General features: G+C 41.3%; 2 protein-coding genes across 4 annotated transcripts in view; one reads left to right on the forward strand and one right to left on the reverse strand.

The window, feature by feature from the left end:
- Positions 1-5,895: 5,895 nt before the first annotated feature.
- On the forward strand, positions 5,896-27,962 carry MGST3 (microsomal glutathione S-transferase 3). Of its 2 annotated transcripts, XM_057729837.1 has the most exons (7): positions 5,949-6,029; positions 14,523-14,538; positions 22,230-22,353; positions 23,790-23,863; positions 24,684-24,741; positions 26,938-27,010; positions 27,717-27,962. In XM_057729837.1, the coding sequence occupies exons 3-7, from the start codon at positions 22,237-22,239 to the stop codon at positions 27,851-27,853; spliced, it is 459 nt and encodes a 152-aa protein (XP_057585820.1). In that variant the 5' UTR covers positions 5,949-6,029; positions 14,523-14,538; positions 22,230-22,236; the 3' UTR covers positions 27,854-27,962. The 2 variants fall into 2 exon arrangements, with proteins under 2 accessions (XP_057585819.1, XP_057585820.1); XM_057729836.1 differs by lacking the exon at positions 14,523-14,538 and having other exon boundaries at positions 5,896-6,029.
- Positions 27,963-45,392: 17,430 nt separating this feature from the next.
- Positions 45,393-72,089, reverse strand: part of ALDH9A1 (aldehyde dehydrogenase 9 family member A1) — a 28,795-nt gene continuing 2,098 nt past the window's right edge. For both annotated transcript variants that reach the window (XM_057729459.1, XM_057729460.1), the window contains exons 3-11: positions 64,546-64,675; positions 63,749-63,883; positions 62,644-62,840; positions 61,838-61,978; positions 55,186-55,374; positions 54,521-54,608; positions 51,416-51,557; positions 48,318-48,430; positions 45,393-46,123 (exon numbers count right to left, since the gene is read on the reverse strand). In XM_057729459.1, coding sequence (XP_057585442.1) covers positions 46,029-46,123; positions 48,318-48,430; positions 51,416-51,557; positions 54,521-54,608; positions 55,186-55,374; positions 61,838-61,978; positions 62,644-62,840; positions 63,749-63,883; positions 64,546-64,675 — 1,230 coding nt within the window. In that variant the 3' untranslated portion in view covers positions 45,393-46,028. The remainder of the gene's footprint in view (positions 46,124-48,317; positions 48,431-51,415; positions 51,558-54,520; positions 54,609-55,185; positions 55,375-61,837; positions 61,979-62,643; positions 62,841-63,748; positions 63,884-64,545; positions 64,676-72,089) is intronic.

The following is a 72,089-nucleotide window of genomic DNA, read 5'->3' on the forward strand; positions in this document are numbered from 1 at the left end:
AGCAACATTTGCCAGTTTACCACCTCTTCCTTCTCTCTGGCCTTTGTAACATCACCTTCTCCTGGTGTCCCTCTTACCTCATTGGTAATGAATTCTTGCCGTCTTCTTGTTTTCCTTTGCCAGTTCCTCCTCCTTTACCAACCTCCAAATGTTGAAGAGGCCAACAGTGGGGATCTCTATCCTGACCTCATTCTCTTCCCTCTATGTGTGATTTTATTTTTTTATTTTATTTCATTCTTTTAATGTTCCAGGTTTCTTTTCTTTTTTTTTTTTTAAGATTTATTTATTATTTATTTATTTTTGGCTGTGTTGGGTCTTCATTGCTATGTACGCTAGTTGTGGCGAGCAGGGGCTACTCTTTCGTTGTGGTGCACAGTGTCTCAGTGCAATGGCTTCTCTTATTGTGAAGCACAGGCTCTAGGCAAACAGGCTTCAGTAGCTGTGGCGTGTGGCTCAGTAGTTGTGGCACATAGGCTCTAGAGCACAGAGTCTGTAGTTGTGGCACACGGGCTTAGTTGCTCTGCGGCATGTGGGATCTTCCTAGACCTGGGATCGAACCCGTGTTCCCTGCATTGGAAGGAGGATTCTTAACCACTGAGCCACCAGGGAAGCCCCTATGTGTGATTTTTACATACCATCCACATGTCTTTCATTTCCAGAAGTGTACCTCAAGCTCAGTGAGAGCCAGACTCTTATAGTAACTCTGTCTTCTTCTGTATATCTAAGAGGTATCTCAAAATAAGATGCAGTGCCAGAGACTAGCTAGTTGTTCACTAAATCCTTATTACCTTGAACTCCCAGCCAAGCATTTCCTAACTTCCTATGCAGCTGGATGTAGCTGTAGAGCAGGGCGGAGTCACAAGACAGAAAGAACTTGGATTCATGAGTCAATGCACAAAACATCACCCACTGAATGCCCACATTGAACTGTTTTATGGACAAGAAAAACCTATTGTATCCTGCCATTGCTATTTTGAGGTTATTTGTTCAATAGCAGTTAGCCTACCCAGACTACTATAGATGTCAAACACTGAACTTGACTCTCCTACCCAAATTCTTACCCCCACCAATCTTCTCTTCCTTGGTAATTCCTTGGTAATTGATGCCTTTCTTCATTCTATTGCTCAAGACAGAAGCCTTCATTTCTTTCTTTTCCTTATCCACACATCCAGCCCACAAGCAAGCTCTCTTGGTTCTATCTCTGTATTATTACAGTTTTGCTAAAATAACTAAGAAACTCGGACTCACAGTGAGTTATAGTAGATATTTATGCCTCACACACAAGTCTGCAGGCTGGCTGTGCTTGTGTTAGGCTTGGCTGACCTTGTTTGAGTTCAGCCAAGTGTGGCTCCAGACTGAAAAGTCAGGTTTGGGTCTGCAAGCCATGTGTCCCATTCTGGGTGAATGAAGTGAAGAAGCAATGGCTTCCTGAAACATGCTCTTTTCACAGTGGGTGGCAGAAGCACGAAAGAGACAACAGAAGTTGTCCATGCCTCCTAAAGCTTCAGGTTGATATCTCAGTCACGATCTGTAATTATTTTGTTTTTACTGGCAATTTCACATGTTAAAATGTAAGTTCTATTACTGCCTGGCATCTAGTAAGGCACTCAACAAATGCTTATGAAATTGATGTTAAATGAGATGATTCTGGAAAAGCAGTTTGAGGCTAGACTGTTAAAGGATCTTAAAATATCATATGGGAGTGTCTGGACTTCATCCTAAAGGCATTAGTCACCAAAGGAGAGGTCTGCTTTAGAAAGGTAACTATGATGGTATCTGGGTGATGAATGTTTAAAGAGAAGCCAGTTAAAAGGTTACTGTAATTGTCTAGGTTAGAAGAGACTTGAGGCCTAAACTAGGGCAGAGGGACTAGAAAGGAGACTGCTTTGAGGTGTCATCAACAAGAATTGGTTAATAACAGCATTTATTAAGTGCCTGTAGTAGGCTCAGACTCCATGCTATCTTTACAAAAGCCAAGCAAAATAGGTATTGGTATACTAATTTTGCAGATTAAAAAAAAAAGTTTCAGAGAACTTATATAATTTCCCCCCAGAATCACAAGGCTAAGTAAATAAATATTCTGGAATTCCATTGCAGGATTATCTGACACCCAAGCCCAAGGAGTGAAGGACACAAAGTGGTGCTAAGTTTCCAGCTAAGGTAATTGCTTAGATGATGTCCTTTGCTTAAATACATAAAGGTTTCTTGGGAAAGGTAATGAATGTGGTTTTGGTTACCCTGTGGGTTAGAAGCCTGTAATACAGTAAGTGGTTCTGCCTGAAACAGAAACTGATTCTGGTTAACTCACTGAGTAGGGTATTTCTTGGAAGGCTGTGGGGACTCACAGAATCAGTGGTAGACTGGAGGGACAGGCTTCATGAAAAGGTCATGAAACCAGGAAGTTCCAGACAGTGAGACAACAAGAACTAGCCATATGTGTATTCATTTAACAGATAGTTATTGAGTGTGTGCCCCATGCCAGGCACCTCAGAGCACTGCGGACACAGCAGTGAATCGTCAAACAATATCCCCACCTTCATGCAACTTACATTTGAATGGGGGACCTAGATCATAAATAACTCAATTAATTAAATCCAAAAATATTTCAGATGGTAAAAAATAAAACAAAGAAGAGGGATAAAGAGTGCCTTAAGGAGAGAGAAGTTGTAGTTTTCAATGGAGTGGTCAGAAAAGCCTCTCAGAGAGTTCTGGTCCATGCACTGCTGCAGCCACATAAATGAATGAGAACTCCAAATGTCCCCTTATTGCTGTTCATTCTCTTGAGGGTCAGACTCTTGGAAGTAACCTCTGACTGGCAGAGATGAAGGCATGTGACCACCCCCTTAGCTCCTCTGAAATGAGGGAAAGGAAGAATTGCCCTCAATTCATATATTTTGATAAGCACTACCTCCGAAGAACATACAGAAAATGAGGGATTTTCCCAAAAGAGAAGAGGGTTTGAATTCTAGACAACCCCAAATAACCACAGGAGTGGATGCAACCAATAAGAAAGAGTCAAAAAAGAGACTTATCAAAGAGAAGAGTGAGAAGAAAAAATAAAGGATAGCACTTTGGAGAATATTGAATACATTTGAGGATGCAGGTTGATGAAGAGGAACTAGTGAAGGAGAGCAGAAAGAAAAGAATCTGGGGAGAGCAATGTTTGAGAATCCAAGGATAGAGAGAGCTGATGAGGTCAATGGTGACCTTATGAAGAGGGTTGGAAGAAGACACTGTAAACGGAGAAAGAACCAATGGTGACTGAAGTAGGGACAGAGTAACCTCTGAGCCTAAGTGCTTCACATCATAATTCATGTTGTTGTATAGGAACCTGCAAAATATATTGGGTTGCCCAAAAACTTTGTTTGGGTTTTCGTAAGATCTTATGGAAAACCCCAAGTGAACTTTTTGGCCAACCCAATATTATCCTAGGGACTTCCCCGGTGGTCCAGTGGTTTGGACCCCATACTTCCACTGCAGGGGACATGGGTTTGATCCCTGGTCAGGGAACTAGGATCCCGCATGCCATGCAGCCAAATATATATATTAGCCTGGATAATATTATCCTGGATAATATACATTATCCTATGTCAAAAGGAATGTAGGACTTCTGTCCTCACTTCACTTGATCTTCTCAATAACCTTGTGAGAAGGGTCTTATTCTCACTTGGTGATGGAGGGAAATGATACCTAAAATCTAGTGTTAGAGAAGATTACAAATCTTTTCTTGGAGTACATCTTGTTAATAGATATCAAAAGACCTTAAAATGTATGTACTCTCTGACCCAGAAATTCTTCTTTAAAGGAATTTAGCCAAAAGAAATAATCAAGAGCAGGCACACAGATTTATCTACAAAGTTGTACACTGCTTATAATAGTAAAGAATTGAAAACAAGCTAGTTCCAACACGAGGGGACTGGTATGTCCATGCTATGAAATGATATGCAGTCAGTACCAAATACTGTTGCAGAACAAACTGTTCAAGAAAGAAAAAGGGAAATAGTTTATAATTTCTGAAGTGGAAAAAGCAGCCACAAAAAGTATATACAGTATGATTGCATTTTTGCTTCTTGTGGGCTTTCTCCCATATTTTCCAACGTGTCTGCGATAAACAAATACTACTCTTATAATGAGATTTTTTTTTAAGTAAGGTCCTGTGTGGTTAAGTCCCTGTCTGTGTCAAACAGGGATAACTGGGAAAGAATTATGCTTCTGGCTCTTCAATCATTCCTTCTACCACTTCAAGCTGCCTTTTCTTATATAGAACAGTCAGTATGTGTCTTACTTCTGACCTGCTGCTATAACAAAAATGCCATAGGATGGGTGACTTAAACAGAAAACATGTATTTCTCCAAATTCTGGATCCTGGGAAGGTGAAGATCAAGGTGCTGGCTGATTCACTGTCTGATGAAAGCCTACTTCCTGGTTCATAAATGGCTGTCTTGCCTGTATCCTCACACAAGAGAAGGGCCAAGGGAGCTCTCTGAGGTCTCTTTTTTTTTTTCTGAGGTCTCTTTTATAGGGACACTAATCCCATTCATGAGGGCTCCACCGTCATGAACTAATACCTCCCAAAAGCCTAACCCATGAATACAGTCACACAGGGGATTAGATTTCAACATATGAAATGAGGTTTGTGAGGGGAGGGGTGGGGGGAGGTGGACAAGAAAACCACAGCAGAGAACACAATCGATCTACAGAAGCAAGGGGGAAAATGTCCCTCAATAATGTAGAAATGCCTTCCTTCTTTTTTACTTGCAATGTTCAATGAAAACAAGTCCTTTACAGTCAACATGCCAGAATCCTAAAATATAAGGCCTTCTTGTGATGAAGTTGAAAGCGTGAAAATGGTTGGAAGTTGCTGAAACAACAAGAGTAAAGATTTTACAAGCCCTCAAAATACTTCCGAATGTGTGGATATGACAAATCAAAAAGAAAACGAACAAACACCCAGCCTAGAGCCTTCTAAGATCTAGATTTCAGCCTTTCTACCTGGAAGCACAGGCTCTCATAGGAGAAGCACCCCCGCACAGGAGACAGTAGGGGTGGCCCAGATCTGGCACTCTCTAGTAGGATGTGGGGTATCCAGAGGAAAGGGGTGAGGGCGCACTTAAGACACATGAAAACTGGAAACTGGTGCCTTCTGTGACTGTTCCGAGGCTGAGTTTACAGCACTTAGAAGCAAGCTCTACTCCCTCCGGCTCGACCCAGCCTGCGGGCCTCACTCAAGATCTCACCGCCCCGAGCCCGGACAAGCGGGCCTAAATTGGGGCTTGCATTCGCTATCAAAGATCTGTGGGTCCCCAGGCGGTGCGGTCTTGTTCCCGGAGAGCTGGACCCGGCGGGCGGGCAAGTATGGGTGCTGCCACCATGCGGGCAGGGCTCGGTTCCGGATCTTGGCAAACTAACAGTATCAGTTAGGGAAATGTACAGGCTCTAACGTCCCTAAATCCCTTCACTTGGCGAGTGTAGCAATCTGAGACACTGAGCACCTCCCACAACCCAGAAGCAACCAGAACACCCCCACCTCACCCCACCCTGACAACCGAGCTCTGGTGCCCGTCCCCGTGCGTGCGTGCGCACACGCGCCTTGCAAACATGTGCCCCTCCCTCACCTCAGAGCCCCTAGAAGCAAGCTACGGTGGCCCTGCTGGGGATAAATTGTTAACGTGCTACCGTGCTGCAAGCTCCACCCGAGAAGTATGACCTGGCTGGGACAGTTTAGGAAGGCGGCCACAATGGCATTTGCAGAAAGGGACAGATAAATGTATTTGGGAGTGGGAGGGGTAAATCTGTGGACAACCGTAAGGAGGAAGAAAATTCAGTCTCCGGCTCAAAACCAGGAGCCCAGAGGTGGTTCTCAGAAGGTTCTCTTTGATACCCAGGGCCCCGCCTTGAGGGCGTGGCCTTGCGCTGCCGGGGCGGGGACTACTTCGGGCCACGCCCCCACTCTGCTTGAGGCCAAGGGCACCGCACCTACACTTCCGCTGCGCACTGCGTTCTGCAACAGCCGAGCAAAGGCGATCCAGGTGAGTGCCCGCGGCTGCGGGCAGCGAGGAGGGTGGGCTTCTAGGACACTGCAGCTCCTGCGCTGGGCACCGCCCAGATCTCTGCCATCCCAAGCTGAATAGGGACTCGCTCGCTCTCGCTCGCTCTGTCTCTCTCCCTTCTTGTCTATAGATTTCTTTCTACATTCTCATCCCCTTTGCCCTCCATCCTCCCCATGATGTAGTGGGTTTGGAGCGTCTAAGCCGGGACGGCTTCTCTATCCAAAAACCCAGGGAGATTCTCAAGGTCAACCCTTCCTCAGTTACTTCCTTTTCTCTCCTCCGCTCCCTGGCTGCATCGACGCTGGGCTCCTTCTTTCTACCTCCCAGAGCCCACCAGGCCTTGCCGGCTGCATCTCTGGTGCATGGGAGGGGTGGGCAGGGCACTGCAGGGGCAGCTGGCAGTGCAGGCCTGATCGGTAATATGAGTGTTTAAAGTGGCTTGCAAGCGCTGCGCCAGCTGCGATGTGCATGTGTTGCTAGAGGGCTTCCCGGAGGGCCTCCCGGGGAATTGTGTTTGTTTTCCTCCTCATAGAAACATTCGTCTGTATGTTTGTATTGGAACCTACGAGTGGGTCATTTCCTATCGCTGCCTTGGAGCAGGAGAGGGGGCGGAATCTTCGTTTAGGTTCTGCCTTGGATTTCAGAGAATTTCCCTCATCTTGTGTTGCTGAGCCCTAGGGCCACAGCGGTAGGGCAGCTGCCGGGCGGTGGAAGGGGCTGGAGGCTAAGTCATTCCCCGAAGTTCTGGCTTCTGCTAACACTTTCCTTGGGAGTCACGAATTTACGGCTACCTTGTAGCTTAGGGGACAAGTGAGTGTGGGAAAGGAGGGTGGGTAGGAAAAGAGCTACGGGCTTGTGGCTTTAATCCCCTAACTGGAGAAAGGGAGTTCTGGAGGGAAGGAGACTTACTGCTCTGCAGATGCATGGCTCCTTGCAGGTGCTGTAGACCTGGGCGTGGTCATGTGGAATTGCCGCAGATTTTAGACCTGTGGAAGCTGGAGCAAGCGCATCTCGTAGGAAATTTGTAGATCACCGGGAGCCTACAGTTTCAGGGAAGCATCCAAGGTTATTGGTTTAAATTACAGACTATGTCTAGGTCAACGAATTCAGTAAAGAGAGCATAATATCTGAGTCAGGGGATCAAGAATGTTTATTCTCACAGGAGTTAAATTTAACAGAGTTAAATAAATTTACATCTAAAATCCAAACAAATACTTTCAGCCATGGAAGACGTTCTGTGAAGCTTCCCTCCTGACACAATGTTACAGAAATAGAAAACTTTGTCAAGCTAACCCTAACCCCTCCCCCCCCCCACGAAGTTACTATATATAAAACAGAGATACTGGTAGAAATACTGTGCCCCCTCATAGAAACTGCACTGCAGGGGCTTCTGGAGAAGGGCAGTCTTCCCCCTGACTTAGACGTAATCCTGCCAGTTTAGAGTTCTGCAGAGATGCAATCCATGAAGGGGAACGTCTTAACCTGGAGAATAGCAAAGAGATTGAACCTACATGGAGGAGTCTGGAATGAAATGGATGACAAGTCAATCTGTCAAAAAGTAATTTAGTGACTACTACACAGCTAGTAATATATATTTCTATTCAAATATTCTGAATCTATTCAGAACACTCTTGCCAACCACAACTGACCATGAACCATTTAGCAATTTTTAGAGCAATATTTGTTTAAAACAATATACTGCTATGGTTTTTGCCACTGGTTTCATTAATACTACTTATGAGTATACCATCCTCCTGAAAAGGAAAAATTCAGCAGTTATCAGGTAGGTTACTGCTACATAAAATAGAATTTTTGCATTTCCCTCACAATCTCTTATGGCATCTACCTACCTATCTTCCTATGGGGAAGTTGTACTCCCTTCCAAATACATTTACAAATACCTTTAAGGATTTCAGCATTTAGAATCATCCATCCCCTGTTACCTGCTGAGTTCTTTCTAGAGTCAACCTATTCATTAACTGGAACTTGTGTTGTAATATTTTGGTGCCTTAGTTCACTCTTTTTTATCTCATAGTGATATTTTATTTCTCCAGCCTAAGAAATGTGAATGATTGTGACACAACTTCATTCTAAGTAGAGACAGGCCTGAAGAGTTACCCCCCTGTTTTCAAGCAGGAGCCTGCAGCCTATGCAATTCCTTCATTCAGAACGGCTGGTAGCCTGGTGGGGACTCAGCAGCTGCTAAGAAGTAACTACAGTCCACCCACATTTCTTGTGATGGAAAATCCAAGTGGTGTCAGTGTGACTCATTAGAGATTTCTTTTTCCCTATTCAGGAAGTCAGGGCTTAGTTTCACTCTGCCCCTCAGTTCCTATTTAATGCCAGTTAAGGGACAGGTTGTATGGAAATTGTGATGTAAAAATGAAGTGCCAATTTCTGTGTTGCTTTGCTCTTTGCAAACCTGTATACCTGAAAGATTGGAGGATTTTTTTTTCCTGTAGTCTCTCCTCTTGTCATACTGCAGTGCTGACACTCATTAAAAAGAAAAAAAGTTTTTTTGGGGGGCCTTTTCCAAGTTTTTTTCTTCTTCCAAGTCGAAAGCTCTCAGGCTTTAATCAGTCACAGACTTGGAGTTAATTATTAGCTTTCTATTCTCGTTAATATATTTTATGCTCAGGAGAGGGTCTGGGGAAATAGAAAAGTTTCAAAACAGATCAGGTGTGGTCAAACTTGCTCTCCAACCTCATTGAGAGACAATATAGCCAAGGGTTGAGAGCATAACTGTGGAGCCAGGCTGCCTGGCTGTGTGTGAATCCAGGCATTCTCTGTGGTAGTGGGCAGATTACTTAACCTCTCTGATGTTCAGTTTCCTCATCTGTAAACTGGAGTAACTGTATATCATAGGGATGCTGTGAGGATTTAAATGAGTTCATATTGATGAACTACTTAGAACAGTGTTTGACACATAGTAAAATAATATATGTGCTAAGAATATGTTATTAATAATCATTGATTTCTCCTACCACTCTTCCTCTAGTCTACCCTTCAGCCAACACTGGTCTCCTTTTTCTTCCTTACTTGTATAAGGAAGAAAAAGGAGACCTTTCCTGTCTCCATGCTTGTGTACTTGCTGTTTTATCTACCTGTGTTCTTGCTCTCACATCGCTGTTTACATCCTTCAGAGCCCGTATCTCAATCTGTTACCTTCCTGTTTCATGATCCTCCTAAGTTGTCTCCCTCCATTTGACTCTGTAGTCTGGAAGGTCAGGACCTTCTTTCTCAGTCTTGATCACCACTGTAGCCCTGCACCGCACGTGGTACCCAGCATTCAGTAGGGGATAAATCAGGGAAGGAATCATCGTGAGGCAATAGTGAGGAAGGTGGTAGATGCAGACTTAAAGCGAGCATTCTATTTAGATGAAATGCTTTGTCCTGCATTGATTTTATCAAGTCAGCTCCCTTAAATGAATTGTTACAAGATTTTAATTTTCTTCTGCATCCCATGACTTCTCCCCATTCTCTTCCCTGTCCTCTGAGATTGGTGCCTTCAGACTGTGAGAAATGTCCTGTGGCCTGTCCCTGGGATCACACCTCCCTGGAGGCTGGGCTTCGGATGGTTCGGCGTGGCTCAGGGCTCCTAGGTCAGCACATCAAAGAACTCTCACCCATAGGGCCTTTTGGCTCAAAAATCTGTTTGGGAAAGTTAGTCATCCCAAAACAGGGGAACCTAGGATTTGTTCTGTATTATGATCTACTATTCTTAGATTCCTAAAGAGCTGAATTACCAGTTTTTCCCAGGGGAGATTCAGTTAGGCCTGTGTGTTTAGTGCTTTTTCACACAGAAATCGGACTCCAGAGAAGAGAGCAGGTAATTTGCTTATTTGGCCTTAACAGAGTTTATTCGTGCCAGTGCAGGCTCATCCCACATAACCAGGAAACATGCACTTGAACTTGAGCATCAAGCTGGTCCTTCCCTCCCCGCTCCCGCTCCCAGCCGCGTAGTAATGTAATCATCGTCCTCAGCACTGACAGTTTACCAAAGTATTGGAATTAAAATGACATGTGTAGAAACATGTACCATAATGTTTATTGCAGCACTATTTACAATAGCCAGGACATGGAAGCAACCTAAATGCCCATCAACAAATGAATGGATACAGAAGATGTGGCATATATATACAATGGAACATTACTCAGCTATAAAAAGGGATGAGATGGAGCTATATGTAATGAGGTGGATAGAACTACAATCTGTCATACAGAGTGAAGTAAGTCAGAAAGAGAAGGACAAATATTGTATGCTAACTCACATATACGGAATCTAAAAATGGTACTGATGAACTCAGTGACAAGAGCAAGGATGCAGATACAGAGAATGGACTGGAGAACTCGAGGTATGGGAGGGGGCGGGGGGTGAAGGGAAACTGAGACGAAGCGAGAGAGTAGCACAGACATATATATACTACCAACTGTAAAATAGTCAGTGGGAAGTTGTTGTATAACAAAGGGAGTCCAACTCGAGGATGGAAGATGCCTTAGAGGACTGGGGCAGGGAGGGTGGGGGGGACTCGAGGTGGGGGAGTCAAAGAAGGGAGGGAATATGGGGATATGTGTATAAAAACAGATGATTGAACCTGGTGTACCCCCCAAAAAATAAAAAAAATTTTTAAAAATTAAAAAAAAAAATGACGTGGAAGTTGAATAGTTTATATTCCAAGCTGTAGCTACTTAACTATAAAATTGAATATATTTGGATTATAGGACATTTATCTCTTAAAAAGACAGATCTTCCATCACCCTAACTTATAGTTTGCTTCCACTTTCCAAGTGTTCTACCAGTAGCATTGATGAGGGATTAAAAAATAAGAGAAACTGGGAAAAACCCACTTTATGACCTGCCTCTGGCCAGCTGCCTCACTTGAGTTAATAATCAAGGCTGGACAAACAATAGTCTGCCTATTCAACTAACTCTTCGTTTTTAGCACTTGGAGTAATATCTACTGAATATGCAAAACAATTGTGGGGAATAGTTATTTTTCTTCACTTGGTTATTATTCCTTCTCTTAACTGTCCATGTACTCTTTTTTAAATCTAGCTGCCATTTGAAACTTTGGCACTCAAACAGATTTTATCATCTGTTTAATGTAGAAGTGACCAGACTGGCATTTTGAAAACGTAGGATAGACCCAAAGAAATGCTGTGGCTCTTCTTTTTTTCTCTCCCATCATGGAAACAGGGAATTACTTTCGTGGTGCTTCCCTCTAAGCTCTCAAATTTCTTCATATAGCTTTATATGGACTCAGCTGCCTGGCCTAAAAATAATTTTAAGGACTATTCCTTTGTAGATGCATTTAAAGGATACACGAGGCTGGACGGCTACTTCATTAAAAGGGTACAGGCTGAAAAAGGAATGAAATTGGGACATTTGTAGAGACATGGAGGGACCTAGGGAATGTCATACAGAGTAAAGTGAATCAGAAAGAGAAAAACAAATATCGTATATTAACACATATATGTGGAATATAGAAAAATGGTACAAATCAACCAGTTTTACAAGGCAGAAATAGACACACAGATGTAGAGAACAAACATGGACACCAAGTGGGGAAAGCGGGGGTGGGGGGGGATGAATTGGGAGATTGAGATTGCCATATATACATTGCTAATAAGAAAAAAAAAATCAAATTGTACACTTTAAATATATGCAATTTATTATATGTCAATTGTATCTCAATAAAAGTTCTTTAAAAACAAAAATAGAGACAGGCTCAGTAGACCCCTAGCACAACCTCAGTTTTTGGAACCACCTCCCAGTGTTGGGGACTCATGGAAGTCCATTTGATATGAATGAAGCCCTTCAAGTTACCATCCTTGTATTATTCCCATGAAAATGCCATGTAAAATAAAGGACCGTACATAAGGAAGATTGGGTTAATAACACAGGCAGCCAAATAAGGATTTTAATGAAACACTGGGGAATGGCTCCAAGTCACTCTGTAAGTGCTTTAGTGTTGTCCCATTCCTGATGCATTAAAAAAAAAAAATACTGCTGAGAAATTGCAGTACAGTTGGAGGAGAGCAATCTTGCAAATAGAAGTAGGGATTACCATTGTCCACACTGGCTTTTATTTATTTGTTTGAGGGCAAAGAGAGAACCAAAAGTTGAAATCCTCTCTCCCTGAAAACATTTGATGATTTTCATTTAGTAGAAGATATGTTGTTGTAACTTCATGGCTCAGAAGTCAAATTATTTGAGGCCAGTGCCCAAATGATAAAGCCTGCCTTTTGCTCCATTCAGGCAGTGTTGCTTGTGCCCTGGGGAATTTCTGTTGGTAGCTAAGAGGGAGTGGAGTAAGTAGGGATGGAGACCTCTGCCCCAGGAGTATTTCCTTGAACATAGTTTAGGAAGTTCTCTGAGTAATCCTTGTGTAACTGAAGGAACTCCTGCCCCAGCGCGATAAGGCAAGTGGTGGCAGAAGCAGGAACTGGAGGAAAGGTTGAGCGAAGTATAAGTACTGGAGTAGTGATGTTTCCAGGAGAATCTGTCAGTCAGATTCCTAGAGAAGAGTACCTTAACCAGATATCATAGTGAAACATGACAGAAACAGAAACATGTTGCTAACTCATTGAGCATATCTTCTAGGGGTCATACCAACACTGCCTCATTTTAAATCCAAACTTGATCACTCCTAAAGTGAGACTTTACAATGGTGCCTTGTAGCTTTTTAAAAATCCACTGGGTGTCTACCTACTGGCTGCACCAAAGAATTGTTGCTCCAAGTACTGTTCCATCCACCGTGCTGTCCCATAGACCCCAAGGCCCCACCAGTCACCAGGGCACCAGTGTTCTCTGATATCCCCTAGAAACCCACTGTTGCCTGGGGCTTTTCTGCTGCCCCTTGTCCCATGCCCCACCCGCTTCAAATACTATTCCTAGTTTTATTCCTCCAACCTGATGTGTCCTCAAAAAATCATGTTTTTGACCAGTAATATCTTGATAAATTAAAAAGTTACAAACAAATGCTGCTGTTTAAAAATGTCTATTACAGAAGTGATTCAGTTTCTAAAGTATTCTCAAAATGTGCAAACATCCGAAGGTCGAGCCTGTGGCCCGTGAGGGTCCATCAGGGAGAAGGGCTGCCTGGGAAGGGGTAGGACTTGCCGCGGGGCCATACTGGCAGGATTGGACAGTGTGAGTGCATCTAGGAGGGAGAAGCCTGAGGTGTATTACCTCCCAGCCCACTTGTCTCTTAACCCTCAGCACATGGGCTTCCACTTTCTACCATTCTCTTAAAACCAGGGTTCCCCTCACCAAAGCCAGGAGCATATTCTTAGCCTGTTCATGCTTCTTGACAGAGGTATCCACTTCTTTTCAGAGCTCTTTCTTCCTTACGTTTAGGGTATGTACCATTCATGGTCCCTTCACAGTGCCTGGAAAGCTCTTCCCACGTGTAGGAGTTGAATCCACCCGGAGGCTCGCATGATTAACGATGGTGCATGTTTGCGTGGTCAGACACCTTTCCCTTTGAGAAGTGATGTTTCCTCTGCTAGCACTTAATTGCATACTCTTTCTTTCTCTATGCATATCATCTAGTCCCTCGAGGGAGAAGCAGGAAGTAGTGACTGTTACATGGCCTGTAAAGACCCTCTCATAATCTGGATCTGTCCTCTCTAACCTTATCTCTTGCTGTTCCCACCATTCGCTGGGGTCCAGGCTTTTCCTCACCCAGGGCCTTTGCACTTAGATTGGAATATTCTTTTCCCCATAATGCTGCGTGGCTGTTTCTTCCTCATTCATGTGTCAGTGCAGATGTCCTCCACAGAAAAGAGATCTTCCCCAGATGATCCTGCTGGAGTAGCCCCTCCCCCACCCCATTCCTTGTATGCCACTCACTGCCCCGAAGGTTCTCCGTAATAGCCATTGCTCTCTCAGGTTGACTTTGTTTGCATATTTGTTGTCAGTCTTCTCTCGTCTTTAGAATGTCAGTGCCTTGAGGCCAGGGACCCCCATCTTATCCACTGTATCTCCCACAACTAAACAGTGCCTGGCATAGAGTAAGCACTTTGTATATTAAATAAGTGACTTAAGTGTTCTTGGACTCATGCTATCTACAGGAAAACTAACTCCTTCTGTCATTATGCTGTTCGCATCAGGAATCTAAGTAGACCAACCTTTTGCCAAATTTGAATCTATCCCAGACAGTATCAGAACTAATTTCTAAGTCAGAACACATTATTGATTTGTAGAAAAATCAATATCTCCTTATTTAGGAAGTATTACATATGTGGACAGACATGTATACCTGCCAGTATGTACAATGTCTTTGTGTTTGCACCAACATTTATTAAGTGTTCATTCCAGATGCTTAGTCTAGTTTATCTCATTTAACTCCTCAAACCATCCTGTGAAGTAAATAGTATTCCACGTGGCAGAGAAATTTTTTTAATATTTATTTATTTGTTTATTTATTTATTTTATTGGCTGCGTTGGGTCTTCATTGCTGCATGCAGACTTTCTCAAGTTGCGGTGAGTGGGGGCTACTCCTTGTTGCAGTGCATGGGCTTCTCGTTACGGTGGCTTTTGTTGCGGAGCATGGGCTCTAAGCGCACGGTCTTCAGTAGTTGGGGCACTCAGGCTCAGTAGTTGTGACTCACAGGTTTAGTTGCTCTGCGGCATGTGGGATCTTCCTGGCCCAGGGATTGAACCCATGTGCCTTGCATTGGCAGGCGGATTCTTAACCACTGTGCCACCAGGGAAGTCTCTGGCAGAGAAATTAAATAACATTTCCAAGCTCCCAGAGGTGGGGTCTGAACACAAGTCTAACTCTGGAATTCCCATTGTCTCTACTCCAGTGGATTTTCCCATGGGAAAAGACATCATAAACAGTATTCCAGTCTGCTAGGAATAAAAACATTCCCAAAAGCATCTCTACTATTAAATAAGTGACAAGAATTTTCTAAATAAAAAGAAAAACTAATTCCTTTTAAACCTTCAATTTAATTTTCTCTCAGATGAACTATTTTGACTCAAGACTGCCAGGAAACAGTTAACTAGGAGCATACACCTCTATAGTTACTAGTTAAGTGAAGAGAGAACAGAAACACTTCTGTCCTATTTCTGCCTTTCCCCAACCCCTTTTTTTTAAATCATGACCCTTTATTTGTTTGTTTGTTTATTTTTGGCTGCATCAGGTCTTAGTTGTGGTACACAGGATCTTCGTTTTGGTGCACAGGGTCCAGAGCTCATGGGCTCTGTAGCTTGCAGCACGCAGGCTCTCTAGTTAAGGCGCACAAGCTCGGTAATTGTGGCACATGGGCTTAGTTTCTCCGTGGCATGTGGGATCTTAGTTCCCTGACCAGGGATCGAATCCGCATTCCCTGCATTGGAAGGTGGATTCTTTACCACTGGACCACTAGGGAAGTCCCTCCCCAACCCTTTTAGTTTCATTTTTGCAGGGAGGTGGGGGGTGGGGGTAGTGTTGTACTCAGTTTCTGATCATTGATATGAAGGGGAAATCTGGAATTGGGTCTTTGTTTACTTACTTGCCTGCTTCCCCCAGTAGAACATGAACCTCCTGAGGGCAGGGACCAGAGTCTGGCTCCGTCACCTCTTCTCCAGCACTGGCCCACTGAGTGGCACATAGTAGGCACTCAGTGAATTTGAACAAGGAAATGAGTGATGCTCAGCCTCATGTGGGGATGAGCAGGTCTGGCTGCAGGGAGGGTTTGCATGACTGCAGTTTGCCGATTTTCATAGTCTGTACTAGAAGCTCGCTTCCTTCTGAGTACTCCTGCTTTTCAGATAATCTATTATAACATGACTGGCTATTAAGAGTTCAGAAAAGGAGGGGAGTATATGTAGTTCTAAGCTTTGTTTGCTATTTTAAAATGGTAATTATAAATTATAAATTCTTAAATGTATCTCAACATCATGTATTCAGACATCCCCTTTTATCACTGAATCAAGGCAGAAAACATTAGCAAACATAGTATAACCTGGTATTTAGCATTTATTGAGTACTTACTATGTGACAGGCATCCTGATGGGTGTTTAGAGATAGTGTCCCCATTTAGTCTTTACAACAACTGTGTGGTGTAGGGTAGGTGCCATGATGATCTCCAATAAACAGATGAGGAAACTGAGGCTGCTGAAAGACGTTGAGTAACTTTGCTGAGGACACAGCTAGGAGTGTGAGATCTAGGTTCTAAACCTGGACAATTTGATTCCAAAACTGCACCCTTACCTGCAAGGCTGACTCATATACTGCACACAGTGGATATGTGACAGGATTCAAGCTAAAAATCAGGTCTGATTCTTTGGTTCATTGTGACATACTGTCTATTCCTCCTGTCTCCTCAATTACTAGTTATTGTTAGGCTATTTTTTTGTATAACTTTTTTGGTATATATTTGCTCATTTTGGACATTATAGAAAGATACAAAAGAAAATATTGTTTTTTTTTTAACTTAACATGCTGTGTATTAACTCTGTTTCACCATCTTTAATGTTTCACCATTTTTAATGGTTATATACTGTCCTATTTTATGGATATATTACTTATGTAATGAGTCCTCTTTATTTGGATATCCATACCATTTCTGTTTTTGCTGTTATAGATAGTGCCGAAGCGAATGTCTTCTAACCAAATCTGTTTGCCTTCCTGATTATTACCCTAGGATAGATTCCCAGTAGAATTAATGAGCAAAAGGTATGAACAGTGTAAAGCATATTGCCTGCTGCCAGGCTGTCCTCCACATGGTTCTATTTTACACTTCACCCAGCTGTGTTTAATACTGCAAAGTAACTAAATAAATTTTTATTTGTACAAATCATAAATTTTAATCTTTACAGCTGGTGTGTAGCTAACCTGGAAAACCAAAAAGGTAATTAACAAGTGCTGTTATATAACCAAGTGGGTTACAAAGTAATCTACATCGGTCAAGAAAGTTCAGCTCTAAAAGGACCATTGGACTGCATGCTGTGTGTTTATCACCATGTAGAAGGCAAAGTCTAGGGCAGAGATCCCACGCCCAAGAACCTTATCTTGTTGGGTGGATGTATGGACACAGAGCAGGTGTGTAATCAACAAACCGTGGTGTGCAGTGCATGCTCATGTCAGAGAGAGGTTATGTTGCATGTATCAGCTTCTCAAGCCTGTGCTCTGGGAGCTATCTGCGAGCTATCTGCGAGCTGCGGGGCCAGCCCAGCCTCGGGTGTGGCTGGGGCTGCCTGGAATGTGGCTACTGTGAGCCAAGGGGCCTCCCTTTCTCCAGTGCCCGCACTCGCACCCACACCCACACCCGCACCCACGAAGGGGTGGGAACGTCCATCTCTGCCCTGGATTCCTCAGAAAATAAGGATTCAGCAGATGATGAAGTTTTTAATTTTTGAATCCTAAGTGAATTAAACTGATTCTTTCCTTAAAGGACAGACAATCTTTAAGCATTTTTCAGTCCCTTTTGGATTTATGTTTTCAGCAGTTACAGCAACAGAACTTTTCTCTTTGTTCTGATCTCTTTCTCCAGGAATTCATACATCCAGTTGCTTCCATTGTTTCACTAGATACTTTGAGGGGAATAAAGAAAACTGACATGGGTTAGGCACACACTTTATGCCAGACACTGTGCCTAGTGGAGGAGTCATTCTGAAAGCCACCTGGACTTACAGCTTGCTTCATTTATTCCACAGCTTTCTATAAGCGCACACTCTGTGCTTGGCACAGAAGATGCCAGACAAACACGGTCCCTCCCTCGTGGGAGCTTAGTAGCTGATGCAATTGGCTGCTCTCTCTGTTCTAGCCCTGATCATGCCAGCTGGGAAGTGCTGGCTGCAGTGGCCTGTGAAGCAGGGCTCCTCACTCGGTGAAAGTGCAAGGAGGTGTCAGGGTAGGCTGAACAGGCCTGGCTCCTGCACCTGTACAGGTGTGTCCACGGCTCCTGCAGCGAGAGCCTTGGGGAGGGCCACCTCTCTCCTCCTGCCCCTAGTACACTGGCTGTGTCCTGATCCATTACACCACCCTTTGCAGACCACCCACATTAGCATCAGACCTTGGGTCCCCCTTACTGTAAATTCTCTGCCCTTCAAAGGTCTTGTTCCTGGCTCTGCTTGCCCCCACCCAGACTCCTTTTCCCTCAGTACCTATCACCATAGCAAAGTGTGAGGAGGGTCACTTTCACTAGGGTGTGAATGCCTGAGTGTAACCTCCCAGCTTGCATTTGTACTTTGGGAGAGGAGCTCAGTACTAAACACTAATTTCTAACTGCAGGTTTTTGAGCCTTTCCGAGTGTTCTCTGCCTGCAATAGAAACATCTACTCAAAAGGCACTTCTCTGTCCTGCCACCTAGCTTCTCCTACGCAAACCCTTACAGGCCAGAAAAACAGAGGCCAGTGACTTGGCCACCAAATTCTAATGTTTTGCCTGGGCTAGTTGGCATATTCAGGGAAGAATTCTAAAAACTGCTCCAGTCTTAGTTCTGCCTTCATCTCTCTACCTGCACCTGCATTTCCTTTTCTGTAAAATGGAGCTTATAGGGTTTGAGGGAAGAAGAAAAACGAGCTGAAAAATCTGAAAAGTTTGCACCAACACAAGGTGCAAGCAAGCCCAGCCCCCTGTCCAAAGGTGAGGTCTGAATGGACTTTCAGCTTGCAAACTTTGACCTAAACCAGATATGCTTAATTGTATCATTCTTAAATAGGCAGCTTTTGACAAAGTTAGAGACAGCTTCGTTTTCAATGGCCTGTTTGGTCCAGGTGTGTTGAACTCAGGGATATCAGGTAGTCATGTTTACTTATGTTCAAAGAGGTATTCAATATTCACCCCATATTTTTGTTTTAATAACTATTACTAAAGCTTCCTCCCCAAGCTGATTTTCTAAACTCTGGAAACGACTAATTCTAAAAGAGAATGAGGGCAGGGAAGCTTGGAGGGCAGCCAAAGACTCCTTGCTCTCTGCAGCCACATGAGATGGCGCGGGAGAGGCTGACCTGGAGGTGCTTCCCGTGCTGAGTCATGGGGACGGCCCTCTCCAGTGTGTGGCCCTTGTCCCAGAGGAGGGGATGCTAGGTGCCCCTTGGCGAGCAGCTCCAGATGAAGAGAGAATATAGCAGGGGAAACTGACGGGAATTATTGTCAAACATGGGGGGGATGGGCAGATTTTAGGATTTTGATTCCCAACATTATTTTGCAGACCTAAGGGAAACTTACTTTTAAAGAACTGAGCTGTTTGCCAGCCCCAGATTCCACATTGAGAAAGATGGTGTGATCCCAACGTCAGTTCAGCTCTAAATTGTCAAGTGGAATTGAAAGGGGACATTGGAACCGAACTGGAATCTAAATTTGAATCCTGATACTTTCTCTTTTAGGCCTTGGGAATATTACTTAACCTCTGGGCGCTCTTTGGAAAATAGAGATATTACCATCTTGTTGGGTTGTTTATGAGGATGACTAGAAACATTTTGGAGCAGGGTAACCTTCCCAGGCTTGTAGAAGAGGTGGTAGCCAAACAGTTTCCAGGGATGGAAATTTTTTTTTCTTTTTTTTTTTTTGGCCGTGCCATGTGGCATGTGGGATCTTAGTTCCCCGACCAGGGATCGAACCCGTGTCCCCTGCAGTGGATGCGCGGAGTCCTAACTACTGGACCACCAGGGAATTCCCAGGGATGGAAATTTTAAACTAAAGACAGAACACACGCAGGAGCTGTCAGCCTGTGGCAGCCGTGCATGTGGTGGGCCAGCAGCTAAGGATTTCTGGAAGCACTGTAGCTATTTTTCCGCATCCTGCCATGCTCTGACCCTTCAGACATCTGGTGACCAAGGCTCAGAGAGGTTGGAGGGCAGCACTGACCTACCTTGAAATTATTAGGGCTTCTTCTCACCCACCAAGTTTTCCTCTCCTTGATACCCAGTCTGTTTCTTTCCTTCTTTCATCTTTCCTCCTGGGGCAGGACAAGAGCTAAAAGAGCTGAAATTGTTGAACACGGAAAAATGCTGAGATGAGCCTTTTTTTTTTTTTAATTTTTAATTTTTTTATTTTTTACAATAAACTGCATATATTCAGAGTGTACAATTTGGTATCCCAGTCTCCCAATTCATTTCCCACCCCCCACCCTCCCTGCTTTCCCCACTTGGTGTCCATATGTTTGTTCTCTACATCTGTGTCTCTATTTCTGCCTTGCAAACAGGTTGATTTGTACCATTTTTCTATAGTCCACATATATAGGTTAATATACAATATTTGTTTTTCTCTTTCTGACTCACTTCACTCTGTATGACAGTCTCTAGGTCCATCCATGTCTCTAAAAATCTCCCAGTTTCATTGCTTTTCACAAGTGAGTAATATTCCATTGTATGTATGTACCACATCTTCTTTATCCATTCATCTGTTGATGGACATTTAGGTTGCTTCCATGTCCTGGCTATTGTAAATAGTGCTGCAATGAACATTGGGGTGCATGTGTCTTTTTGAATTATGGTGTTCTCTGGGTATATGCCCAGCAGTGGGATTGCTGGGACATATGGTAGTTCTATTTTTAGTTTTTCAAGGACCCTCCATACTGTTTTCCATAGTGGCTGTATCAATTTACATTCCCACCAACAGTGCAAGAGCGTTCCCTTTTCTCCACACCTTCTCCAGCATTTACTGTTTGTAGATTTTCTGATGATGCCCCTTCTCACCGGTGTGAGGTGATACCTCATTGTAGCTTTGAGTTGCATTTCCCTAATAATGAGTGATGTCGAGCAGCTTTTCATGTGCCTCTTGGCCATCCGTATGTCTTCTTTGGAGAAATGGCTATTTAGGTCTTCTGCCCATTTTTTGATTGGGTTGTTTGTTTTTTTGATATTGAGCTGGATAAACTGTTTATATATTTTGGAGATTAATCCTTTGTCTGTTGATTCGTTTGCAAATATTTTCTCCCATTCTGAGGGTTGTCTTTTCATCTTGCTTATAGTTTCCTTTGCTGTGCAGAAGCTTTGAAGTTTCATTAGGTCCCACTTATTTATTTTTGTTTTTTTTTTTATAAATTTATTTATTTTATTGGCTGTGATGGGTCTTTTTTGCCGTGTGCGGGCTTTCTTTTAGTTGCGGTGAGTGGGGGCTGCTCTTCGTTGTGGTGCATGGGCCCCTCATTGCTGTGGCTTCTCTTGTTGTGGAGCACGGGCTCTAGGCATGTGGGCTTCAGTAGTTGCAGCACATGGGCTCAATAGTTGTGGCTCACAGGCTCTAAAGTGCGGGCTCAATAGTTGTGGCGCACGGGCTTAGTTGCTCCGTGGCATGTGGGATCTTCCTGGAGCAGGGATCGAACCCGTGTCCCCTGCATTGGCAGGCAGATTCTCAACCACTGCGCCACCTAGGAAGCCCTGTGATGAGCTTTTTTGTCCAAATGTTTCATCAAGAAATTTTTCAAACATGCAGAAAAGTTGAAAGAATTGTACACTTAACCTCCATATAGCTACCACCCAGGTTCTAAAATTAATATTTTGCTATACTAGTTTGTATCATCATTTTTTTGATGCATTTCAAAATAAGTTGCCTCGCAGGCACCAGAACACATCATGGGATTAGTTTTGAAGTGATAATTTGATAAACAACCTGGGTTCTCCAGGGGCTGCCCAGAGCCTCACTCTGCTTTCAAAGAACTAGAACTGACCCCTTCCCTACTAGTGTGATATTTCTGCTGTTGTACCAGCAGGTACCTCAAGATCAAAGGGAGGCCCTAAGGTTCTTACCCTCAGAATGTCCCCGATGCCAACAGACATACAAACAAAAGCCTGGAATCATTGTGTACTTACTGGTTTATATCATCCTGTTTCTCTCTCTCTCTCTCTCGCTCTTATAATTTAGTATATCTTTTAACATTTTGCCTTGTTAAATAGTTTTTTAATTTTCATGGCCAGACGATCCTATAAGCAATGACTACTGCAATGGTTTAGATAAATCTCATAAATGCAGTGTTGATCAGAAGGACTCAGGCACAAAAGAGAACATACAATGTGATCGTGAACTTCTCTGTGTGTGTATTCCAGACTTGAATTATTTTTTAATTCTGTTGGGTGGTGTACAGTAATATGTCTACCTCTTAGAGCCATCAGATCACTCACACCTCTTTTTGATCCGTAAGGATACATTTGCTGGTAACAAAGCATCGCACTCCTGAGGCCTCCTGCAGTGTGGCACCCACGGTGCCAGGCAACACCCTGATGTGTTCTTTCTCCCACAGGGTCAGGATGGCCGTCCTCTCTAAGGAATACGGTTTCGTGATTCTAACTGGTGCCGCCAGCTTCATAATGGTAACTCATCTGGCCATCAACGTTAGCAAGGCCCGCAAGAAGTACAAAGTGGAGGTGAGTGGGAACACACTGGTGCCTCTGTCGGCTGGCCGGCGGCAAGAACTTGTTTTCAATCGTGAGAAGGGGTGAGGCACTAGGGGTCAGCGGTGGCAGTTTCAGGCCTGTTCCCGTTAGAAATTCTGCCCCTCTCCGGCAGGAGGAAGGCAAGAAATACGGGCCCCTTCTAGAGAGTCGTTTCCATCTTCTTTTACTTTTGTCTCTTTTGTGGAAAGACCAGGTGAGCTTTTGCCTGGAGCTCTTTGTGAAGAAGAGAGTTATTTTCTAAAAGGGATTAAGTAGGGAATTGCCTAGCGGTCCAATGGTTAGGACTCTGTGCTTTCACTGCTGAGGGCCCCACAGTAAGGCCAGAAAGGCGGGGGGTGGGGGGTGCGAAGCATTGAATGGCAGTTGTTTCCTGGTGTGCTACTTTATTTTTTTAAATATTTCTTTCTTTCTTTATTTATTTGGCTGCACTGAGTGTTCGTTGCTGCGCGTGGGCTTTCTCTAGTTGTGGCGAGCGGGGGCTACCCTTCCTCATTGCAGTGGCTTCTCTTGTTGCGGAGCACAGGCTCTAGGCGCACAGGCTTCAGTAGTTGTGGTATGTGGGCTCAGTCGTTGTGGCATGTGGGCTCAGTCGTTGTGGGTTGTGGGCTCTAGAGTACAGGCTCAGTAGTTGTGGTGCACAGGCTTAGCTGCTCCACAGCATGTGGGATCGTCCCGGCCCAGGGATCAAACCCGCGTCCCCTGCATTGGCAGGCGGATTCTTAACCCCTGTGCCACTAGGGAAGCCCCTGGTGTGCCACTTTACAATGATGTGTTCTGGTGATCTTCCTGTTTCCCAGGTAGAAAAGAAGCATGTGGTGGCTGCGTTAGCCTGGGTTTGGTCGTCAGACGTAGGGAGGAGGTCTGTGAGTTCTAGCTGATCTAGAAGGATAATTACTGAAGCTGTCCCTGGTGAGCAATTTTAAATGTCTGCTTCTGCTGAGCAATTTATAATTAGAGCTCTTTTTAAAGTTTTCATGTCTAGTTTCTTTTCTTAATGGACACATTAAAACTCTCACACACTCAGTTTCTATTCCTCCATTAAGGGGAACCTTAAATGGATGTATTTGATGACTCTTGGGAAAGAGCTGTTTCCCTGTGGCACCCTTGTAATGCATCCCAGAGCCACTGGTGATGGCATAGCATCAACAAAAAGCACGGAATTTGGCACAAGCTGCCTCCATCCCCTGAATGGCACAGACACACATTCTTGTTACTGGGTATTAATAGACTTGGATTATTGAGAATGAGACCTCTGTGGCCACACATATTTAAGCAGAAATTGAATGGTCGTCTACCAGGGCTATGGCAGAAGATGCTGTGGGATACATTATCTTTAAGGTTGATTTTAACTCTCAACCCTGAATGCCACGCTTGACCATTTGATCACACGCACTTTGTTTTAACAGTATCCTACCATGTACAGCACCGACCCTGAAAACGGACACCTCTTCAACTGCATTCAGCGAGCCCACCAGAACACGTGAGTGCTGGCTCTGCCGGGCCCCCAAGACATCTGCAGAGTGGGTGTTCTCTGTCCAAAGCTTCAGCCCTTGGTACTCTGTTTGCTGAGTGATAGCAATAATGATGATCATTAAAAGTATCATTAAAAGTGTATATGTGAACAGATTAAATATTAAGCAAATGAGTTGTTAGGATTGTGGGATTCTAGATAATCTTTTGTTTTTTCCATTTCTTTTTTCTCCTAACTGAAGTAAAGTTGATTTACAATGTCGTGTTAATTTCTGCTCTACAGCAGTGATTCAGTTATACGTATATATACATTCTTTATATTCTTTTCCATTATGATTTATCATAGGATGTTGAATATAGTTCTTTCCCTGTGCTATACATTGGGACCTTGTTGTTTATCCGTTCTTTATATAATAGCTTAATCTGCTAACCCCAACCTCCCACTCCATCCCTCCCCCCAATGCCCTTTTCAGACATGTCTTTAAGGCTGCATTACTCTTCAGTATTTGCAGCAAGTCCACCCTAAACTAATACTGAATCTCCCAGCCTAGGGGGTGAGAGGCTTTAGAGCTCTGCAAGGAAATCTGCTCTAATTTGCCTCATCAGTTTGTTAGATTTGAGGTCTTCCACTTGTGTTCTGAGTTACCTCTAATCCCAAGCAGAGCAAAGTGGATCTTAGTGGTCAGGCTTTCCCCCTCTAGCCAATGTTTGTTTTCACTCTCAAGTTTCTAACTTGGCAGGTAAGAACGTAAAGGGTTCTTAGTTTTACATAGACATACTTAAATAGGGCACTTAAAAAAAAACAAAAACATTTTTTCTATCTATTCCAGGTTGGAAGTGTACCCTCCCTTCTTATTTTTTCTAGCTGTCGGAGGTGTTTACCACCCAGTAAGTTTTTTGGGGCGGGGGTGGGTGTAATCTAATTAGATTTAATAGGTTTAATTCACTGAGCCATGGGGGAGGGAAGAGGAAATAAACATTTAATGAACATCTTCAATGTCTAGGCACCATGTATTTAAAAGAATTTTATTCAATTACTTCTGACAAATTTCCTTCAAGGAGGTAGAATTTTTCCCACTTTTTACAAATAAGGAGAAACCTCTTGGATACTATGTAACTTTCTCAAGATCAAATTGCTAGAGTAGAAGAATCAGAATTTGAACCCAGGTCTCTGATCCTAGGAGGTTCGTGTCCATCGAGTTTTCCCTGGCCACATTTATTCACACAACAAACATTTCCTGGACACCTGAGGTTACGGAAGTGAACAAAACTGGCAAAGACTCCTAGTTTCATGGAGCTGACTCTTAATTGGGGTCACAGACAAAAAGCAACACAAGGACATCGTGTAGTATGTTAGAAGGTGATGTGCCCCACAGAGGAAGCAAAAGCAGGGATGGTGGAAAGGGGGTGCTGGGGGGGACAGTGTTGAGTGGGGCGGTTAGGAGGGGCACCTTGCTGCAAAGGTGACACTTAAGTAGTAGGTGAGGGAGCAGGTGCTGCGGATGTCTCCAGATATCTCAGGCAGGAGACGAGCAAGGGCGAGGCCCTGGGGCTGGAGCCTGCCTGGTCTGTTTGGTGCACAGTGAGCAGCGTGGCTTCGGTGGTGAGCAGGAGGTGAGGGCTGGAGGTGAGGGCAGACCTCAGGGCCTTGTTGGCCACTGTGGTCTTTGTGAGCCTTAGATATGGTCTGCACTACACCTTATCTAAATAAGGCAGGTTTCTCTGAGCCTGATCATTGCTGCTGGGGTCTTGCCTTACACAGAAAGTGTTTCCTTTTCAGGGGCCAGATTTCCCCTCCATTGAGTTCTGACCAGAATGCTGGCACCTCACATTTCTGGTTCTGAGGCCATTCTGTACCTGAATGGCCTTGTGCTTTTGTTGTCAGCTGATACACCTATAGTTCATGACCTCAAAGGCTTGTATTTTTTTCAAAGAAACATCTGCTGCTCTGTTAGAGAAGATGTTTCTTTCTTGTGCCTCTAAAGAGCCCCAATCCTAGCAAGTGACTAGACTAGGTGGTCTCAACAGACTAGCTGGTCTCTCTAGATTAGGCATCACTGGATGTCCACCCCAGCCTCATCCCTGTCCCACTCCCCTAGATCCCATTCCTTGTGCTTAGTGCTTGGAAATACTCTGACTACTCTGAGGACCAGTGCCTAACATTGTTCCTGGGTTGATGGTAATTACTCAACTTTAAAGAGTGACCTGGCAGAAACTACAGAGCCTCTAGATAGTGACGTATGTGCCTGGGGGTTTTATTGATAGTTGTTTCATGCTCCTACTGACATTTAACTTTCCCTAATGTCATCGAAACAAACAAATAAAAATCCTAAAGCAGGAACCTCACCCCCACTGATGCCACTGCTACACTGGAAAGACACTCGGGGACAGTGACATGCAGTGACTCAGGTCCTCACACACCCTCTCTCTCCCTCTCCCCAGCCTCCTTTGGACCAAATGGATTGGTCACCCCAGCACGGGGCACAAATGGAAGGATTTTCCATCTTGCATGCGTTTTCACTCTCTCTTCTCAAGGGTGTTGGGAATGGGGAGACTTTTGCCTCCAAGACCGCATATTCTGGGGTTCACTTTTTCTAGTGGAGCCCCACACCTATGCATGGGCCACAGCACAGCCCCTAGAGCCCTCCCGGGAGGGACCTTGCTGAGACAAAGCAGCACACGGCTGCGCAGTGTGTAGTCCATCTCCTGTCCCCAGGGCTGCTCCCCTTGTCCTGCCTTTCAGTCCATCTCCTAGGTTACTCTGCACCCCCAGGCCTACCTCTCCATCCCCTGCACTCTAGCACACTGAGTCCCCTGCCAAGCCGGGAGTTCCTCCCAGCCCACCTACCTAGGGAAAAGCCAGCAATACCTCCCAGGTCTATGAGCAGTTCATAGAAGGATCACAGTGCTTTGATTTTCCTGACTGAAACAACTTCATTCTATCCTAACTTTGGTAGGGAGTATTTTACCATATCCATGAATTGTTAACTTTTTGTTAAAACATTGTGTAATCAATGTTTTAGATGTTAATAAAAATCTGCCTGTTTCTTTAATGCAAATACTAACAGAGCCCTTTTATTTTAGCGTGTAGTTTCTGGCTTGGGCTTGGCCTGGATTGTTGGACGAGTTCTTTATGCTTATGGCTATTACACAGGAGGTAAGGACATATTTACATCTGCCAAGAAAACAAATTTAAAATCTTTTGCTACTGTATTTTCCTATTTAATGGGGCTTTAAGAAAACGTAAATAACTTGATATTTAGGTGAAAGATCTGTTAACTTCTTTCTTTTTATTAACCTTTGAACAAAGCTCATTGAGCATTTTCAGTGTGTCAGTTGCTGTTCTAAGAACTTTGCATGTGCTGTTGAGTTGTACAACCATTCCATGACATAGATAACATTATTTTATAGATGAGGAAACTGAGGCTTAGAAAGATGAAGGCTCTAGGTTGCAGCACTACTAAGTGTAAACTAGAAAGCCAGAATTCAAACCCAGGCAGTCTGATTCCAGATCCCCTGCTCCTAATCAGTGCTATAAATGGTGTGCCTGAGAGAGAAGGGGGAAGAGACTCTTCTGGCTGTACTCACCTCTTGGAAGAGGGAAAAATTCCCGAAGATCCTGGAGCAAAGGTGCTCTAATTATTATCCTAGATTTGTTTTAAAGTGCAGCACTATTGTGGCACACGACTTTGCATGTAGTATCTGACATACTGACAGCTTAGGCTGAAGAGTTGGTTGACGTCTTAAGACCAGAGGGTCTAATGTGCAAACCCAGGTGCCTTGATGGAATATGGCTGGTGGATGTTGACAGCATTGTCACTGTGGAGCACCCCCAGTAACTACTGCTCTTTCCTCTTTTTTAGAACCCAAAAAGCGGAAACGGGGAGCCCTGAGTTTCATCGCCCTCATTGGCCTGATGGGCACCACTGTGTGCTCTGCCTTCCAGCATCTTGGTTGGGTTAGAACTGGCTTGAGCGGTGGGTGCAAGAGCTGCCATTAAAGAATTATAGGGTGTTTTGAAAGTCTCGTTCATTTTGAGTGACTGACTTTTATTTCAGTTATTTTCTTTTCCTAAATAAAAACTTACCTGGCGTCAGCCTCATACCTAACCCTGACTCTATCACTTGTTTCTTTTTGAGTCTTCATCTAAAATATAAGTAGTCTGTTCCTACTAGATGAGAGAAGGGCCACAGGTATTAAGCATCCCTTCTCACCCTGCCAGAGGACGTTTACGTAATGTGTGCGGTGGGAAAATGTCTAATTGTGGAAGTATGTTCATAATCATGCCACAGCAGTCAAAAACTGGGGCTCGGAGAAGGCGTCTCTTAGTGCTAGTTATGATATAAGATGATCTTATCACTTGCTAATACATAGGATGACAATAGGATTTTTTAAAAATCTCTGTTGAAGATTGCTTCTAATGCTTAAAAATTGAAGTGATAGACTAAATTTAAGGTTACGAAAACTTAATAGAGATGAATCTAATTTCCTGCTTTGGATGCAGAGATCTGATTGCATCGGTACAAATGGGGAAGGACACCCTTAGCAACAAAATATGGAAGACTTAAAAGGTTTTAGCTGACTTGGAGAACAATGCGAGTTGGCAGAATGAGATGCCTATTCCAAAAATGAAAGTGGTCATAAACTACATTAACAGTAGTAGTGTCTAGACCTGTGCTTTCCAATACAGCCACTGGCCACATATGACTATGTACATTTAAATTTATGCAATACTGTATAATTAAAACGAACAAAAAAATCAGTTCTTTGGTTGTTCTAGCCACATTTCTAAGTGTTCAGTAGCCTTTGAGGATTAGATAGGATTTAAACCCAGGCCTGACTCTAAAATCCATGCTTTTTCCATTGTACCCCACTACCACTTTGAGAAGCTAAAGCATTTAAGAATAGAATGCCCTGGTCGGCCATTGAAGATGGTCAGCTTTGGCTGCATAACCACCTGGAGTCCTCAGAGCATTGGATGAGAAAGTTGGACTAGATCATTGCTGGTTCATGAGAAATTTTCACCAGTAGAGAGCAAAATAAGGAAAATGAGGACTGTTTTCATAAAGCTTTAACTTGTATTCTTTTTTACATTAAAATGTCCCTTTATGAAATGACAGTGATGATAAATAGTAAGGTTTTTTTGTTCCTGACTTAAAAGGATAATATAATTAAAGATTTGTAATAAGCTAGGGTTGTGGTTTGGGTTGTTTTTTATTTTGGTATTTGCCTTTTTGGTTTTTGTTTGATAAGAAATGCAGGACTTCTATGGCGGCACAGTGGGTAAGACCCTGAGCTCCCAATACAGGGGGCTCGGGTTCGATCCCTGGTCCGGGAACTAGATCCCACGTGCATGTCACAACTAAGAGTTTGCATGCCACAACTAAGGAGCTGGTGAGCCACAACTAAGGAATCCATGAGTTGCCACTAAGGAGGCCACGTGCCGCAACTAAGGAGCCAGCAAGCCACAACTAAGGAGCCCACTTGACAAAACTAAGACCTGGCACAACCAAATAAGTAAATAAATAAATATTAATTAAAAAAATGCACCTAAAGAGATCAGAGAACTTGTTAAGGTTTCTTTTCTGATCAAGAGTATAGGCATCAGCGAAGCAGGGCAGTGGAGACATGGAGACAAAGTTGGGTTTTCATCTTTGTTTGAATTCTTAATGGGGTACGCTTTTCAAAGTAATATGATCCATCTTTGTCATTTTGCTATTATAGAATGGGCTCAAAGGAAGTTTTATAAGGAACCAGTGCATGAAAGGGTACTGTGGTTGAAGTGGGGAACCCAGAGCTCTGCCTTTTTGTTTCCCTGGTTCCTCCACCAACACACTCCCAGGGCACCCTAGGACTGGGCAGAATCCAGTTTGTATCAATGCCGTAGAGAATAACCCTGTCTGGCAAGCTAGTTTCTATTAAATTCCCTTGTCTCATGGAGGGAAAAAAAATGGGCAGAAGTACTGCCTCCACTCATTGCTGTTCTGCAGTGTACATTCCAAAGGGCCAGTCTATTTCTATGGAAAAATACATTCTGAGTTCTGTTATAGATGGAAATTAGAGAACCATACCAATCTATAGTTGCTCCATACTGAATGTCAAGTATCACCTGCTGCAGGTAGCTATATACCCTTGAGTATATTAGCTTCCCTAGGCCTCCATTTCCCCAGGTAGGGTATACTGATAATACCTACTATATAAAGTTCTTTTTTTTTAATTGAAGTATAGTTGATTTACAATGTTATGTTAGTTTCTGGTGTACAGCAAGGTAATTCAGCTTTATATATATATATATATATACACACACACACACATATATATATATACACTTTTCAGATTCTTTTCCATTATAATTTATTACAAGATATTGAATATAGTTCCCTGTGCTATGTAGTGGGTCCTTGTTTATTTTATATATAGTAGTTTGTATCTGCCAAGCCCAAACTCCTAATTTATCCCTCCCCCACCACCTTTCTCCTTTGGTAACCATAAGTTTGTTTTCTATGTCTGTGAGTGTATTTGTTCTGTAAATAAGTTCATTTGTATCATTTTTTAGATTCCACATATGTGATATTACTTGATATTTGTCTTTCTGTGTCTGACTTATTTCACTTAGTATGATAATCTCTAGATCCATCCATGTTGCTGCAAATGACATTATTTCATACCTTTTCATGACTGAGTAATATTCCAGTGTGTGTGTGTGTGTGTGTGTGTGTACACCACATCATCTTTATCCATTCATCTGTCAATGGACATTTAGGTTGCTTCCATGTCTTGGCTACTGTAATTAGTGCTACTATGAACATTGGGGTACATGTTACTTTTTGAAGTATGGTTTTTTCCAAAAATATGCCCAGGAGTGGGATTGCTGGATCACATGGTAACTCTATTTTTAGTTTTTTAAGAAACCTCAATACTGTCCTCCATAGTGGCTATACCAATTTACTTCCCCACCAACAGTGTAGGAGGGTTCCCTTTTCTTCACACCCTCTCCAGCATTTATTATTTGTAGACTTTTTGATGATGGCCCTTCTGACCAGTGTGAGGTGATACCTCATTTTAATTTTGATTTTCATTTTTCTAATCCATCACTACTTAGCAATGCTGAGCTTTTTTTATGTGTCTGTTGGCATCTGTATATCTTCTTTGGAGAAATGTCTGTTTATATCTTCTGCCCATTTTTTGATTGGGTTTTGTTTTTCTTGTTATTGAGCTGTATGAGCTGTTTGTATATTTTGGAAATTAAGCCTTTGTGAGTCACATCATTTGCAAATATTTTCTCCCTGTCTATAGGTTGTCTTGTGACTTTATGGTTTCCTTTGCTGTACAAAAGATTGTAAGTTTGTTTATTTGCTTTTATTTCTATTGCCTGGGCAGAATGACTTAAGAAAAAATTGCTATGATTTATATCAGAAGATGTTTTGCCTATGTTCTCTTCCAGGAGTTTTATGTTGTATTGTCTTATATTTAAGTCATTAAGCAATTTTGAGTTTATTTTTGTGTATGGTGTGAGGGAGTATTCTAACTTCATTGATTTACATGCAGCTGTCCAACTTTCCCAACACCATTTGCTGAAGAGACTGTCTTTTCTCCACTGTATATTCTTGCTTCTTCTGTCAAAAAGAGGTGTGGGTGTAGGTTTATTTCTGGGTGCTCTATTCTGTTCCATTGATCCATATATTTGTTTTTGTGCCAATACTATGCTGTTTTGATTACTGTAGTTTTGTAGTATTGTCTGAAGTCTGACAGGGTCATACATCCAGCTTTGTTCTTTTTCCTCAGGATTACTTTGGCAATCTGGGTCTTTTGGGGTTCCTTATAAATTTTAGGATTCTTTGTTCTAGTTCTGTGAAAAATATCATGGGTAATTTCATAGGGATCACATTAAATTTGTAGATTGCTTTGGGTAGTATAGCCACTTTAACAATATTCTTCCAATCCAAGAGATATCCAAAGAGCATGGGATAGCTTTCTCTTTCTTTGAATCATCTTCAGTTTCCTTTATCAGTGTTTTATAGTTCTCAGATATAAATCTTTTGCCTTCTTGGTTAGGTTTATTCCTAAGTATTTTTTAACATGATTTTAAAAGGGAAATTTTTTTACTTTCCTTTGTGATAGTTCACTGTTAGTGTAAGAAATGCAACCAATTTCTGTATGTTAATCTTGTATTCTGCTACCTCGCTGAATTTGTTTATCAGTTTTAGTAGTTTTTAGGTGGAGTCTTTAAGATTTTCTGCATTTAGTATCGTCATCTGCATGTAATGACAATTTTACCTCTTCCCTTCCAATTTGGATACCTTTTATATCATTTTCTTTTCTGATTGCTGTGGCTAGTATTTCCAATACTATGTTGAATAGAAGTGATGAGAGTAGGCATCCTTCTCTTGTTCCAGATTTTAACAGGAAGGCTTTCAGCTTTTCACCATTGAGTATTATGTTGGCTGTTTTTTTGTCATACATAGCTTTTATTGTGTTGAGATATGTTCCCTCTATACCCACTTTGGTAAGAGTTTTTTATCATGAAGGGATGTTGAATTTTATCAATTGCTTTTTCTGCATCTATTGAGATGATCATGTGGTTTTTGTCATTTCTTTTGTTGATGTGGTGTGTCACATTGGTTGATTTGTGTATTTTTTAAATCAAATCATATTGGGAGAAGTAATTTATCTTATGGAAAAGTTTTAATGCTTATCCCATAAAGACAAAGGAAAAGTTGAACCAAAGAAAACTTTACAATAGATTATATTGCATGAGCTCCAACAGGTAATTGGGAAATATATGTACACATTAGATTACATATACTTTGAATAAACAATTACTAAGATGTATGTTAATTTTCATGTGACCAACATTGAAGAATTTGAAGGATAAATTATGCTTGTAACTGGACTATAAATTAACAGTTCACCTGATTTCTCTATGCCAATAGTAAAGACTTCTGACTTTTGATTAAATCATTAAATAGCTTTAAGTTACATAATTTTTCCAAGTAAACTAAGTAGGTTTTTTTTTTTTATTTGCATATGTCAAGCCATCCTTATGACCTTGGGATGAATCCAACTAGATTATGGTGTATGGTCATTTTTATGTTTTGTAGGATTTGGTTTGCTAATATTTTGTTGAGAATTTTTACATCTATATACATCAAAGATATTGGCCTGTAATTTTCTTTTTGGTAGTGTCTTTGTCTGGTTTTGGTATCAGGGTGATAATGGCTTTGTAGAATGACTTTGAGAGTGTTCCCTCCTCTTCAGTCTTTTGGAAGAGTTTGAGAAGGGTTGGTATAGGTTCTTCTTTGTATGTTTGGTAGAATTTCCCAGTGAAGCCATCTGGTCCTAGACTTTTCTTTGCAGGGAGTTTTTTAAATTGCAGATTAGTGATTGGTCTGTTCAAATTATATATTTCTTCTTGATTCAGTTTTGGTGGGCTGTATGTTTCTAGAAACTTGTCCATTTCTTCTAGGTTGTTCAATTTATTGACATATAATTGTTCATAGTATTCTCTTATGGTTTTTAGTATTTCCATGCTATCAGTTGTTATTTCTGTTCTTTCATTTCTTATTTTATTTGGGTCCTCTTTCTTTTCATGTTGGTGAGTCTGGGCAGAGGTTTGTCAATTTTATCCTTTCAAAAAACATGCTCTTGGTTTGATTGATTTTTTTTTTATCTCTATTTTATTTATTTCCTTTCTGGTCTTTACTATTTCCTTCCTTCTGCTGACTTTAGGTTTTGTTTGTTCTTTTTTCCAATTCTTTTAGGTGGTAGGTTAGGTTGTTTGAGATTTTTCTTGTTTTTTTTGGGGGGGGGGAGTTGTGGGGAGAGATTGTTTTTTGTTTTTGTTTGTTTGTTTTGAGGAAGGCCTGTATCACTGTGAACTTCCCTCTTAGGACTGCTTTTACTGCATCCCATAGATTTCATATGGTTGTGTTTTCATTGTCAGTTGTCTCAAGGTATTTTTTAAATTTCTTCTTTGATTTCATTGTTGACCCATTGGGTTTTTTAGTAGCATGTTATTTAGTCTCCATGTAATAACTTTTTTTTCTCATTTCTCTGTTTGTGGTTGATTTTTAGTTTCATGCTATTGTGGTCAGAAAAGATGATTGAAATAATTTCTTCCCTCTTAAATTTGTTGAGGTTTGTTTTGTGTTTTAGTATCTGGTCTATCTTAGAGAATGTTCCATGTGTGCTTGAAAAGAATGTGTATTCTGGTTTTGGGGGATGTAATGTCCTGAAAATATCAATTAAGTCTGTTTATTGTGTCACTTAGGACCTCTGTTGCCTTATTGATTTTCTGTCAGGAAGATCAGTCCATTGATGTCAGTAGGGTGTTAAAGTCTCCTACTACTATTGTATTCCTGTCAGTTTCTCCCTTTATGTCTGTTAGTATTTGTTTTATGTAGTTGGGTGCTCCTGTATTGGGAGCATGTATGTTAAGAAGTATAATATCCTCTTCTTGTATTGATCCTTTTTTCATTATATAGTATCCTTTTTTAAATCTTTCTTTATAGCTTTTGTTTTAAAGTCTATTTTGTCTCATATGAGTATTGCTACCCCCGCTCTCATCATTTCCATTTGCATGAAATGTCTTTTCCACTTTCAATCTGTGTGTCCTTCATCCTAAAGTGGATCTCTTGTAGCCAACATATTGTAGGCTTTTGTTTTATTGTCCAATCTGCCACTCTACGTCTTTTAATCGGAGCATTTAGTCCATTGACATTTAAGTTAATTATTGATAGATTTTTTTTTTTTTTGCCATTTTAAACCTTGTTTTCCAGTTGATTTTTTTATTTATTTTTTATTTTTTTTTCTGGTGGGATCTTCCTGGGGCAGGGATCGAACCCGTGTCCCCTGCATTGGCAGGCGGATTCTTACCCATTGCACCACCTAGGAAGCCCCCCAGTTGATTTTGTATTTCTTCTTTGTTCCCTTCTGTTTTTCCTTTTGTGGTTTGATGGTTATTTTTGTGTTATGCTTGAGTTCTTTTAGGTTTTTGTGAATCTGTTGTATGTTTTTGTTTGTGCTTACCCTGATTTTCAAGTATGTTAACCCATTACTGTATCTATTTGCTTTAGATTGGTAGTCATAGAAGCTCAAACACATTCTAAGAAAAAAAAATACAATTTTTCTTATTCTCATCACCCACATTTTATGATTTTGATATGCACTTTTATATCTTCATGTTTATCCTTTTGCTGTTCATTGCAGTTATAATCACTTTCACACAAAAATTTTTTTTAATGTACTGGCTTATTTTCATGTTTTACTTTCCTGTTGTGATTTTTTTCTCTTTCCTATATAGATTCTTGCTTCTTTTCTATTTAGAGGTGCCTCTCAATATTTCTTTTAGGATAGATTTAGTATTGCTGTATTCTTTTAATTTTTGCATGTCTGAGAAGTTCTTTTATCTCACCTTGTATGATCTGTCCACCCAAGATGGCTCTTCTCCTGCTCTCTGTACATTCCCTGCTCAACCAGTTCCTGCTTCACCTATACCCTACTCATGACTGACCTTCCTACATACTTGCCCCCAACCCAGCTAGTCATTGTTCTAATCTTTAGATCAGAATATCTCCACAATGATAGCTTATCAAGGGGGCAGTAAGGGGTCTGCACCTCTGCTAGTTTCCCTGCTAACCAATGAGCCAACCTGATCTCAATTCCCCCTGTAACTGGTAACTTTGCCCTTGCCCTGGGAACAAAGACTGCCACCATGTCCTGCCCATCTGCCACACATGGTGAGGTGTTGCTCAGGACCTTGCTTCAGACATGTAAGATCCCCCATCCATTAAACCATTGATGTCTCTGTTGCTGACTTGGAGCTGTTTCTTTTGTCTCAAGGATGGGCAAGTACAGAGCTTGTAGGCCTGCAGGGTGCAGCCCAACAACTGGCAGAGCCAGCAAGGAGACCAGGGAAACTCCCATGGGTACAGAGATGTCAGGAAATAAGGGCAGGGAATAGAAAGTTGCAGGGGCTGTCCACTAACATGAGGTATGAATTTACAGAGGAAATTCCAATATGGCCGTCCAGTAACATGTGGGGCCCAGAAGTTGCAGGGGAAATCCTGGGGTGGCTGTCCACTAGCACATGGGGTCCTGGGGTGGCTGTCCTTGATGAATGAGGGCCACCAAGAAAGTATGAACAGTGGCTCCTAATGGCTCTGTTATTGATTCAAAGTGAGACTTTTGTAACTGGTTTGGCTTTTATCTTGGGTGTGTACATGAGTGCCCCAGTACATGAGTCCAAATCCTGTTGTCTCTCCCTGGTTTTGACCCTTGTTAGGGGGTCCTAGTAACCTGAATGCTGATTCATGCTCCTCTGAGTGATGCATGTGAATGATATGTATTACTGTCTACCACTATAATTTATTTAAACTGGATTGGCTATTTATTTAGAAACTGAAAAAAAAAAAAAAAAAAAAAAAAAAAAACCCTGAAAATGTCCAAGATGGGACTCTTGACATTCTAAAGCTGGTTTTTGCATATGCTGTTAGAGGAAGTTAGCTTTCTAGAAGGAATTGGTATTTCTCTTCCTGTGCCTTTGAGATGTAAATAATCTACCTGAGGGTGAAGGGGGTAAAAAAAAGGCCTTTTTAAACTCTAGCAGGAAAACTGTGAGACCTCTGTGTCTATAGAGACATGTGTATGTCTATGTGTACTTTATAGATACGATGTGTCTCTGTCTCCAAATGGCATGGCCAAGATTGGTTTGTGGATGAGCTCTGTTTAATTGGCTTAAACGAAATTAAGCACTTACATAAATTCTCAGAAATATAAAAGAAACTGTCCTGAATGAATTTCAGGTTCATGTGATCTGGGAAATATTCAGTACTGAATTGATATCTGGTATTGAAGCTACTTAAGCTTGTTGATTTGATTAATAGACATGTCTTTAGAGTCATCAACATTAAGTATAATACTTCTGTTGTACCTGGGTTTACTAGAGGTCAAATAAGACCTAATTATATCTGTTGCAAATTTGTCAGCAAGGAAAATATCTTGATATAATGAAACTTCAAGGAAATGTAAATGGGTAAGCTGTATAGGAATTATGTTTGGGGAATGCCTATCTAAAACAGTCTCTCCAGATGGCAACTTGAAATTAAGTTATGAATTCATTGACTATCTGGGTCATTTCAAATAGGATAAAATATTGGAACATTAATTGCTGTGTGGGTCTAAGGTTACCTACCTTTGCCTTCTTAGGAGAGGAAGACTAAGTTTTCCAATCAGGAAATGTTAGTATGAAAAAAGTTCACAATTACTTATTCCTTGGTTTTTGCCAGAGTTAAGGTTTTTAATAGTTAAGATTATTTTCAGTCATAATTCTAGTTATTGTAACCAAGTTTATCAATTATATTGTAATTGGGTGTTTGTGCCTTTTTAAGTCTTCTGTCATTTATAAACAATTATTGTTGTACTCTGATGCTTTTGCAGAGAGTGTTTCATCTTCAAGAAGATTCATAGGAAGGATTTCTTGACAAGTACAGGTCTCTGATAAATTTCAGGTCATACTGCTGAGCTGGGTAAGAAATTAAAGAACCCTAACAGAAAACCTGATGGCTTCATAAAAAGTTAAAAGGATTGGTTACTGAGTGAAATGGTGAATATGGTCATAATTTTTATGGTTTTTGTCTGGAGTATTACGGGTTTTGATCTGTGTTTTCCAGATATAGGGAAGCCCTTCCCTTCAACTTAGTTATGACTTACAGCAATTTGGTAAACTATACCTATGGGTAGAATTGAAACATTTTTTTTTCTCCTTGCTGGGTCCCTCAAGAAATTGGAGATTCTTGGGTTCCAAGCAGGTGAATGAGGAAGACTGCCTCCTGGCATATGCAGGTATCTCAACATTCGGGGGACCTCTAGAAGAGGGGACTCCACCGAGGCAGAGTCTGATGGCAGGCCTTGGCACAGCTTTCCTGGCCTCAGGAGGCCTTTTGGGAATTCAGTCTGAGACTCCTGAGGAATTCCATCACAGCCAGTTTGGAGGAGCCTATGCAGTCAACTGACCAGACTTATTTTGCAAGTAAATTAGTCTTGACTTGGCTGTTTGGTGGAGATGAGGGTAATTTTAGAGAGAAAAATACTATGTTTCAGTGGATATTAAATTCTAGTACTGTTAACTGAAGTCTAGATTTATGAAAGTTATTTTGTTAGCCACACTTTTGCCCTGATGTTCAGGAGAAAAAGAAAATTCTGTAGTGAAGTTGTCACAGAGTATAACTACTCATGACATGTAACACTACTTGCTTTAAGTCTATTGCTAAAAATACATGTACAATGTTTGTAAAACAATTCAATATAATTGATAAAATGTATAACCTCTAAAATGTTTCCCCATTAACATACCTCTGAGCTTGTTCACAATATCTGATAAGTTTTCTCCTAGTGTGGATAACAGGCAAATGTAAAGGAGACCTCATGTTGAGGGACAAGATCTGGACACAGTGCAGGCAGCATTCACCCTGGCTTTGAGGGACGTATACTTTGGTCTATTGAAAGATTTGCAATCAAAAGAGGAAATGATGAGAAAATCCTCACATATAGAGGTATGGGGAAGTCATTCTGGCTTATACATGTTTTAACTTAAACTTCATTTACCAGAGTAGCCTGTTTTGTGGCCTGTCAAACACACATTGTATAGCTGCTTTGGCTATTGTGGAGGGGAATGCATTTGAAAGTCCAAATGGAGTAGCTGTGGTTCAGACCTCCATGCTAAAACTAGGTGACCACTGTAACTGTGATTTTTGACATGTTCCTGTATTACTTAAAACTTGTTTTCTGAACTATATTACAGACCAGGACAAAAACCATAGGTACCACAGAAGTGGTACCATCTCAGAATACAGGTACTGCCTGTATTTTGCTTAATGGTCATGATCTCCCCTGTGTTGTTCCTGTTAGATGTCTTACATTTTGTCCCTGAGTGGAGGAAACCTATTTGAGAACTGAGCAACAACAATAACCTCATTGAGAAAAAGGTTCTCATTGCTGAGTCTCCAGCAAGATGCTATTGTTGTCATTCTCTGTATTTCCATGAAAAATCAAAGACTCTTAACCATCTTCCTGTCCCGCATGCCAGTATGTGAGAAGGACTACTGTCGGTAAACATTACCATATAACACATCATACACTTTGCCAGGGTGACTGCCCGAGAGTGCCCCCTGGGCTATGCTGTATGGAATGGAATAGACTGGCTTCTGGACACACAAGTCCAACTAGTGTGATTATTTTTTGTTTAGAAAGACCTAATGTATCCACCCCTAACAAAACATGGGGTAACTGCTGACTCCACCAGAATGTTTCAGAGCCAGGGCCTTCTCCTCCCCATGTTTTAGAGCCAGGGCCTTCTGGATCTGTGAAAACCAGGGATGGCCTTACCTTCTTTACAACCGAACAGGGTGCTGCTGCTATTGACTCCCTCTCCATTAACCCAGTAAGTGCCTGGCTCCAAAAATGTGCCCACATTCTGACAAATGACTGTTCTTAGCATACTAGGTATCTTACTCTTGATACTCTTCGGCTGCTGCCATTGTATTTGTGGTATCTGGTTGCAGTGCCCCCACATACCTGCCCCCAGGGATATCACGAAGGAGGGGCAGACCAAGATTGTGAGGGTCGTGCAGTGTATGTAGGGGTGCAGCATATGGTCAGGCCACCCAAGATGGCTGCTCTCTTGCTCTCTGTACATCCCCTGCTCCCTGCTCGACCAGTGCCTGCTTCACCTACACCCTTACTTGACTTGATTACATGACTGAACGTCCTGCATACTTGCCCCCACCCCAGCTAGTGATTATTCTAGTCTTTAGATCAGAGTATCTCCACTATGATAGCTTATTAAAAGGGCAGCGAGGAGCATACCCCTCTGCTAGTTTCCCTGGTAGCTGGTGAGCCAACCTGACCTCAATACCCCCTGTAACTGGTAACCTTGCCCTCGCCCCGGGAACAAACAATGCTGCCATGTCCTACCCACTGTCTGCCACACACAGTGGGACGTGACTCCAGGATCTTGCTTTAGACATGTAAGGTCCACCCCCATCCATTAAACCACTGATGTCTCTGTCGCCGACAGGGCTTTCTTTGGTCTCAAGGATGGGCAAGTACAGGCTTGTAGGCTGTCGGATGCAGTCCAACACTCCTTCTATTATAGACGATATCCTTCCTGGGTAGAGTATCCTAGGTTGCAGATTTTTTCCCTTTCAGGACATTGAATGTATCTCACCACTCCCTTCTGGCCTGCAATGTTTTTGTAGAGAAATCAGCTGATAGCCTCATGGAGCATCCCTTATAACTGTTTTTCTCTTGCTGCCTTTAGAAGCCTCACTTTAACTTTTGCCATTTTAATTGTAAATGTCTTGGTGTGGGTCTGTTTTGGTTCATCTTGTTTGGGACCCTCTGTGCTTCCTATACCTGGATATGTTTCCTTCTTTAGGTTTGGGAAGTTTTCCACCATAATTTCTTCAAATACATTTTTGATCCCCTTTTCTCTTTCTTCTTCTGGGATCCCCATTATGCATAAATTGGCTCACTTTATATTATCCCATAGGTCTCGTATATTGCTTTTTTTTTCCTTCCATTCGTCTTCCTGTCTGATGTTCTGACTGGGTGATTTCCATTATTTTATCTTCCAGGTAACTCATTTTTGTGCACTATTTGGTTTGCCCATGGCCAGGACCATCTGTGCAGCTTTCTCTGCTCTGCCTGCCACAATGCGGCTGCTGCACTCTCTTTGAGCCTCTGAAGCTCCCCTTCTGTCCCGGCTGACCTCCCAGCTTGTGAAGGGGCTCCCCAGAGCAAAGGAACCTTTCCTCTTTCACAGCTCCCTCCCAGAGGCATAGGGCCTGTCCCGATTACTTTGGTTTTTCTTTTGTCCTACCTGGTGATCTTTCTTGCAGCTTTGGTTGTATGAGATCTTCTCCCAGTTCAACAGGTATTCTATGAGAATTGTTCCATGTGTACATGTATTTTTTTAAATCATCTTAATAGTCTTTTATTGCCTGGACTAGCCTTTTTTTTTTTTTTTAAAGAATTTTGAGATACAACTGACACACAATAAACTGCCTATATTTAAAGTGTACAATGATTTTTTTTTCTTATTAGTAATGTATATACAGCAACCCCAATCTCCCAATTCATTCCCCCCCAACCCCCCCCAACCCGCTTTCCCCACTTGGTGTCCATGTGTTTGTTCTTTACATCTGTGCCTCTATTTCTGCCTTGCAAACCGGTTGATTTGTAACATTTTTCTATATTCTGTGTATGTGTTAATATGTATTTTTCTCTTTCTGACTCACTTCACTCTGTATGACAGTCTCTAGGTCCATCCATGTCTCTACAAATGTCCCAATTTCATTCCTTTTTACAGCTGTGTAATATTCCATTGTATATATGTACATGTATTTTTGATGTACTTGTGGGAGGAGGTGAATTCCATGTTCTTCTATTCCACCATCTTGACCTCCTCCTGCCCTTACTGTATACGGTTCTTGAGGATCAAACCACAGTGGGCACACAACCTAGCAGGCGCTCCCTGTGGCCGAGGGCCAGCTCAGGTTCCAGCGCAAGGTGTGGTAAGAAGCACCAGAGCCACCCGCTGGCAAAACTTCACCCATCAAAAGTCAGCAACCAGGTTATCTTCTTATGTTCTAAGATCCCCCCAGAATTTGCCCTGCTTCCCTTTCACCCCTATAGCACTTGCCTCCAAAGATGCTCTCCTAACTCAGTCGAAAACTGCTCAGTTCCCTCTCTTAAGCAGTGCTGTCAACAGAACTTTCTGACGTGATGGAAATATTGTTCATCTCCACTGTCCACTACAGTAACCATGACCCACATGTGGTATCAAGTACACGAAATGTGGTGAAAGCAACTAAAAAGGTGAGTTTTTAGTTTTAATTGGATTTAAATAGCTACATGTGGCTAGTGGCTACTGTAATTGGATAGCACAGCAGTAAAGCAGTAGTTCTCAACCTTGTCTGTCCCCTACATTCACCCCAGCAGGGACCTTTTAAGAATCTAGATGAGCAGACCATGCCCCGAATCAATTAAATTAGAATCTCAGTATTTTTAAAACTGAGTATTTTAAACATGTGGCCAAAGTTGAGAATGACTGCCTTAAAAGCAGTGTTTGGCAAAGTCTTGGGCCTGAGAACCTCCTGGGGATCTTGTTAAAATGAAGACTGAGGACTTCCTAGGTGGCGCAGTGGTAAAGAATCTGCCTGCCAATGCAGGGGACACGGGTTCGAGCCCTGCCCTGGGAAGATTCCATATGCCATGGAGCAACTAAGCCTGTGCGCCTAAAAAAAAAAAAAAAAAAAAAAAAATGAAGACTGATTTGTAGGCCTGAGGTGGGAACTGAGATTCTGCAGGTCGAACAAGCAGATGCTGCTGCCCCTGGGCCACACCGAGTACCAATCCGTTCACCTACACAAACATTGAGTACTTGCTGTGAGCCCAGTGGCATGACAATTCTGGCTTTTAGAGTTTCCATTCTAGTCAGAGAAGATATAATAAGCCTATAATCTCAAATAGTAAGAAATGCTTTGAAGTAAATAAAATAGTGTAGTGGGATAAGGGTGTGTGCGGCTACTGTAGATTTAAGAAGGTAAATGTTTAGTTTTTGGCTTTCAGGAGGCTACAGGTGAATATCTGGGAAAACATGCTCTCTGGGGAACTGTGAGTTTCCTGAGGCAAGAACAAGCCTGGCAGAGTAACGCACAGGTGAACAGGGAGAGTGACAGGTGAAATAAGAGAAGGATGCAGGTGGTCACGGTAAGGAGTTGGGACTGTGTTCTAACTAAACTAAAAGCCACAGGAGGGTCTTAAGCAAGAGCATAAGGAATTCTCATTTACTGCTCACTGCAGATCTGTTCTGATAGTTTTTCGCAGCATCATTTAACTGCTAAAGTTTGGTCTCCTTTCTAGGCATTTCAGAGAAGCTAGGGTAGAGACTCTGCCATTGTAAGAAGCCGGCAAGGACTTGGGGTTGCCTACCCACCTCTCCGGAAGCTCCTGGTGGATGGCTTCTGTAGATGGTGTCAGTAAACTGTAACCAACTTTCATTCTGCCAGATTCTTGGCAGCAAGAGGATCTAAGGTGTAAGAAATACAGAGAAGCAGGAGGAAAAAGGGGGTCCAGTGGCCACCTTTTGTCTGAAAAAGACCCACCTACGTAAGAGACTGCCTCTGTATATGGAGTCACCAAAAAACCAAGTCAAAGATCAGGATCTGAGCTACTACAAAGGAGTAAGCCAACATGAGTCTTGCTTTTCTTCTTTCTCTCACTAATAAACTCCAAGACAGTTTCTATCAACAGCAGTTAAATGATGTTTTAGCACAGGAATCTGTCAACCAAAGAAGTCTTAAAATGCATGTAAAAGGACATGAGTTGAATAAACTTACATGTGGCCTCATCAAGATACAGGGTTAGTTAGCAGTTATTACCTTGAAGAAAACCCTAGAAAAGATATGCATCCAAATGTTAACAGTAGTTACATCTGGGAGATAAGATTAGATAGGGGAGGGAGAAAGAAGGGTACCTTCAGCTTAACTTTCAAAAGTCAATCAAAATACTAGTAGAGAAAAAAGGAGACTCCAGGAGAGTTTAACTAGATTACACAACTTCTTCCAAATCAAAGGGAGGCCTGGCCTCTTGGTTAAATCATGTTTCCTTAAGTGCATTTTGTACATATTACCACTCTCCTAAGATGCTTCATTATCAAATAAGAATCTTTGTTCAGGTAAATTTATGAAATACAATAGCTGATGACATCCTGGAACATACTTTGGACCACACTGGGTGTGGGACGCTGAACAATGCTCCCCACCAGGTATGTCACATCCTAACTTTCGGGACCTGTGAATATTACTTTATGTGGCAAAAGGAGACTTCGCAGATATGATTAAGTTAAGGATCTTGAGAGATTATTATGGACCATCCGGTGGGCCCTCAATGCTATCACAAGTGTCCATATAAGAGGGAAGCAGAGGGAGATCTGACTACACAGAGGAAGAAGGCAATGAATGGAAGCAGAGAGAGGCTTGAAGATGCTAAGCTGTTGGTGCTAAAGATAGAGGAGGGGCTGTGAGCCATGGAATGAAGCTCCAGAGATTGGAAAAGGCAGGGGACAGACTCTCTCCTAGAGCCTGCTGGGGAAACATGGCCCTGCCAACACCCTGGTTTCTGCCCAGTGAAACCATTTTGGATTTCTGACCTCCAGAACTATGAGATAATAAATGTGCCGTAAAGTCCCTATGTTTGTGGTAATTTGTTACAGCAGTCATAGAAAACAAATACCCTGAGTTAAGGTCTAGGAATCAGGGAAGGAGAACAGAAAGCACAAGAGTTGAAGTCCCACATACCTGGGTTGGAACCCTGCTCTTCGACTTATTGACTCAGCTGTGGTCAAGACTTCTCCAATTCTCAGTTTCTTCATCTGAAAATCAGGACTAAGCACTTCCTCATGTTTAGTGTGAGTATTCAATGAGAAGGGAAGTAGCAGATGGAATGCAGGAAAAGTATTTAAATGTTGGTTCCCTTTCCCTGGCTCTTTTCTCTTCAGAGGAACTGCCAGAAACTTTTCTCCTCCCAGGTGGCTCCTACTGCTTAAGTCACACAAGATCCCCTAAGACACACGGTGAGATCCCTGTTGGCCTTGCTCAGTATCATCTACATGCAAATATCCATCAAGAGAGGCTGATTCAATTGTCTCATCCTCTAATTACAGCATTTGCCCATCGTAATACATAATCAGATGCAGGCCCAGTAGCAAGAATCACCCCTTACCTCTTAGCTACTGTGATGACTGATTTTACATGCCAACCTGGCGGGGCTATGGGATGCCCAGGTACGTCTATGAGGATGTGTCCAGAAGAGATCAGCATTTGAACTGGTGAACTGAGTAAAGCAGATGGCCCTCCCCATTGTGGGTGGGCATCATCAAATCCATTCAGGGCCCAAATAGAACAAAAGGGCCGGAGAAGGGCAAATTCACTCTCTCTGCTTGGGTTGAGACATCTGTCTTCTGCCCTCGGACAGCAGCACTCCTGGGCTTCAGGCCTCAGGACGTGGACTGAATTACACCAGCTTTCCTGGGTCTCCAGCTTATGGAGAGCAGACTGTGGGCCTTTTCAGCCACTGTGATCACGTGAGCCAATTCCTATAAGAAATCCTCTCTTATACATATCTGTTCTATTCTACTGGTTCTGTTTCTCCGGAGAACCCTAATACCGCTATTAAATCTAAATTATTCCCCTGAAAGAAAGAGAAGGGGGCAAGGTGAGGATCACTGCAACAGTCTGAGAAGCCACCATGACCTGATGGCCCTTCAAGGACAGGCCCTGCTTATCGGGGCTGGGAAGAACATGGAGCCTAGAAGTCTGCACGGGCCACTGAAAGTTCATTACAGCAACAAAAGCCTGCCTGGGTGTACTCACTGCAAAGAAGGTCAAATCCTCTGCCTTAAACGTATGATTTTAGCCCTATTCTGTATCTTCCTATAACGCTGAGATGTGTTTAGCTTCAAATCACGACACTGAAAAGACTGACAGTATGATTTATTTAGTTTCAGTATACTGCAGTGGATTACAAATAATTTGTACATTTGAAAGGAAACTCTTCTGTCGTAAGAGAGCAAGCTGTAACTCAAGGACTGGAGCCGGTTTCCCCCACCCCTGCAGCGCTGGCTCTGGCTGGTCCGCGTTCACACCGAACTGACCTATCTATCAGCCAAGCCCTCTCTCCCGACTCTCAGCCTTCTCAACGGAATGACAAGGGGCCATGGCTTTAAGAAATCTCTGCTGATTCCCCCAGGAACCTCTAAAGGCATGGGTTCTTTAAAGAGAGCTACAGAGTGAACCTGTCGGTGGGTCGGCTCTGTGGAAGAAGAACAATCCTGGTCCCTCCCCTTGTTCTCCAGAAGTGTGTTAGTGACTCTCAAAGATTTTAGAGACGTTTGCTTTGATTCATAGCTTTCTTGATTAGTATCTAAAAGGCACTTACGCACATTTTCACTTACGATGTTGACTGAGCGAGGAAGAGCAACACTGAAGCATTCTCTTCTCCCAGCTGACCAACACTCTGCACCTAAACTGGAGGCGGCCGCACCACCGCAGTCAGGAGAGCCGGCTCGCGTGACTCCCAGGCCCGGCCACGCTCACTGGCTTCACTGCACGTTTTCAAAATGCAGACTCCACATCACCCATCTCCACGCACACAGTCTTTAGTTGTGAGTAATATTCAATTGTCACACGGCCATTCTCTCTGCCAAAGCCTGAAAGGAAGAGAAGGGGTGAGGATGGCTGTCGCCGCCACCCAGTCACAGTGACCTGCAGAGATGGCACTGCTCCCCGGGCTGGGGAAGAGCAGAGCCAAGAAGTCTGGGATCAAGTCCTCACTGCATGTGCTAGCTATGGAGCTAGATGTGGGGAAAGTGGCCCACTGGCCTTCGGGGATGGGGAAATACTTAGGTTTCATTTCTTACCAGTATGACGCTTAACTTCCAGTGTCTACTCTTCTAGGCTAAGTCTAAAAGTGTTCAGATTTTCTTATCAAGCACTAGAGCATTCTCTACAATTATCAACCTGATGCCTAACTCTACATAATAGGCTTATTAACCTTCTCTTATACTGAACCTGTAAGAGCATCTACTATTTACACCCTGCCCACTCATGTGGGGAGTGGACCCTTTATGCCCTCAGGTTACTCAAAGCCAAGACACTGGCCAATCACTAGTGGATGAGGTTACGTGCTAAAAGGACAGCCTTCTTTGTGCCCCCTGCCCCACACTGAAGCCAGCTCTGCATCCTAAGGGCAAGGCCCAGTCTCCAAAAATGCACATCTCCAGGGGGCACCATTCCAAAGAGGACATACACAAAGGCCCTGCTAAGTCCTCCCTTTGCCTTTTGTTCTTTTCCAAATCCTCTCACCAGGGAGCTCACTGGGCGTGTTAGGCCAGCTTTCTGTCCCTCTACTCTCACTGTAGGCATGTCCATGGGCACTGATGCAAAGATTCAGATTTAGGGAAGGGAAAGCTGGCCTCAGAGGCCCCACTGAGGCCAAAGCCAACGGCTCCAAACCAACTGAGGGTTATGAATTAATAAAACAGAGCCCTGGTTCCTACCCTGCATTTGGGTCTGTGCTACAGCTCCTCAGGTAGGTCCACAGGGATAAGAATGACTAGTGAAGTAAAACCAGAGAATGCCAGAATAATGCCAAACGCAATGTCAAATAAAACTGTCAAATAAGGACTTCCTAGGTGACGCAGTGGGTAAGAATACACCTGCCAATGCAGGGGACACGGGTTGGATCCCTGCCCCAGGAAGATACCACATGCCGTGGAGCAACTAAGCCTGTGTGCCACAACTATTGAGCCTACGTGCTGCAACTACTGAAGTCCACGCGCCTAGAGCCCATGCTCTGCAACGAGAGGCCACTGCAATGAGAAGCCCATGCACCACAACAGAGTAGCCCCCACTTGCCACAACTAGAGAAGGCCTGTGTGCAGCAACGAAGACCCAACACAGCCAATAAATAATAAAAAATATATAAATAAAAAACTGCCAAATTAACACCCACCATCTCATCATCAATCATCAGTGTTTATCTGTTTGCCAACACTGTGATGGCCGTAAATATCTGCCAAGAGACCAGGGGTCAGACTCTCAGAATGCTGCACCTACAAAGTCCAAACCAATTTTCATACAGAACTGGTGAAATTGGCGACAAACTTCAAAGAAAGAACCTCAAAGTAATGGCTATGTTCCTGATGCCCCAAATCTCCTAACAGACTAGACTTACAAACTTGCCATGGTTAGAACGTCTAGGGGCTTCCTGGTGGCACAGTGGTTAAGAACCTGCCTGCCAATGCAGGGGACATGGGTTCGAGCCCTGGTCCAGGAAGATATCACATGCCGTGGAGCAACTAAGCCTGAGCACCACAAGTACTGAGCCTGTGCTCTAGAGCCCACGAGCCACAGCTAATGAGCCCTTGTGGCTAGAGCTCATGCTCCACAACAGACGCCACCACAATGAGAAGCCTGCGCACCACTGCAAAGAGTAGCCCCCGCTCTCTGCAACTACAGAAAGCCCACATGCAGCAATGAAGACCCAATGCAGCCAATAAATAAAATAAATTTATAAAAAAAATATAAGAACATCTAGGAGTGGTTTTACGTTTACAGCAATCACAGACTGTGAGGAAAAAGTAATCCTACCCATGAGATAAACCTTTTTGAGATGTATGTCAGCTGTTCACAAGCCAGTCTACACATCAGAGCCTTCTGGAAAAAATAAAGATGCTTGGCTTCCATTCCCAGAGATGGATACAGTGAGCCTGGGACTAGGAATTCATATACCTTTCCAGGTGATTCTGATACAAAGACAGTTTAGGAACCTGGTCTATAAGGACTGAATCATGACCAGTGTCTCTAGAGACAGGAATCTGCTTTCACAATTCCCAGCCTCACCTGACTTCTTATATCCACCAAAAGGCAACTCCACTGGGCTGACATTATAGTTGTTAATGAAGCACATTCCAGCCTGAAGCTCAGCCACCACTCTGTGGGCACGCTGGATGTCCCTACAAAGAAAAAAATGCATTGGTTATTCCAAGTTTCTTTTGCTACTACTTCACCAGGAAAAGTTAGACTGTCACTTCAAAGTGTCTCAAAACATTGCCAAATTCTTGTTTTTTCAAAACGTGTTTTAAAATCTTACACCATCTAGGCAAAACAGATTAAGGGTTTACATTTTGTAGTCTCATCCAAAAGCATCTATAAAATAAGTAGCAGTAACAAGGGTGCCAAAACAATTCAATGGAGGAAAACAGTCTTTTCAACAAATAGTGATGAAAAAAAAAAAAAATTAAAATTAAAAAAAAAAAAATAGTGCTAAACAACTGGATATCCACATGCAGAAGAATGCAGGAAGATCCTTTCTTACACTATACACAAAAATTAACTCAAACAGATCACTGATCTAAAATATCAGAGTGAAAACCATAAAACTCTTCGAAGCAAACAGGAATAAATCTTCATGACCTTCAGTTAGATACAACCTTCTTAGGACACCAAAAGTAACAGATAAAGAAAAAATGGAATAATTATACCATCAAAATTTAAAAATTTTGTGCTGCAAGTAAGACTATCAGGAAAGTAAACGGACAACTCACAGAAATGCAAATCAAAACTACAAGACACCACTGCATATCCACTAGGATGGCTAAAAACAAAAGAACAGACAATAACAATTGCTGGCCAGGATGTGGACAAACAACCTGTATCTGAACCCTTGTACATTGCTGATGGGAATGTAAAATGGTGCTGCCACCCTGGAAAACAGTTTAGCAGTTCGTCCAAAAGTTAAACACAGAGTTACCGTATGACCCAGCAATTCCACTCCTGGGTATATACCCAGCAGGAATGAAACATACAGATATCCACACACAGACTCACATATGAATGCTCATAGGAGCATTATTCATAATAGCCAAAAAGTAGAAATAACCCACATGTCTATCAATGGATCAATGAATAAATAAAATGTAGTATATCCATAAAATAGAATATTACTCAGTAGTAAAAAGGAATAAAGTAGTGATAAATACTACAACATAAATGAATTTTGAAAAGAAGCCAATAAATGAACTAAGTGAAAGAAGCCAGTCACGAAAGGTCACATACTGTATGATTTCATTTATGCAAAATATTCAAAACACGCAAACCTATAAAGACAGAAAGTAGATGAGTGGTCGCCAGGGACTGAGGGGAGGTGAGAATGCAGAGTGATGAAAATGTTCTAAAATTAGATTATAATGACTGTTGTACAATCTGTAAATATACTAAAAACTACTTTATTGTACAACTCAAATGGGTGTACATGAATTGTTCCAAAAAACTGTGTTTTGTTTTATTTTTTTTAAAAAAAAGGAGTTACTCTCCTTTGTAACTGGCCTTTGTCTGTACTTTGGTAGTAATGCAAAGCAAGAGACTTAATCCACATAATCCTCAAATCAAAACAAGCAGCTCCTGAGAGAGGACTTTTAGGCCAATGAAATTATTCTGTTTGATACTACAAAGTGGAAACAAGTTACTATACACTTGTCCAAACCCACAGAATGTACACCAAGAGTGAACCCTAGTGTGAACTATGGTCTTTGGGTGACAATGATGTGTTTATGTAGGTTCATCAGCTCTACCAACTGTTCCACTCTGGTGGGGGATGTTGACCATGGGGGAGAGGCTATGCATGTGGGGGCAGGAGTATTTGGGAAATCTCTGTATTTTCCACTCAATTTTGCAGTGAACCTAAAACTGCTCTAAAAAATAAAGTCTATTTTAAAAAAAAAGCAGCTCCTCACTCTTTTCTTCAGAACTCAAAAAGAAGCTATTACATCAGGTCCTCAAGGGAGACTTGGGTCTTCCTTCCCAAGTTCTTGACCACAAAACTCCAAAAAAAAAAAAAAAAACCAAAAACCAAAAAACAACCACCACCTTGTATATTACTAAAGAAATAGCATAATCCCATGTGTAAAGCAGTCTTAGAAAACTGCCTACTACTGCCAAAGTCTAATCACAGTTTGTATATAATCAAGCAATCTGTAATCATTTTCAAAGCAATTTTACTCCCAAATCATTTTTTCCTTTTCTTATAGTGGTTGAAGCTTATGTACAAAGATATTAATCACAATGTTACTTACAATAGTTAAAATTGGAAATAGCACCCTAAACACACAACAGTAGAAAAAAGGCCCACATGTGTTATAATGAATTCCAATTTAGGGGCTACTGTAAAGCTATTAAAAATCATGTCTTTGGGGAATACTGCCCAGTATTTATATGCTTACAGGTTTCTAAATTCCTTGACATATATGTTTTTAATAGGCACCTAACAGGATGCTTTACATAGACCAGAAACTTAAATATTTATTCAATGAATGAATGAAAAAAGGACAGAATTTTCCTCAATGAAGTTAATAGCTTCATTTAAACTCAACAGTAGGGACTTCCTAGGTGGCACAATGGTTAAGAATCCGTCTGCCAATGCAGGGGACACAGCTTCGAGCCCTGCCCCAGGAAGATCCCACATGCTACGGAGCAACTAAGCCTGTGCACCACAACTATTAAGACTGCACTCTAGAGACTGTGAGCCTCAACCATTGAGCCTGTGTGCTGCAACTGCTGAAGCCTGCGTGCCTAGAGCCCGTGCTCCATGGCAAGAGAGGCCACCGCACAACAATGAAGAGAACGGTCCCCCCTCCTCCCACCACGGCAACTAGAGAAAGCCTGTGTGCAGCAACGAAGACCCAACACGCAGCCAATAAATAAATTTATAAAAAATAAATAAATAAATAAACATAAACTCAACAGTAGGTTTCTCTGGCCATTCAGGGCTAAATGCGAAATGCTACTTTGGCATCTTCTCACTTTACCTGAAACAAATAAGAAATGCTAATGAAAGTGCAGTGAGGGCAAACTCCAGTGAGGGAATGAGATCAATTAAATATCTAAGAAGACACTGCAGCCCCGTTTCTTCAAAGCTGCTTCGGGTGTCCTTCCCGACCTACCTGGTGAAGACACCAGCAGCTAGTCCAAAAGTGGTATCATTGGCTCTTTCCACAACCTCAGCTTCAGTGTCAAATGATAAAATGGACATAACCGGTCCAAAGATCTCTTCTTTCACACAGGTCATGTCATCTCTGCAATTAGCTGCAAACATTATTAAAACACCACACATCAGTGAAGGAATTAGAATTTCTGACATGTTAAAATTTCTTGTTCATAGTAAACCGTGAAATACACAGCTTTAGAGAAATTTCGATGTGACATTTCCAGTGTGAATACAAATCAGAGCACCCTTTCTGCATGACGATTTAACACTGTGTATAAAGGAGTCATGGCCTTTGCATTAATTCCAAATCCGCTTTTTTAATTCGTCATAAGGACATAGCTAATGAGATGGACAAGGATGTACGTACAACGACTTCCACCACAACATTCCTGTGACAGTGAAAACTAGAAGCAATAAACTAGATATACAAAATAAGTGGGATGGTCACATGAATGGTACACATTCCGAGGATGAACTTCTATGAAGCCTTGAAAAGTAATGTTCTTGAAGGAAGTTTAGTAAGCAGATGCTCATGATAAACAATCACTGAAAAAGATATAAACTGTGTATATTGTCCCAATTTCTGTTAAAATGTTACACATGATTAACATTTTTTATACTTTTTCACATTTTCTTAATGACTCTGTGATATGATTAGAATGACAATATTTTTTTAAAAAGAAAATACAATATAAAAAACAAACTTAGAAACAATTGAAGGCATGAAGTTTTCAAGTTGGCTCAAGGGGGGAAAGTTGGAGGGGGGCAGTTGAGGTGGGATGAATTGGGAGATTGGGATGGCCATATATACATTAAAATGTATAAAATAGATAACTAATAAGAAAAATATCAAATTGTACACTTTATATGCAGTTTATTGTATGCCAATTATATCTCAATAAAATTATTTTTAAAGGGAAAAAAATTAAAATTGAAATTAAAAAGGTTTTAAATGGCTAATTCCTAAAATGATTAAATTCACAGTCGACATTTTTAAATATGCATATATATCTAAAGAAGCTCATATATTTAGATGTGCAATACTGAATCCAGTGATCCTCAAGAGAATGGTGCTTTTATCTGCACTGTGGCTGAAGGACAGCTCACCTCAATGCTGACAACCACTGCACGGAGTAAGATTTGGTGTTTGTAAGGTTGTCTGATACATGTGTAAGGAATGTGGAAGCAGAAAAAGAGCTTGAGAACCCTACTATAAACACCAGCTTTATACTAGCCAAAGCTAAAAACCAACTACTCACGTATCTACAAAGACGAGGACTCTAAAATCTCATAAAAGATGGATCAGAGCTTGTGTGTACAAAGTAAGAACAGCATTCTGGTCGTCTGTTACACTGTACTTTGGGGACACCTACACTATCTTAAAAGGTATATTAAATAATTTTAAGTTGTGTTTAAGATAGTTTATTATGATCTAAACCTCTGAAAACTACTAATCCACATATAATTTTTAGGGAAATCATTAGCCAGAATATTAAATTACTCAAGACAATTCATTACCCAAATGTCTCAGAATACAGTTTGTCTTACGCAGGTTGATGACACAGTGTGGCTGTGTGTGCAATGCGTTCTATATTGGACTCAAAAGAAATGAGGGGACAAAGCAGCAGCTGACATTACAAGAAAAGGAATAGTTCCTGCCTCACATGTAACAGTCACTATACTTTAGCCCCAAATCTCAAGTATATGAATCTAAAGATCAAGACTCTGTAGTAATTCTTAAACTGTAATGTGCAGGAAGATGAACTGAGGACTGATTAACACGCAGATCTCGAGGTCCCAGCCCCTGAGAGTGACATTTGGGGGTCTAAGGGAGAGACCAGAGATCTGCCTTTTTAACAAGTTTTCCAAGTAATACTGATGCGGTGGACCACAAACCAGGCTTTCAGAATCACTAGAATGAAGTTAATGTAGTTAGCTCCGTTCTTTGCACAGCTTCACAGCTTGCTTAAAAACAGTTTTTTCCTAATTGTAAAATATATGTTTTCTGTAGAAAATCTATAATATTCAGAAATGCACAAAGTATAACAAAAATCACCTCTAATCCCAGCATCCAGAGGAATCCACTATCAATATTATGATGCATATACTCTGTTCCTTCTTTTTCTCATGCACATATTTGGTTTTTAATAGATTTGGGATAATACCATACACACTACTTTTTAACCTATATTTTCTATTTATAAACATTGTAAGGTTTCCCTCTTCTTTAAAAACTACAAGCTGATCCATGGTATGGATGCTAAATTCACAGCCTTGAAACATAAGTGGATTTTTTTCTGGCAAGGGCTAGAAAGGTTAAACTGCATCAAATATCAAGTGTTGAAAAGTGACACCACTATCAACCTCAGGGACAAAAAACAGCTCAATCTATCTTCAAGATAAGGTGTGAGGAATTATACAACATAATTCCATCTACATACAGTTTTTTAAAGCCAAGAAAACTAGCAATATTTTCACAGGAGATACTAACATACATTATAAAATGACAGAGAAAAGTAAATGACAACAACAACATCTAGAACAGTATCACCCCCAGTAGGAGGGAAGGATATGAGTGTAAGGACAGTAGGATGACCACATACTTGACTGTCCAAACCAGGAGATTTATCAGATTGGAAGGAGGTGCTAAAAATTATTATACCATATAATTTTTGAAAATATTAATATATTGTCCAGCAAATTGGTTTTATTATATTGATGACTAAAGTTCAAAGAAAAACACTTTCTTTAACAACTTTCTTAAGAAAAGAAATTCATCACTTAATTTTTAACAAACATGCACTTTCATTTTTTCTGGAGCTCCTTGCTTCTAAAACAGGTGTACACATAGTTAAGTCCCAGGTAACCGATATCATCATCCAAGAGGAGGGGCACACAGGAGGCCTCCAAGATCACGGAGAATATCTACTCCTTAAATCTGAGTAGTGGGGACACACAGTTTGCCAACCCTTGCCTTACACCATATACAGAGTTTATAAATATTCTTTTCTATCTGACATTTAATTCAAACTGTTTAAAAGCAAACAAGGAGAGGACATACTTAACACACAAGGTCTCATGTAGTACCCATCCTTTAATTTGGGATCTTCAGGTACATAGAGGTCTCCACCACATAACACTTTAGCACCCTGCCAAAAAAGAAAAAAGAATGCACACATTGGGATTTCCTAGGCGGCACGATGGTTAAGAAAACTCCTGCCAATACAGGGGACATAGGTTCGACCCCTGCTCCAGGAAGATCCCACATGCCATGGAACAACTAAGCCTGTGTGCCACAGCTATTGAGCCCATGTGCTGCAACTACTGAGGCCCATGCACCTAGAACCATGCTCCAAAGAGCCTGTGCTCCGTAACAAGATAAGCCACCTCAATGAGGAGCCCGCACACCACAATGAAGAGTAGCCCCCGCTCACCACAACTAGAGAAAGCCTGTGTGCAGCAACGAAAACCCACCACAGCCAATAAATAAATAATTTTTTTAAAAAAGAATTCATATATTATGTTAAACATACAACCTCAATATGAATTCCTGAAATGCTACCTGTGTCCTGAACAAATGTATACTTAGTCACTCTGCTGCAAGTACAACACAAAATGCTGCTCCCAAATGGATATGACGATAGGAAAGGGGCACAGAATGAGTAATCTAGGAGTAATTACCCCTCCCACTTGTCTCATCTCACCTCATCTCCACTTGCTTCTCACCTGCTCCTTTGCCACTTTAACAAACCCGAGGACTCGCTCCAGATGTGGTCGGTTGATCAGGGGACCCATCCTTGTATGTTCCAGAAGGGGATCTCCAATTTTTATCCTTTGGGTCTGTTTCACCACTTCCTCTGTAAATTGATCAAGAATTTCCTTTTGCACAAATACCCTTGTACCATTACAACAAACCTAAAGGACAGACACAAATTTATATGTAGGTAAGGGGGAAAAAAGGAAAAAAAACAATCCAACAGCTTTAAATTTAAGAGAGCATACTTTCTTTAAAGGTTAGTTCCATTTCTAAAAATTATCACCATACTGAATAGGATCACACATGTAATTGAGGACATGCTACTCTACACACATACACTCTGTCATTTGAGATAAAAGTTATGCCTTGGACTTCCTAGGTGGTGCAGTGGTGAAGAATCCGCCTGCCAATGCAGGGGACACAGGTTCGAGCCCTGCCCTGGGAGGATTCCACATGCCACGGAGCAACTAGGCCCGTGCGCCACAACTATTGAGCCTGTGCTCTAGAGCCCATGAGCCACAAGTACTGAGCCCATGTGCTGCAGCTATTGAGGCTCATGCGCCTAGGGCCCGCGCTCCGCGGCAGGAGAGGCCACTACAATGAGAGGCCCATGCACCGCAATGAATAGTAGCCCCTGCTCGCAGCAACTAGAGAAAGCCCATGTGCAGCAACGAAGACCCAATGCAGCCAATAAACAAAATAAATAAATAAATAAATAAATTTAAAAAAAGTTATGCCTTGGTTTTTGTTTAAATTTCCTTAAGGCAGTTAATAGATTCATATGACCCACAGGACTTCTATTTCCTCATCTCAGATGCTCAATGGGGTTGTATATTTTGAGAGCAGGAGGTAAAAGTGGAAGGGATTTTAGAGTAAAAACAAATCAAGAACTGAGGCCTTGAATCTAATAAAAATCTAGAGCATTTTATAGTCAATTTTTGTCTCTAAAATCACAAATAATGGGAAATTTCCTGGTGGTCTAGTGGTTAGGACTCCATGCTTTCACTTCCAAGGGCCGGGGTTCAATCCCTGGTTAGGCAACTAAGATCCCGCCAAAAATTTTTTTAAATAATTAATACATAAGTAAATAAATAAATAAATAAATTCACAAATAATGACTATTTAGACCTTCCCATAGACATAAGCATAAACACTGCTCAAATGCTATCAGAACAGAATAGAAAAGAAAGTCCAAAACTAGATCCAAGTACTCAAGGAAATTTAGTTTATGATAAATGTGGAATCTCAAACCACTGGAGCAAAGATGAACTAGTAACAAATGGTGCTAGAACTAGTTAGCCATGTGAAAAATGAGATACAATCTTACACCACACACAAAAGTAAACCCCAAATGTATCAGGAACTTAAATATAGGATAAGAAACCAATTACCAAGAGAAAATATAGGTGAATTCGTCTATAACTTACATGTAGGAAAAGGTTTTCTAACTAGTACTCAAAATCTAGATGCAATGAAAGAAAAAACTGATAAATCTGACTACATAAAATGTATAATCTTTTGCATGGAAAAACATCCTAAACAAAGCCAGGACACTAGACAAACTGGACGAAAACATTTACAATGTACATCACAGATAAAGGGTACTAACACCAATATTTAAATTATAAAAATTGAGGGAAAATTGAGACTAATGGTATAATACACCAAAAAAAGTGAACTTTACTACATGTGAATAAAAACTCTATTAAAAATTGAGCAAAATGACTAGATGTTCAACATAAAAATGGACAAATATTATGCACAATTCACACACACATACAAAAATGGTCCTTAAGCCTAGAAAAGATGTTTGATCTCATTCATAGTTAGAGACTAAAATTAAAACTACAATGAAATACCATCTTTTACCCAGTGAGGAAATAGGCACACATATATTGTTGGCAGGAATGCAAGTTGGTCCAACCCATTTGGAGGGGAATATGGCACTATCCTGTAAAATTATATATGCATTCAACATCACTAACCATAAGGGAAACACAAATAAAAACCTACAGTGAGATACTACTTCACATCCACTCTGATGGCTACCACCAAAAAAACCCAGAAAATAACAAGTATTGGCAAGGATGTGGAGAAACTGGAACCCTTGTACACTGTTGGTGAGAATGTAAAATGGTGCAGTTGCTGTAGGAAACAGTATGGCAATTCCTTAAAAAAATTAAACACAGAATTACCATATGATCTAGAAATTCTACTTCTGGGTATATACCCCAAAGATGTGAAAACAGGGACTTGAATAGATATTCGTACATCAATGTTCATAGCAGTACTAGTTGCAACAGCCAAAGGCAGCAATAACCTAAATGTTCACTGGTAGATGAATGGACAAAGAAAATATGGTATGCATATACCACGGGATACTATCCCATCTTGAAAAGGAAGAAAATTCTGACATATGCTACAACATGGATGAACCTTAAAGACCTTAAGTTAGGTGAAATAAGCCAGACATAAAAGGACCAATACTGTTTGATTCCACTTACATGAGATACCTAGAATAGTCAAATTCATATGGAGAGAAAGTAGAATAGTGGTTCCCCGGGACTAGGAAGAAGAGGATATACGAAGTTGTTGTTTAATATGCAGAGTTTCAGTCCTGGAAGATGAAAAGAGTTCTAGAGGTGGATGGTGGTGATGATTGCACAATGATGTGAATGTACTGAATGCCAATGAAATGTACACTCAAAAATGCTTAACATGGTCAACTTTATGTTGTGTATATATTACCACAAAAAAATAGGCACAAAAAAATCACATATGCATTTCTAGGAATTTACTCTGAAAATATATCTCCAACAGTATGAACACACATGCACAAGGTTATTCACTCCAGAACTGTTTGTAATCACAAAATATTGGAAACAACTAACTGTCCATCCAAAAAAGAATAGCTGAATAAACTAATAGCTATACAAGGAATTACTATCTACACAGCTATAAAAAAGAAAGAAGATTTCTATGAAATAAAATGGTTTCCAGGTGAAAAAAGAAAGAGCAAAAGAATCTCTAATATGCTATCTTTTGTATATAGGAAAGAAGAGAAAATAAGAAATATACAAGTACCTGCTCATTTGTATAAAAAGAAGCAGGAAGGAAAAATGAGAAACAGATTTGGCTGGATAGGGATGGACTGGAAGAAGGAGGGAACAGGATTGAGGTAGAAGGGCTAGGAGGAGTACCTTTTTGGTAAAATTCTGGCATTCAGAACCATGTTAGTATTGCATCTAATCAAATTAAATAAATTTTTAAAGCAAGGAGAGGGGGAAATAAATCCCAAATGAAATACAAACAGAAACAAACTTGTTATTTAAAATGAATTATCATAACCACACTGAAGGGGGTGGTGAAGGAAGAACTGACCCGTTAACTTCTGAGCACAGCATTTTAACTATACCCTCAAGCTACACACAGAGACTGTGAAAAAACATGCTCAACTCTAGTTAGGAGGTTTATTTTTCAGAGTAGTGTAGGCTCACAAATCGGAAACTATTATAAACATATTCTAGAACTGAGCAATTATATATATTGTGAATAATGGAAGCTAAGTGTCTGTCAGAGAAGGAAATTATAAACATGGAAGGGAGGGGGCTAAAATAAACTTTGCAGTATTGGAATGATTGGAAATATCCGTATGAACTTGTACTTATTAATATAGATGGGTACATAAATAGAGGTGTGTGTGCACATACATACATATACGCCAAACATATTTCCTGGCTCTGGCTTCTAACAAGACACAAAAGCAATGATACCCCAGTAGAAACGAGTACACCTGGCACCCAGACCTTGGTTTCTAAATACCATTTACCACTAAATGGAACCAAACCTCCTTAGAGAAATGGTTCATTCTAGAGCTCCAACAGAGAAAACACAAGATATGTCTAGAACACCTTGCAGTGCCAGGAAGTGCAGAAGTGCTCAAAGAATAATGAGGACATATCAAAAAGTCACAGTATGGTACCGGCATAGAAATAGAAAGCAAGATCAATGGAATAGAATAGAGAACTCAGAAGTAAGCCCAAACACATATGGGCACCTTATCTTTGACAAAGGAGGCACGAGTATACAATGGAAAAAAGACAGCCTCTGCAATAAGTGGTGCTGGGAAAATTGGACAGCAACATGTAAAAGAATGAAATTAGAACACTTCCTAACACCATACACAAAAATAAACTCCAAATGGATTAAAGACCTACATGTAAGGCCAGACACTATCAAACTCCTAGAGGAAAACATAGGCACAACACTCTATGACATACAGCAAAGCAAGATCCTTTTTGACCCACCTCCTAGAATCATGGAAATCAAATCAAGAATAAACAAATGGGACCTCATGAAACTTAAAAGCTTTTGCACAGCGAAAGAAACCATAAACAAGACTAGAAGGCAACCCTCAGAATGGGAAAAAATAATTGCCTATGAAACAACGGACAAAGGATTAACCTCCAAAATATACAAGCAGCTCATGAAGCTTCATACCAAAAAAGCAAATAACCCAATCCACAAATGGGCAGAAGACCTAAATAGACATTTCTCCAAAGAAGACATACAGATGGCCAACACACACATGAAAAGATGCTCAACATCACTCATCATCAGAGAAATGCAAGTCAAAGCCACAATGAGGTATCACCTCACACCAATCAGAATGGCCATCATCACAAAATCTGGAAACAACAAATGTTGGAGAGGGTGTGGAGAAAAGGCAACTCTCCTGCACTGTTGGTGGGACTGTAAGTTGGTACAGCCACTATGGAAAACAATTTGGAGGTTCCTTAAAAAACTACAAATAGAACTACCATATGATCCAGTCATCCCACTCCTGGGCATATACCCAAAGAAAACCATAATCCCAAAAGAAACTTGTACCATAATGTTTATTGCAGCACTATTTACAATAGCCAGGACATGGAAGCAACCTAAATGCCCATCAACAAATGAATGGATAAAGAAGATGTGGCATATATATACAATGGAATATTACTCAGCTATAAAAAGGGATGAGATGGAGCTATATGTAATGAGGTGGATAGAACTATACAGTCTGTCATACAGAGTGAAGTAGGTCAGAAAGAGAAAGACAAATATTGTATGCTAACTCACATATACGGAATCTAAAAATGGTACTGATGAACTCAGTGACAAGAACAAGGAAGCAGATACAGAGAATGGACTGGAGAACTTGAGGTTTGGGAGGGGGCGGGGGGTGAAGGGGAAGCTGAGACAAAGCGAGAGAGTAGCACAGACATATACATACTACCAACTGTAAAATAGATAGTCAGTGGGAAGTTGTTGTATAACAAAGGGAGACCAACTCGAGGATGGAAGATGCCTTAGAGGACTGGGGCAGGGAGGGTGGGGGGGACTCGAGGTGGGGGGAGTCAAGGAAGGGAGGGAATACGGGGATATGTGTATAAAAACAGCTGATTGAACTTGGTGTACCCACAAAAAAAAAGAAAAAAAAAAAGTCACAGAAAGAGGCTCCCACTAGCAGAATCTGCAATTATTTGAGCATCAAAATAAATAATAATAGTAATGGGTAATAACTCACAGAATGAGGTAAGAAGCCATGGGCCTGTGCTGATGTAAGTAAGTGAATGAAAAACAAACTAGGAAGAGGGAAAAAAGTTCTTTCCTGCAATAGATAGTGAACTAAATAAATGTAAAAAGAATAACAGAATTGGAAAAATCACCATTTGGTGACAACCAGAAGAAAATTACTTCCAGCAAACATCATCAAAGGGTGCTAAAACTAGCAGGTTAAAGTTTGATAAGGAACAAGATAGTCTCACTTTATCTCCTACAAGACACTTATTAACCACCTTAAGCAAGTGATCAAAGTCAACAACACCACTGGAAAATATAAAACATATCATTTTTGTAGTGTTTTTTTGCCAAAAATGCATGACCTGAATCCAATTTTTTTTTATTTTTTTTTAATAATCTGAATCCAATTTAAAAAGCAAAACAAAAAACCTAAACAGACCCAAAATGAGGAACATTCTACAAAATAAACACCCTGTATTCTTCAAAACTGTCAAGGTCTTGAAAGATAAAAATGACTTTAGAACTGTTCCAGATTCAATGAGAATAAAGAGACATGACAAGTAAATGCAACACATCTTCCTGGATTAGATCCTGGACCAGCAAAAAAAATTGTTTTCTTTTGCTAAAAGGACCTTAGTCAAACAAATGGCGAAATAATGGTGAAATCTGAATAAGAGTTACAGATTGAGTAATAGCACTACATTAATACCAAGTTACCGATTTTAGTAAGTATATTGTGCTTATTTAAGAGAATGCACTTGTTTTTAGGAAATACACATAGGAATGTAGAGGTTAGGGATCTGCTGCAACTTTCAAACAGATCAGAAAAAAAAATAATATGCATATGCATGTATAGACAGACAAACAGAATGGTAAACATAATAAAATGTTAACATTAAGGAACCTAGTTCAAATGTACATGGGAATTCTTTGTACTACCTGTGCAACTTTTCTGTAGGTCTGAAATTATTTCAAAATAACAAACTTTAAAACACACTGTGAGATGAAGGGGTGGAGATTCCCATTAAACCTCTTCCAGGGTCAGGTACACACCTCGCCTTGCGTGAGGAAGTTGGCCATCAGTGCCCCCCTCACAGCATTCTTCATATCACAATCTGAGAAGATGATCAGTGGAGACTTGCCTCCAAGTTCCAAGGTAACAGGTTTGATTCCTTTAGCTGACATCTCCATGATCTTACAGAACAAGAACAAGAGCATTCAGAAGAAGTTTAACACCAATGAGATCACATACTAGGTTAACTACACCCTGACCCTCCAAAGTCATCCTGAACTACACATGACCTGCAGCCTTGTTCTCAATAGACTTTGTGCTTCGTCTACTTGAAATATTCTTTTCCAGTACACTGAAGAGAATCTGCAGAATTGCACTTTTTAAATGAAATTTAAAAAATACTGTCAATTCAACCTGAGTGTCATGAGCAGAAACTCCTTTGTATTACTGTTACTGTGTTCAAGGCTGACAGAGCTCAGAGCACAAATAAAAGTCAAAACAATGAATCTAAAATAAACTGAGAAAACACCCTTTCTTCAGAGGTAGCTGCTATAGACGAAGTAAGTCACCAAACAATACAAGTGGCAGCCCACGGCCTGCCCTGTCAGACACAGACAGGAGGAGACGATTCCCATCCCCAATGGGCCTAACACCAGTGGGCTGTTCTAATCGCCCCGTCACACTTTTAAAGTACACTTCAGACCTTTGCCCAAAAACACCTACAGCCTCCCTGCCAACACAAGCTGGGTAAAATCAGAGGATAAGCCTCCAACGTATACCCTGTGGAGGCCTGACACAGTCCTATCTAGATGCCACCTATGTTCATCTAAACTGGTCTTGTCTTCACCTTTGAGCCAGTGGGCACACTTCCAGTGAAGGAGACTTTGGCCACATCACGATGCTGACACAGAAACTGGCCTGTGGCGGCACCTCCTTGCACCACATTGAAGAGCCCAGGAGGCACGCCAGCCTCAGTATAGACTTCAGCCAGCAGCAATGTGGACACAGGCGTGAAGGGAGAAGGTTTAAAGACCATGGCGTTGCCTGCATTACCGAGACACAATCACAGAAAGACTCTTAAGACTGGGGATCCCCTGAAGACAGGACAAGAGGACACATCAAGAACAACTCCAATTGTTTCCTGTGCCCCATCAGAGGCTAGGCCAAAAGTGTTATGAATAAGTAAACATATCTTGATCTTCCCACTTTGGTTTCTCTCGTTAAACACACCCCAAGCCATACACTTGCAGTATCTCAACCAATACCTTACACTTGCATATCTAGAGCATTTCGCATATATTAATCTCATTTAACATTTGCAACAGCAGTATGAAGTAGGTATAATTAGATCCATTTTATAAAAGTTGAAGCTGCAGACCAGAAAGGTTAATTAATTTGATGCAGGTCCCCAAAGCTAGTGACTTAATTCTATTTCTCCTCTATCATGGAGAAATGTGCAAAAAGAAAGTGAAACAGCAACATGAAAAAAGCTGCATTTCAATACAGCTTTTTTAATAGCAAAGCTTTTTTAGCCCAACAGTTTTTTCTAAGATATAATGTCTCCAATAAAGAGCTTAAAAAAAAAAAAAAAAAAGATATAATGTCTTCTTTTCCCACAGATTCCTCTCTTTAAACATCACAAGAAAACTTTTTGTTAATCAGCCAAAGCTTTTCCAATGGAAGCCTTATCATTTCTCTAAGACACAAATGAAGGAGGAAGTTTATCTTTTGCTTCCTAAATGAAGTCAAACTCCTAAGTGCTACCCACTACACAGAAGTTCATGCCCAGAATTCTTGTCCATAAAGGAAGAGAACTTACAAGCAGCACAATGGAAACAAGGTAGACACAATCTGTGTGTATCACCTCAAAGCTCCCTAAGGGGCAAGGCACGGCTAAAACCACATCCTGGGAGAAAGGATGGCTCACAGGTAGAGGAATAATTCATTCTTACCACAAGCCAGAGCTGGAGCTGACTTCCAGCAGGCGATCTGAAAGGGGTAGTTCCACGCTCCTATTCCAACACACACCCCCAGTGGTTCCCTTCTGGTGTAACCAAAGGATCCACCTGGGAGCTGGATGTGTTCGCCTAAGGGGGCAAAAAGGGTAGAGAAGAGCGCAGTACCGCTGGTCACCTCTGTTTTTTGTTCATTCTAGTCATTCTTACACTGCTTTCTGCATGTTCTCTCCACATAAAGAATCCTTTCTATCCTTCAAAACTCATGCTCATTCAACTCAGTATAGTCCTCTAAAAATTTACCAAGCATCCACTATATAACTTAAAGAAATGAAACAGAAACGGGGAAAGACTCAGCAGCTGAAGAGCCTGACTTCAGACTCCCCACAGCCCTCCTGGGCCCTGCTAAATCAGCCAACATGTGAACTGATGTACATTTCCTAGACAAAGAAAATTTTTTGCTAAGTAGGTAAAACTACTTGTAATAAATGTGATGCACTCACTGACTCTTGGAAGAATTGGTTTTTCCACAACCTGGTCTATAGCTCAGGTACGAGGTTAGGTGCTTTATGTATATCATCTCATTTAACCCTTATAATAACCAAGAAGATAGGGATTATCGTCTCCAGTTTAAAGAAAGATAAAGTAATTCTCAGTGTCACCCAAGTAGACAGTGATAAGCCCAGGATTTTAACCCAGGCCTGTCTTAATTCCAAAATTTGTGCCCTACCCCACCAGGCTCTGCCCTCCTGCCTGCTTGTCAGCTGGTCAAAGAAGGCCAGGCGAGGGCTTACCGGCCATGGATCCCGCCAAGCCTGCGTAGTACTCCAGGCACTGCCAGGAAGTGTCAATGTCCCAGCGGGCCTCGAAGATGGACTTGCCGTTGTTGATGGTCTCCACAGTGGCGATTTCATCCTTCCGTTCCTTTGGGTGAAACAGAAGACCAGATTTAAGACAAACTACCATACACCTCAACATATTCAACAATCAAAACAGAATACACCGCCCAATTTCTAAAAATAGAAACAGCTTGCACATTCAATGAAAATAAAAGGAATGGCAGTGTGACATTTGGAAAAGAGAGAAAAGTTTATTGCTAAACAGTGCCTGTTCTCCCCATCAAATAACTGTCACAGATATAAGACCAACAACTCATTTCAAGATTAGTTAGAAGTGTTTTGAGAAATATTATATTTGTACACCTGTATAAATATGTATAGATATGTGTGCATATATTTACATGTATAGAGTAACAGCAAATGGTCCTTAGAAAAATTGTACAAAGTAGCCAAACACACAATCAACATTTAAAAGGTTATATATACACACGGCTTTAATTCACCCAAAGAAATGCAGCATGTTAAAATCATAAGATAGTCATATTTATTTTCTAATGCTCAGTACTACTCATCAATTCTCTTTTCAAATACTGTTTCCAGGGCTTCCCTGGTGGTGCAGTTGTTAAGACTTTGCCTGCCAAAGCAGGGGACATGGGTTCCATCCCTGGGCCAGGAAGATCCCACATGCCGTGGAGCAACTAAGCCCGTGCACCACAACTACTGAGCCTGAGCTCTAGAGCCCATGAGCCACAACTAATGAGCCCACATGCCACAACTAGTGAAGTCCATGTGTCTAGAGCCATGCTCTGCAACAAGAGAAGCCACCACAATGAGAAGCCAGCACACCACAATGAAGAGTAGCCCGTCCCCCCGCAACTAGAGAAAGCCCATGTGCAGCAACGAAGACTCAATGCAGCCAATAAATTAAATATTAAAAAAAAAAAACCAACAAATACTGTTTCCAGATGTAGTTTACACAACTTAGAAGTACTACACATGATCCAGGGATGAACAAAAAGGTTTGGGAAATTAGACCTAAAAAGAAAAGCTAAATAATGCCCCCAAAGATGAAAAAAACTGAATATGTAAGAAATAGATATTTGCTATTATGGATCCAATTTAAAATAGACAATGTGGTCAAAATCTAAACACACATAAAAGACAAATCAAACAATTGACAAGAAGACACATTCTGTTACCAAAACTGATAATCAGTAAGGCTGACCAGAAGCAAAATGAAATGGCAACGTAAATTAACACAAGCATCTAATTAATACAAACTCTATCAAGATTGAGTACAAATCTCAGAAAAGATGGAAGAAGGAATATGAACATCAGTATGAAATACAGGAAAGGACAGTTTGATAATGATATCTGGACATGCTCTATTTCTACAAAGACCGCAGGTATAAAGTGCTTTGATTCATTCATTCCACATTTGTCGGATTCCAGACAAGATGGCAGAGTAGGACTTGGGCTCACCTCCTCTCATGAAAACACCAAAATCACAATTAGCTGTTGAACAACAAACGAGAAAACCAACTAGAACCTACCAAAAAGAGGTTCTTCCACAGGAGTGAGGGTTCTAAGCCCCACATCAGGCTCCCAGCCTGGAGATCTGGCATCGGGAGGAGATCCCAGAGCACTTGGCTTTGCAGACCAGCAGGGCTTGAGTGCAGGAACTCCACAAGACAGGGAGAAACAGAAACTCCACTCTCAGAGGGCACACACAAGGCCTTGTGTGCATAGGACCCAGGAAAAAGCTGTGACTTCATAGGAGCCTGGGCCAGACTCACCTACTGGTCTTGAAGGGTCTCCTGGGGAGGCAGAGGGTAGCTGTGGCTCACTGTGGGGACCAGGACACTAGTGGCGGAGGTACCAGGGAGTACACACTGGCATGAGCTCTCCTGGAGGCTGCCATCTTGACACCAAGACCTGGCCCCACCCAACAGCCTACAGGCTCCAGTGCTGGGACACCTCAGGCCAAACAACCAACAGGGTGGGAACACAGCCCCACCCATCAGCAGACAAGCTGCCTAAAGTCTTCCTGAGCCCATGGCCACCTCTAAACACACCCCTTGACACAGCCCTACCCACCAGAGAGACAAGACCAAGCCTCACTCTGAGAGGGCAGACACCAGAAGCAAGAGGAACTACAACCCTGCAGCCTGCAGAAGGGGGACCAAGAACACAGAAATTTAGAAGAAATGAGATGGCAAAGAATTATGTTCCAGACAAAGGAACAGGATAAAACCCCAGAAGAACTAAGTGAAGCGGAGACAGGCAATCTTCCACATTTGTTACTAAGATAAAAAAGGACAGATCCAGTCTCTGCCTTCAAGGAGCTCACTTCTAAAAAAGGAAGTTAGTTAAGTTCTGAATAAACTCTGCAATTACTGAATAGATGTGTTCCTTCAAAAAGGATAATTTGTTTACATCCAAACATAGTCTAAATTAAATTGACTTTTAAACCAACAATTCACCTTCCCTTTCTCTGATTCTATTCTCACCAAAACAACTTTTTAACAATTAACTTGCTTACCAGTTACTGATACTAGAAAGAGGAGAATAACAAGCATCCGTTCTATAAATGAGTCATATCAGGATGTGCATTTTTTTAATTACGCTGATTTTTTATAAAAGTATGTGACAATACAAAGGTCAGTAATTATACTGTCTTGATACAATTACAAAACTAATTTCTTAGCTTTATTATTTAATTTCCAAAGATTTATTACTGGGATTGTGAAACAGCAATTATTAATTAAAAGAGTTAATACTCTAGAAAAACAAACAAACAAAAACAATAACAAGCATCAGTTCTGATGTAACAGATCTTTAACCAGGTGTAAATTATCCCCCTTCTTGGATCTGTTGAGTATGAGCAGCATGAAACACATTTTCAAGAGGCATGATCAACCATAAGTGACTTAAACTTCATTTCTAGAATGCAAGAGGGGGACTAGTCCCTAAAGAGGAAGTAGGACCAGTTCACTAATCAGCCTGAATACATTGATGAATCACTATATTATACTTCAAACACATGAAGAAATATTAAACTGGCAAAAGTGAAATGCTGTTGTCTTCTGCATTAATACTAGAGTGAACAGACAGGAAGTAACCTGTGATTATCGCTGAAAAGCCTTTGCGTATTTAAGTTTTATTAAGCTTTTTTGGTTTTGTTTTTGGTAAACAATGGACAGGCAATTAGCTTTGAGGACTGTTTCAAGGTTTCAGCTCAAAGAGAAAATTCAATTTATTGGCTGGCCTTTTGAGATTTTTCTTGTCTTATTCCAGCTTTCTCTACCCTCACAGAAAAGGTTATTTCTAAAAAGCCATTATGAGATCTTTTGACATACCTGATCATCAAAAAAGTCCCTGACAAAAACTACCAAGGAGTCCAAGTTGATCTCTACTGATATTTAATGTTGCTTTCAGGGAAATGGATTCCTTTATGCTCTGGGAATAAGGAGAGCAGAGGGAGCAGGGGAAAACAATGTAAGTTTCCTGCCCCTACTAATACAAGAGCCATCACAAAACAAAACTGTCCATTCTTGGAAACATGTGCTTCATATCTACCCCTCCCCCCCTCTCCACCACCCTGCTTCACATATGACCTGACCAGGGGTCCACCGGGATAAAAGAGAAGCAGCAAGAGGCAGGAGCCTCGCCTCTCTCCTTCACTCAACCCCTGCCCCACAAGCTGGCTCAGTGTCTAGCTTTTACAACAGAACCACATGAGCAAAGACATGCCCACTAAACCCTGACAAGCCTGAGCCCCTGCTTGCTTCAAGAGGCAGAGCTGAGCAAGAGAGTCACTAAAGGCAAGTGCATAATCTACATACACGACCTTTCCTATATATAAATAGTGTCATCATGGCTTTAAAATAAATTTTCTTTCTCCCTTTAAAGCCAAATGATAGCTACTTTTCATAAGGAGACTCCCACTAAAAAATGAATGGGGCCTACCATTAAGATCTTTATAATCTGATAAAAAGCATGAAGATTCAAAGTGAAAAGGGGAACATAAGATTAATAAACATAACAAAAACTGTTCACTTCAGTAGGAGTCAATGGGCTTCCAGCTAAGCTGGAGTAACAGGGACCAGATTTAGCCTCCATCTTAAGCAACTAAAAACACCAGATAAAATTCATAAAACAACAATTTTCAGACACTGGACATCAGATAGCTCAGAACAGCAACCCCTGAGAGAGGGAAACAAATGAGGATAGCCCTACACATGTTCCTGCCTACTGCCTGGAAAGAGTTCTCCATCACAGAGCAGGGAGAAGGGACTTATGTGGGGCCCAACAGATACTCTGAGTTGAGGAAACAGGTTAGTTCAGGGAGTATGTGATGGCCACAGTCTGCAGGCTGAGTATGGGAGAGAAGAGAGCTGCACACGAGAACCCCAGAGATCCCCTTTAAGTCTTCATCTGAGAACTGGTCAGTGAGGACACTACCCCAGGCCAGGAAAAAAAACCTAACCAAGAAGGTGAAAAAAATCCCCAGAACTCACACAGGGCCAGGAATAGTTCATGTTCCCACCAGCCACAGTGAGAAAAACCTCACTAACACACAGAGCATCCAGCTAGGTATTCAGAAGGGTATTCAGCAGTGGAGCAAAATTAGCTGCCCTAGTCACACCTAACGAAGCACAGAAGCAAGGCTTGCAAGGGTCAAATGGACTCCAAGTAACTTCACTGTGTTCTAGAACAAAGCTCATTAACATTTTTTAAAGCATCCAATAAAGAATATTCAGCATCCAACAACATAAAATTCGCAATGTCTAGTGATAATAACCTACCAGGCGTGTAAAATGTAAGAAAACTATATAACACCTAACCAGGAGGAAAAAAACCGATCAGTACAATCAGCTTCAGAACTGATAGATGATGGAATTAGTAGACAGGCATATTAAATGTTATTATAACTATATTCCACGTGTTCAAGAAGGCAGAGGAAGACATAAGCATGTTAAGGAGCAACATGGAACAGCAACAACAAAAGACTCAAGCTGAACTTCCAGAGATGAAAAATATACTGGATGGGATTAACAGCAGATTAGAAACTATAACAGAAAAGATAGGTGAACTTCAAGCATGACAATGGAAATTATCCAAAATAAAACACCCAGAGGAAAAAAACTGGGGAAAAAAATGAACAGAGCTTCAGTGAGTTATAGAATAGTTTCAAGTATTTAATTGGAGGCTCTGAAGAAGAGATAGAAAAAGGGGCAGAAAAAAAATCTGAAGAAATAATAGCCAAAGTTTTTCCAAATGTAACTAAACTATACATGTACAGATTCAAGATCAATAAACTCCAAATAAAAGAAATATAAAGAAAACTGCATCAAAACACATAATGAAATTGCTTAAAACTAGTGATAAGAAAAATCTTAAAAGCAGCCGGGGGGAAAGCATTAAATACAGAGGAACAAAAATAAGAATGACAGCAGACTTCTCTTCTGAAACAACACCAGCCTGAAGACAGTAGGCAACATCTTTACAGTACTGAAAGAAGAAAACTGCCAACCTAGAATTATTTACCTAGAATTCTTTTAAAAATGGTAGCAAAATAAAAGACTTTTCAGATATACAAAAGCTAAAAGAACATCTCCAGCAAAACTATAAAAAATACTAAAGAAATTTCTTCAAGCAGAAAAAAAATATAACAGATGGAAATCTGAGCCTACCCAAAGGAATGAAGAAAACTAGAAATGCTCAAAATGTGGGTAAATATTAAATAATTTTATCTCATAAAAGATAACTATGCATAGTTTAAAATGGAAGGGGCAAAGAACTGCAGATCATGATTAACTAGAAACATCACTCAGAGAAACAACTGAGGGCTGTAACTGCAGGCTGTGGTCAGAGGGTGGGATCTGTTCAGTTACAGAACAATTTCACGTAAAGGCAGGTCGAGGGCATGACCATCAGACAGGAGCTTTAGAGAAAGGGAGTGGTACGTTTTTGACTGTAAAAATATTACATAAGATATCTAAAAAAATGGAATAGGGTGTTTAAAGGAAAAGAAAATTAATATCAGATAGTCCATTTCAGAGGAAAAAATTATTAGATATTATTCAGGATTTAAAAAGTCATTTTATAATGATAAAGGAGCCAGTTCTTAAGAAGATATAACAACTCAAATGCATATGCACAAGGAAAAAGTGAGAGACAAATCAGAATAATAAATTATCAGCTTTGAGTTACCACTTTTATCAAATTAAAAATAAATTTTAATAGCAGAAAATACCTTGCTGGGAGAAAAAGTCTCCAGGCATTTTTTGACATTACTGCCTGATCCAGGCTTTCTGAGCAAAGGACACAGGCAAGCTGATTGAAAAGTAAAGCCCCTGAAAGACAGAGACAGGGTCTCCCTAAAGACAGATGTCTCTGAAGAGATGTGGAGATATAAAGCTTTCTAATTCCTGTTCCTGGAGACACCTGCTTACATTCCGGGGTAATAACCCTAGTGACACCTTCCCCCTTAACCCTGGAGATCTATTTCATGAGTAACCTCTCTCCAGAGAAAAGAATGGGCAGATGTGCCCACAGCCCCTATATAAGCTGAGTCTCATAATTTTAGGGTTCCTCTCCTGTGGTGCGACCCACTGCATGCAACAGGGTAACATCTGGCTCTCACTGCGTCACCCCATGGGGACTGAGGCTCATAAAACTAGTGTTGGATTTCCCTGGTGGCGCAGTGGATAAGACTCCACGATCCCAATGCAGGGGGCCCAGGTTTGATCCCTGGTCAGGGAACTAGATCCCACATGCATGCCGCAACTAAGGAGCCCGCCTGCTGCAACAAAGACACAATGCAAATAAATAAATAAATAAGGAAACCAGTGCTAAATTATTGCTCTGGGTGCTGCATTTTGCTGCAAGTAATAAACTACCTCTTTTCCTAATCCAGAAAGCTTTATGTCTCTTGTCAGAATACACATATAACCTTGCAAGTAGGGTAACTCTCAGACCGTCAGGTTCTAACATTACACAACTGATAAGGAAAAAAAATCACCAGTCCTACACTGATATCCTTGATTTATATTTCAGTGTATACTCTCTCAATTTTCTAATCTTCTGTAATGACAATCTAGTATTCTTGCTTTTTAAGACTGTAAAAAGCTAAACTTTATTTCTTAAGAGGGGTACATCGATGAATCTGTGAAATCTTCCAGGCAACTAAGTTAGAAAATAAACCTGAAAAAGTGAACTTAAGAGTCATCAGAGGAAAAAGGAAAAAAGTACACATAGTTAAAATGAAAAGGAGACAAGCTACAAAGGATACATTATCACTCCAACAAAGAAGGAAAAGAAAACCTGCCCAGGGAGATGTCACAAGGAGCCTAGAGCCAGAAGGAAATCACTGATGGAAAGCTTGTTGTACATACCAAGGTGAGCATATGGAAATGTTCTCCGATTTCATCAAAAAGGTATCACCTTATAGTGCATCAAAGTCTAACTGCAAATCATCACAAAGAACTCACACA

This window comes from Hippopotamus amphibius, chromosome 3, assembly GCF_030028045.1.
Source record: "Hippopotamus amphibius kiboko isolate mHipAmp2 chromosome 3, mHipAmp2.hap2, whole genome shotgun sequence".
Lineage (NCBI taxonomy): Eukaryota > Metazoa > Chordata > Mammalia > Artiodactyla > Hippopotamidae > Hippopotamus > Hippopotamus amphibius.

Excerpts from the sequence above, each read along its gene's own strand:
- MGST3 (XM_057729836.1), top strand. The coding sequence starts at position 22,237 with ATGGCCGTCCTCTCTAAGGAATACGGTTTCGTGATTCTAACTGGTGCC. Across the intron at positions 22,354-23,789 it reads GCAAGAAGTACAAAGTGGAG|TATCCTACCATGTACAGCAC; the intron begins GTGAGTGGGAAC and ends TTGTTTTAACAG. Across the intron at positions 24,742-26,937 it reads TCGGAGGTGTTTACCACCCA|CGTGTAGTTTCTGGCTTGGG; the intron begins GTAAGTTTTTTG and ends CTTTTATTTTAG.